Source organism: Lupinus angustifolius, chromosome LG13, assembly GCF_001865875.1.
Source record: "Lupinus angustifolius cultivar Tanjil chromosome LG13, LupAngTanjil_v1.0, whole genome shotgun sequence".
Lineage (NCBI taxonomy): Eukaryota > Viridiplantae > Streptophyta > Magnoliopsida > Fabales > Fabaceae > Lupinus > Lupinus angustifolius.
In genome coordinates, this window is record NC_032021.1 from 13,328,795 (window position 1) to 13,400,883 (window position 72,089).

General features: G+C 33.7%; 3 protein-coding genes and 1 long non-coding RNA gene across 5 annotated transcripts in view; 1 reads left to right on the plus strand and 3 right to left on the minus strand.

The window, feature by feature from the left end:
- LOC109325935 (stress-induced-phosphoprotein 1) lies at positions 24,923–38,560 on the plus strand. 2 transcript variants are annotated; one of them, XM_019558553.1, is made up of 9 exons: positions 24,923–24,930; positions 27,555–27,738; positions 28,760–28,853; positions 28,940–28,990; positions 29,096–29,269; positions 33,927–34,106; positions 34,313–34,432; positions 35,230–35,363; positions 38,165–38,560. In XM_019558553.1, the coding sequence occupies exons 2-9, from the start codon at positions 27,593–27,595 to the stop codon at positions 38,238–38,240; spliced, it is 975 nt and encodes a 324-aa protein (XP_019414098.1). In that variant the 5' UTR covers positions 24,923–24,930; positions 27,555–27,592; the 3' UTR covers positions 38,241–38,560. The 2 variants fall into 2 exon arrangements, with proteins under 2 accessions (XP_019414098.1, XP_019414099.1); XM_019558554.1 differs by lacking the exon at positions 24,923–24,930 and having other exon boundaries at positions 27,494–27,738; positions 38,165–38,263; positions 38,297–38,560.
- Positions 42,224–45,122, minus strand: LOC109363264 (protein IQ-DOMAIN 14-like). Its single transcript, XM_019609468.1, has 4 exons — positions 44,677–45,122; positions 44,018–44,251; positions 42,854–43,531; positions 42,224–42,425 (listed from the first exon to the last, which is right to left on the minus strand). Exons 1-3 carry the CDS (start codon positions 45,013–45,015, stop codon positions 42,857–42,859), a joined length of 1,248 nt encoding a protein of 415 aa, XP_019465013.1. The 5' UTR covers positions 45,016–45,122; the 3' UTR covers positions 42,224–42,425; positions 42,854–42,856.
- The window catches only part of LOC109325575 (CCR4-NOT transcription complex subunit 11-like), a 14,471-nt gene continuing 7,187 nt past the window's right edge, over positions 64,806–72,089 (minus strand). Inside the window, exons 11-12 of the mRNA XM_019558007.1 lie at positions 69,333–69,411; positions 64,806–65,179 (exon numbers count right to left, since the gene is read on the minus strand). Coding sequence (XP_019413552.1) covers positions 65,082–65,179; positions 69,333–69,411 — 177 coding nt within the window. The 3' untranslated portion in view covers positions 64,806–65,081. The remainder of the gene's footprint in view (positions 65,180–69,332; positions 69,412–72,089) is intronic.
- LOC109325576 lies at positions 70,626–71,667 on the minus strand. The gene is made up of 3 exons (XR_002105154.1): positions 71,376–71,667; positions 70,716–70,787; positions 70,626–70,636 (listed from the first exon to the last, which is right to left on the minus strand). It is a non-coding gene; the product is annotated as an uncharacterized LOC109325576 (long non-coding RNA).

Sequence of the window (72,089 nt, forward strand, 5' to 3'; positions counted from 1 at the left end):
GACATATGTAACATCCTGACTCAGCGAAATTAAAATAAGTAGACAAGTGAAGAAATGATATATTGCGGAAGTAGCTCCATTTTGAAAATGTGAAACAAATTTTTCCAAATATCTTTCATATAAAAACAGGTGGAATTTCCTTGACAGATCCTTCACAACAATGTAAAATTTCACAGCTTGTCAAGGATAAAATTTAATACACTGACTCGGGTGTTACATCTTACAACAGAGCGACACACTACCTAGTCGTAAGAATTGTCTTTCCTTTCCTTCAGACGATGGCACAATCATTCTCCATGAAGTCACGTACTCCCTAAAATGTTAGGAGAGTAAGTACATCCACATATGGTATATAAACGACACATAAAATATCAAATTCAGATTATCTTTTATCATATAATCAATATCACCTGGATGTAATCAAATGTGAAATGTCAATATCATGAGTTATGAATATCTAATATGTCTATATTGACACAACTATTAGTCTCTTAATGAGTGCATGGAGAAATGATTTCTAGAGGCCCCTAGACTCAACATTAACAGCCATGGTACCGACATTAGTCGAGCCCGACCAATCCTATGTCGTTCTTAGGAAGCGAAGAGGACGAATATCGCACTGTTCCCACCATTCGTAACACATTGGCAAAATACCATGCTCTCGGTAGCATTGGAAACACTCCGGTCAGCAAAGATAGCCGCCATATGATCCTGAACACCATACCTTCAAGGGGGTGTCAGAGGTCACTAAAGTTACTGCAAGGAGTTCCGTCGGTGCAAGGGAGCAATCCTATTCCTGACAGATCAATGTCCACCTGCAATCTCCCCTCAACCAAGTCACACAGACAAGGTACCCCTCTGGGTTCTCGACACAACATTAACAATGTTGTATCTTCCTGTAGGCTATGCTACTAATTGTAGACATAGTGATATGCATCTTATGATCCATAATGACATGGCAACGATTCCTTTAAGATGAATGAAGGGGAAATTTTCGGGGTAAGGACGAGAACTTTATAAAAATCAGATTTTGACCAAAACAATCACTTTATGTAAGTCAATATAATTTATACTAATTTGACACTTTGAAAGAAAATAACCTTAACTTATTATGGTTTCTCAAATCGCTTTATTTTGACTTTGAAATCTGAACCTTTATTTAAAACATCACGCTAATATGCTTTTCCAAAACAACGTTTCACTAGTTTTCTCGTAAAACTCTATCTACATTTCAAAAGAATTTAAATGGCGAAAGCTCAGTAAAATAGTGTCATTTCCCTTCATTTTATTCTTCTCAAACCATAGTCTTTTAAAAATTGATTTTATCCGGGATACTCGTATGTCATGCCATAAGAATGCACAATGACAATTTTATCATGATGCAACAGTTCATTCAACATTCTCAAAAAAATCAATCCAACCAGGAAATACCCATTCAAGATCAATATAATCTTCTCAATTAGTCATATCAAATAAGATTTCATTATCATGATTGAACAGTCATATCAAGTAGATAACAATTTGACATTACTTGGAATTAATAAAACAACCTCAATCATACCAATCATTTCAACTACTAAGATAAACAAATAATCATGCCAATCCAAACAAGATCACAGATCCAACATAAAATCATATATTAAATAAACTCTATTCAATCTTAAATTAGCAATTAACGAGTTAAAGGGCCTCAATACCTAGTTACTCGCGACCACAAAAATAGTATTCGACTATCTCTGCCTTAGGCCTCCTAGCTTAGAGATGCACAACTATCTTTGGCATCATTTCTAAGATCATACATGAAAGCACTTCTCTCCGTACCTATACCACTACCGATCTTATTAACTCCTTGCCGCAACTTGCCTGAGTGTCGAGTTTCTGATTACGTGAAAAACGACTAACTACGATATTTCGATTTTATTATAAATTATTAAGAAGTTGTCCTAATAGGCTCTATACATGTGAATATATCCAAATGTTTTATTTGGGTACCATTAAAGTCTTGACCATGTACGATAAGAATCTCGTAGACAGTTTTGACTCAAAGGTTCATATTTGGCCTGGGAGCCCTCGATTCGTTCTAGAATAAGTAATAGAATTCTATAACTTTACACATAAATGAATATGACTCTAGTGAGACTATCATTGGGCTCATTTCTGTTCAAGCCAAGGAGACTAAGAATTTCTAATTCTTCCTAAAGTTGTTGGTTTCAGTTTAGTGTTTTCGGCGAGGTAAATGACCTTCCGTTGTCATAAGACATAAAGAAATGGCATAAACCCCTAATAGGGTAGTAGAACCACTCCTACAGAACCTAGGTCGTGGTATATTGGATTTAAGGTCATCCGTAATCCATTTGAGACATAGCCAAAGAGTATTGAGACCTAAAGGTCGAAACCAGTGACATTAACGACGTTCGGGCTTCCCGATCACCATATAACGCATGGGTAAGCTTTCAAACTCTTAGATTTTCATGATTAACATCAAACCACTCCTAGAACAGAATGACACCAATAATTAAGTACATGCATATGGTTGATTTCTCTCCTAAAGGTTCACACACAACCTACAACACCTAAATCATCTTTTTTGACCAACACCTTAATTCTTTAACATGATGAAGAGTGGGTAGGATTTTGGAAACCCTCAACCACGTTTTTCTAGCCATAAACAACCTCTAACCAGCAAGGCCAACAACATGCAATCATCAAATAACAATATCCATGCCATTCCTAATCAATCTAAAGACATAGGACTTTATAACCTAGCTACTTTGCATGGATTCATCAACTCTTTTAGGGCTGGAACTTTAAAACAGAATTTAAGGGATTTGGATGAAGGATTTTCGTTGATTTAATTCCAGAAATGAGTTCCCCATGTCTCAAAATAGTTTAATAGCACCTTGGTAAGAATCTAAAGAGAAGAATAGAGAGTTTCTAACAACTTACACAACTATGGTTCTTACTTAAGACATGAAGAGTTCAAGAGAGAAAATGAGCTAGGAGAAACTTATAGATTGGAAAACATAGACCAATAATATGATTACCGTACCTTAGAGATGTAGAATCTTGGTTTGCATGAAAGTCTGGAGTGAAAAATGGAGGTCATCCTCCTCCTTGTGCAAGATGATGTGAAGGTATGGTGTAAGGAAGAAGATGAAGTTTTTGTGTGTGTGTTTTGGTGGTTTTTATGAGTATTTCAGCCACTTAGTGGCTTTATATAGGAGAGGTGGAGGGTGTGGTGGCTGATTAAGGGTTAATCATCCCCTAATGCTGACACATGCGGCAACATATATCACTCCCCATGCTAATGATGCATGCCTCCCCTTAATCCTTAATTTAGTGTGTGTTTTCTTTTTGTGTTTTGAATGGATGTGTTTCTTGCATTCAAAGACAACTTAAGACAAGTCTAATCCTTTTCTAGATTAGTATATATGATGTTCCATGCCTCATAGATAGATAGCTCGGGCTCTAAGAAACAAGACTAGACAAGATACATGTAGTTAGACTAATCTAGGTACTGCTGATTGGAGATGGATTAATCTCTGGATATAAATCTTAATCAGTTACGATAACTTCACCATTGAATTCATTGGATATGGATTGGAGATGAACATATTTAACTCATGTACTTCATCGAATTGTATGACTTTTTTAATTTTAAATATAATGATGTGTTCATATATTTATTTTTCCATTATATATTCATATTATGATTTTATATTACAATCAATCACTAAAACAGGTAGAAATGGAATTGTGGGTATAGGTAGGACTCTTTTAATATCACAATTATTTATAGTAATGGAATAAAACCGAAGGTATAAGAAAATGAAATTTATCTATAGTGATGGATAAAAATTGAAGGTATAAGTTTTAGCTTATACCTACGGTAATGACTGCCATCACTAAAACCTATAGTAATAGGAAAAATCCGTAGGTATAAATACATGTAGTGATGGACAAATTCCGAAGGTATAGGTTAAAGTTTATACCTACGCTCCCGACAGTTGTCACTAAAACCTAAAGTGATATTGAAAATCCGTAGGTACAACGACTTAAATACGACGAAAATAACGTTTGTAGGTAAAATGTTTTGTGTTATACCTACGGTTTTTTATCTTTTACCCACGATTTTCGGCCGTAGGTATATGACAAATTTCTTATAGTGAGATTTATTCTTCTAGATCACCATTTAAGAAAACGGTCTTAACATCCATTTGATGTACTAATTAGACATGTATAACAGCGAGCGATATTAATATTCTAATGGATGTTATTCTACTGACATGGGAAAATTGTCGAAGAAATCTATGTTCTTCAATTGCCTAAAACCTTTGGGTACACGATGAGCTTGTATTTATCCGGTATGCCTTGGGATTTTTGTTTCTTTTTCGATACACATTTACAACCTATCAGTTTACAATTATGAAGCAAATGGCTAAATGTCAAGTCTTGTTAGACACTAAAGAATTCATCTCATCATTTATGACTTTATACTACAAATTAACATCCAAAGAAGTCAAAACTTATTAGAGATTAGATGGATCTTCTTCTAATGTATAAGCCACATTATCAAGCTCATACTCTTTAGTAGATCTTTCTCTCTTACTTCTTCTATGTTCTACTTCTAATCCTTCATTTTTATCATTGTTCCTAATCACAAGTAGGTGACAAGTTGAGTTTCCCCCACTCTTTCTCAAATTGAAAGGGAAATTATTTTCATTAAAGTCAACATCGTTAGACTCAATGATCACTTTTGTGTTTAGGTTATGAAATATGTACGCCTTACTGTTTACATCATACACTATGAGTACACATTCATAGGCTCTACTTGCGAGTTTAAATCTCTCGAGGTCTGGGATCTGGACATTAGCCAAACAATCTCAAGTTCTCAAATATGATAAATTTGGTTGTCTATTCTTTAATACAAGTGTAGTAAGAGAATACAAGTATGTCCCTACAGTCTTGGTAAAAGCAACCTTATTCAGTAGTCAGAAACAAAAAAATTCCTTATCTCTTTAGTGTGCATATCATCTTTGAGAATCAAAGTTTTTCCAAATATAAACTTTAGCTCCACATCACCAGTACCAGCAACAATACTGGTGTGAGAATCACCCAATATCACTTTCTTGTCATAAACATTCGTGTATATTTTGAACATGTCATGATCATAGCAGACATGTCGGGAGACGCTAGTGTCAAATTATATGTGCATGTCAATGTAGAAGGAAATGACTTGTAGAAGTAAAATTGTTGAAAACGACTTGCAACAATTAATCATGGCACCAAATATTAATTACACCTTCAGTCATTATCAGGTCACCCTCCTTAATATGTTTCACAACACTGCCAAAATTTTTACAAGCATACTATCAACCATGTCATATCGAGGATAAATCAGCCTAGCTCTCTATTTTGTAATCTCACTATAATGTGAAAACCAATCTCAAATCATCCACAATATGGTTACTAGTGTCAATTCTCCAATTATCCACAATATGACTAACACTGAAAATTCTCGATTACCCATAATATGACTACCGGTGTCAATTCTCGAATTTCCCACAATATGGCTAGAGTGCCAATTTTCGAATATGGTTTAAAATCCACTCTATATCGTAACACAAAAAGAAAAATGGAAAAAATAGTCGAAATTGCTTCATTAGAGAGTGAGAGAAGAAAAGTTGATGAAATATGTCTCAACTACTCGTGTGATTTTTTTGAATAGGAAACACCTCTATTTATGGGTGGAGAACCCAACGACCAGTTTGATCCGACGACTAGATAAAAAGACAGCAACCAGAATAATCACGTCTATTCTTATCTCTTCGACGCTAGCAACATGTGTGTAGGGGTTTTGATTATTAACGTCTTCTCACATTACAAAATCCTTATACCTCTTGGAATACACCCAAGAATGCAATAAATGCTTATAAACATTCTTTAAGTATTTCCACCCTCCAATTTAGGATTTAGAGTTTTTGCATATCATACTACAATGAGCATAAATGGTCACATTTGATCCAACAGATTCTTAAGTCATATTATTGCCATTGCAAGGAAAAAAGTGAACCAAATAAATGAATGTAAAAATTAAATCTTTTTGTAAAAAAGAATCGCACAACACAAACGTCCATCTCCATCTAAACGGTGTCTTGCAGCGTATTTTGTCATTTGTAATTTTTCCTTTAACCTCTTTATTGAATTTTCAGCAGTCTCATTGTATAACAATCCATAAGGAAATTAAGGTTTGAAAATTTATATAAAGTACTAATAAAATTGGTTTAATTGTGTAAAGTTCTACTAGATTCCAGGTAGATCAAAATGTTAAATATTCAATTCATAGAAGCAAATGACACTTGTTGAAATGAACAGTCACACACTCCAAAGTAGTTCCTTATTCATAAGGTGAGATGATACCATAGGTTTTATTAAAAAAATTAGATAAAGTTTAGATTAGAAGATAATAGCTTTAAACATTAAAGATAAAGGGAAATATTTAATTACTTTAATTCATAAATATCATATTATTTTTCCAAAAGTGAAATATATAATCAACATTAATGTTATTATACTCAAGCTAGATATTAAACCGGTAAGAGTCTCATATAAGGTTCACCAATTTAATTGTTTAAACTGGTCGAATTGGACAATATTGTATATAATTAAAAATTATAATTATACTCTATTATCAAATGATTTCTTAAAAGATTATACAAGTGAAAGAATGAGATATTGACTTGCACGTTTTCTTATAGATGGTTGCATGTGGTACATTTGGTTTTTTAGAAAAAAAATTCAATCTTTTCTTTTTCATATTGAGAGATTAATATTTTTTACTATATTTTAACTTCATTATTATTTTAATATTTTTTTCTCTCACCAACTTTGTTGCTTTAACTTTCCTCTCCCATCTCACAACTTCTCATACGATGCATGTTCAATTTCTTTCACTACATTAACTCCCCTTCTTATCTCATAACTTTTCACATGGTGTCTGTTCAATTTTTTTCACATTTGTTACAGAACAATAATTGAAGAGTGAAGACACATCAACCATTAGCAAGAAGGTTTTAAGCCATAAACAAGATTCAATAGCTTCATGTCTTCCTTTTGTGCATAAAAAGTCACTATCTCTACCAAACTTTCTCATTCTTTATTTTAAAAGGTTAAAGTTTGAACATTTTTCCAGATTTATGAACTCCTTCTCTTCTCTCTCTTATGTTTTTTAAACCGGTTGATCCAAAACGAGTTTAAAGCGGTTTTCTATGTTTAAAGTGGTTTCAACCAGTTTTGTCCGGTTTAAATCGATCTAACCACAAGAACGGTTATATGCACTTGTCCAAGTTGAAATGGAAGTTGTTTTATGGTATGATCGGACGACTCGGTCCAGCTTTAACAAATCAACATCACTCAACTTATAAAAAATAAGTACTTTTAGTAATCAATTCAAACATTTTTATAAGTTTAATAATACTTCGTCGTACGTCAATAAACCATACCGAAATTAGTATAACACCATATCCACATGTTAGTGCCAATCACATAGCCAAAACATATGCCACCAACTGCGCCAACTATATCAACCATGAGGATATACCAAACATAAATATAATTTCAAAGCGACACAAACAAAAGGGTCCTAATATATGCATAAGATTCATGAAAATACACATCATTCTCTATCCACTATAACATTACCTCTCTTTGAACTACTCCTAGAAACTATGATCATGTCTAAAAGATCTCTTCTCAGGATTCTCCAACATGCTATCGTCAAGAGCCATCTTCTCATCATCAAAGTCTACCATTGGGTGAAATGATTGTCCATACTCATGTACACTAGCCCATAGGAACATTTCATGATTGTATGTTAAGTGCAAAAATTACCTTAGATAATAAGAATATTAAACTCTTTTTACTTTAAAAGTTTACATAAATGTCATTTATACTATGCATTGAGTTAAATAGTAATGAAATCATATGATATCAATTTTTATGTCATTCTAGATACGCGAGATGAAAAGATGGTAAATATGGAAGCAAAAGATAAATATAAACAAAACGTTAGAGATATACATGCTAAAAATAGGATAAATATGATAATAAACAATAAATATAATCAAAATCTTTAAAGATAATCATACAATCACACTATAATTAGGATTAGTAGGAGAACATGAGACAACACACAACTCTCAACCTTAAGAAGAAGAATATCTATAACAATTAAGCATAAAGTGAACTCACTACGCCCATTCCATACAACGATCATTCTTTCATTCTTTGAAGTTTATAAATTATAAATTGAAAAGGTTCTCCAAGAGAATACAAAACAACAAAACCTTGCACATTGAGTCATTCTTTCATTCTTTGAAGTTTATAAATTATAAATTGTAAAATAAATCCTGTGATTAATCCTCTTGGAACACTTTAAGTGTATTTGAGGAAAGTCTCACAATGCCAGAAAGAAAATGATATTGAATATTATGTGTTATGACAACGGGTATAGGTAGTAGCTACCTGCTACACGTTTTGAAATATTTGACCATTACCTATACCTGTATGGGTACCCGCGTGCAGGTTTTTCGTGGGTATTTCTGGGTACCCACGAGTACAACGGTTACTTGTGAGTTTCCTACATTATCAATCAATTTCTATCTTTCTACTTCTATTATCCTTTGCATGAGATGAAACTTAATTATTTTTGTGCCTTTTGATTGAACATTTAACAAAAATGCTAAATCTATTGGAGTTTTCTATTTGTGTCATTTGTTGTTCTCATTTCCTTACTAAAAATATATATTTTTCTTTGCAAAACATGTGTATTTCTACACATGTAATAATATTTGTAGGATGTTTCACAATCAAATTTAATAAAAAGATGTAAACAAGGTTAAAAAAATATAAATGAAGTAAAAGGACAGATGTACATAATTTAATGAAGGTTAGGGAAGTCTACTTTTTATTTTAATTAAAAGTAATATAGTAATCACATAAATAACAAGTACCCGTAAGCATGAGAACTAAAATACCCATACCTGCTCGCATGTACTACGAGTATTTCTAAAAACCCCATTAGTAAAATTCACGGGTACCTGTTTGTGACCCGTACCCGTGCTCGTACAGATTTTATCTACAGATTTAGTTTTTTTTGCCATCCCCAATTCCATATATTAGGAATGTTTAAATACATGTAGAGATGATACAATCATGATCCTAGAATCATGCTAATAATTATAATTGTGATTCTAAATGATGCTAATGTTAATTACAATAATTGTTGCATAATAATATAAAGTAAATATATAGCGTGTGATATATGCTAAATTTAAGGATCACCATATTATAACAATAGAGTCACGATCTTCTAAAATATGATATAATTAATTGTAGGATATTTACTTTCTCTAACTCCCCCTCTCAAATTGGAGGTGACACATCATTCCAAGTTTGTCTCTCAGCATGTTGAATCTTGTGTGGGTGAGAGGTTTAGTCAAGTAATCTGCAATTTGGTTAGCTGTATGAACATAGGCCACAATGACTTCATTTTATAGGACTTAATCACGTATGTAATGCACATCTATCTCAATATATTTGGAACGAACGTGTGTAACTAGATTGGATGCAAGTGACTTAGCACTTAAGTTGTCACACCATAGGATTGGTTTTATGTGGATTGGTAACTTCAGTTCTATTAGTAGTGATCTAAACCAAGCTACTTCTGTTGCAAGATTAGCCAAGGCCCTGTATTCTGATTTTGTACTTGATCATGACACTACTTTTTGTTTTCTTGAGTACCAAGAAACCAGTATTTCGCCAAGAAATACACACTATCATGCCATGGATTTTCTATCATCGGCACTAGTGGCCCAATATACATCAGAAAGTCTTATTATGTCAAGGTCATTTGAGGGTTTTATGTGTAGGCATAAATCTATTGTGCCTTGGAGATATCTCAATATTCTTTTTATCCCTTGCCATTGATCCATGGTAGGAGAACTCATGTATTGGTTGAGTTTGTTGACAGAAAAGGCAATATCATGTCTTGTGTTAGTCAGATATTGGAATGCACCTATAGTTTGTATGTACAAAGTATGATTGGACGTTGGTTCCCCCTAGTAGTGAATTGGCTACCAGATACCATTGGTGTTGAACAAACTGAAACTTTATCCATGTTGAACTTCTTGAGTATATCACTTATGTACTTTGTTTACTTTAGCTACATTCCACTATTATTTCTATGAACCTCAATGCCCAGAAAGTAGTGTATATGTCCAAGGTCTTTCAGTGAGAAAACAACATTAAGTTGATTGATGTCTGTCTCTAAGAACTTATTGTTGCTACCTGATACTATTATGTCATCAACATAAATAAAGAGAAATGTGATATGATTTATACCTCTAAGAGTAAAAAAGGATGAGTCACTTTTGGTTATTTGAAATCCTCGTTTTAGTAGTGTGTTCTTTAGGCTATCAAACCAAGCTCTCGGTGTCTACCTTAGACCATATATGGCTTTGGACCATCTGCATATGTAATTAGGTTTGATGGAGTCTATGTATCCCTCAGGTTGATACATAAACACTATTTCCTTGATACTTCCTTTTAATAATGCATTATTTATGTCTAATTGTTTGACTTCCCAATTGAGATATACAACAATGGCTAAGATGATTCTTACTGAGCTGGATTTATCATAGGGTTGAATGTTTTATCAAAGTTAATGTTTGTTGTTTGTTGAAACCCTCTTGCAACTAATCTTGCTTTCCTCATTTTAATTGAGTCATCTACTTTGTATTTAGTCTTGAAGATCCATTTTGAGTTTATAATGGTTTCTTGGCCTTCAAATGGGACCAATGTCCAAGTTTGATTAGTCATTAGGGCCTTAAATTTTGTATCCATAGCTTCATTCCATTTTGAATTGATTAGTGCATCTTTGACATTTCCTAATTCTTTGTCATTTGCATGTGCCTCTATCAATTCTATGTAGGGTTACTTAGGCTTGTAAATCCCAGCTTTGCTTCTGGTGCGCATCCGGTGAGTGTTGGTGTTCTCTTGATGATCATGTATGGTTTGACTACTGCTCTCCACTAGTTTTGCTGAGGTTGGATCATCTGCTTCATTTTCTCTTGATGTGTTGTATAAATTTTTGTTCAGTTGTCAGTTGGATTCTCATCTTGATGGTTGACCACATTGTTATTTGGTTTAGTTGTTATCCTTATAATGGTACCTACAGGACAAGTAGGAAGCACCATGGATGTATTTTCAATTAGTATCTTTAATGAATTTCTTGTTGGGGTAAAATCAAAGTATACACGCACCTAGAGGGGTGAGTAGGTTTAGCGGTACAATATGGCCGCTTTTACGGTTTATCGCAACAATTACAACACTGGACAAAGTTATCGATTAGTCACACAAGGTAATTGATTACCTCCTACTAGGTAATTGATTTTTCACTGTTTTAATCAATTATCAGGCGAAATATAAATCTTGAAAATCTTGTTTTCTAGGTGAAAAACTTTCACGAAAATGATATGTTTAGATCTAATTGCTCAAGAACAGTAAACAATATTGAATATGCAAATTATACTACAATTCAAGCAATGATAAGAAATCTAAACAATTAATCGTAAAACTGAAAGTAAAGTGTATAGGGATAGAGAAAAGTGTATCAATAGACTTTATCATGCTTCATTTGTGGGTCCACTTTCAAACTACATATATGTTTCCCCTTCTGATCATAGGAGATTTTTCTTCACTATAAAGTTGAGTGTATGTTGTACAAATACACTTCCAATTTTGATTACATGAATTTTCCTCTTAGACTCTAGAAATCCTCTATTGGTTTCACCATTGAATCCTCTATGGATACCTCACCACCTATGGTTATGGTCTCTCACCAATATCAATCCACTTCCAAGAATCTTGCAATAGTAAAAACCTCTACCTGACCGTAGCTAGGGTTTAACCTAATTCTCAAAACCTGAGAATTACTAAATCTCTCAACAAGATTGTAAAAAGAAATCTAAGTAATAATGCACCTCACATGTGCTAATTTGAAATTAAACTCAGACCTAAAACCTAAAACATATATCACAAAAGAATCCTAAAATCCTAATATGATCAATGCATGTTTTTTCACCAAAAATATACTTTTCTAAAGATATGAAAATTTTACTCCTTTCTCTTTTGAAATCACAAAGAATTAACAATTCTAAACTCAAAACATTTCTCTCAAAGGTTTCTAGAAAATATGAAAATTTTGAAACTCTAATTCTGAATCACGGAGAATAAAAACGCTTTTTATATAAAACTATTTTTCTGATGATCTAACCGATTATCAAGATTGGTAATTGATTATCAGGAAGCTAAAAATATCACGTCTAATGGAAATAATCGATTATCATTATTGGTAATCGATTATCTAAGCCATAAGCTAGATTTCTTTAGCTACTATAACTCTGACTAATCAATTATTACTTAACATAATCGATTATCAGAAATCATAGAACATATAATGGATTATCAATATAATATAATCGATTATATTAGATGAAAAATAATTACCTTGATAAAAAACATGAACTTCCTATATGATGAATGTATATGCAATGTGTGATTTAAAAATATACAGTTTTTATGCATGAAATCATGTATATGCAATGCATGAACATATCACATAAGTATGAATGAATAAAATATCTCAAAAATTGATTTTAACAATTTAATTCTTATGAGACCTCCATCCTGGGTTCATCTAACCTAGTCTCAAAAGCTAAACAATCATCTTGGGACTTCTAAAACATGAAAATCTTAAATTTATTTAAAATCTTGAGTCTTTGGCATGATGCTTTGGTTAACTTCATCTCTAAGCTTTCCCTTCCCCTTTTTTTGTTCAAGTTGTTGTATTCATCAAAACTAAGTCCATGATGCACCATTGCATTGTTAATCTCCTATTGCAATGTCAATCTCCCCCATTTTTTATGATGATAAACTTTGATAGATTTTACATTCTTTTACTTGAAAAGCTTGATGATGAATGATGACTTGCAATGGTTGTGATGATTCTAAAAGAGATTCTGCTCCCCTCACTCTAAGTTCTCCTCAATATGAGATAGTACGGGTAGCATATGTCATCTCCCCTATGTCTAGGTTTATGAAGCATATGAAACACAACCTGCAAAACAATCAAAGCAACATTTTCTCCTCCTTTTGGCATGATCAAAAAGTTGTGGAATATTACAATTAACTTTGCCAAAGGTAGGAAAGATAAAACAGTTGATAATAACTCATTTAATCAAACAAAATTATTTCGTAAGATTAAGGAGTTTTTAAGAATTAAACAAGTGCATAAAATTTATTTAGGATAATTGATTATCGCAATATGGTAATCGATTATCATTTCAGATAATTAATATTGGTCATTTTGTTGCACAATATGCAATTTGTATAGCATGTTTAAGCACCATATTTAACCATTTTAAGATACAATTCAACATTGAGTGACTAGGCAATATGATATATGCAATGTAAGCATGAACCAAACACTCAAGAATACAAAAATGGTAAATATAGAAATAAGATTGCATAATAGCAATACCAAAATGTCATAAGCAGCAAGTACATATCAGTGAGATGACAAAACAAACATAATAACAACAAAATCAAATGAAGTCTAGAAATGGAAATAATAGGTTACAACCATACACAAAGCACAACCTAACACCTAACTAGGTTAACTAGGAAAACCTAAGCTAAACTAGCTACTAGGTGGATGAGAAGGGGTAGGATTTTAAGGGTTTGGCCGACAAAGATAATGTGCTCCATCTCCTGAACTAGTCATTCCTCTTGCCTCTGGAATTTAGCCTTCATAGTATCCATCAAAGTCTGGAAACATGTATAAATTTGTGCATTGGGATGTTGTTCCATAACATCAAGATGAGCAATCCCAAAAGGAGGTTCACTATCCATATGTGAAACCTCGGCATGATGTTCTTCTGGATTAGGCTCACTAGGAACACTGGCATTCTCATCATCAGAAAATTGAATGTTAACTACTATATGATCCTCTTGGTACTTCCAATCACCACTATACTTGTAGATCATCATCTTGTGGATCAAATTATCACCCATAAGATTTTTACGATTATCCATAGTCATAATTTCTTCAGTGGAAGCATCAATTCCCAAGTGATGAATGATACGTGAGATGAAAGTTCCATATGCCAAAAGTCTAGAGGATGAGGAAGCAATGCCATACATAACTTTTAGAATTTCTACGGGCCAATTTACCATAATTCTTTCTTGTATAGCAAACATTAGTTCTAGATCATTTATGGTAGGTTGAGCATGGTTTGTATTTCTCTGAACTAATATGTAAGCAATGATATAGTGAAACAATCTATTTTCAATAGAAAAAGCACAAACTTTCGCCGCTTATCCTTGGCAACATACATGTGTTCCTTGGAGGCATGGTTTGTACATATTTTCCCAATCGAATGATTCCTAAGCTTCATCTTGGCAATCTCCCAAAGAAGATATATCACTAGTCAATCCACCAACATTAAAAAATAACAGAGAATCTAAGTTAAATAACTTTCCATTTACCAAAGTCATATAAACACCATCCTTATACTAAAAATTTGCGTAAAATTCCCTAACGAGAGAAGGATAGATGTTACCATTTAATTCAGAAAAGTTAGACACACCCTATGCTTATAACCGATGAGGAAACTCAAAGCCCTACTAGACCATCCATGTATGACCAGTGTATCGAATGTAAGTGGGCTTACGACCCAAGTATTTTGCCAACCTTCTGGACTGAATCTGTGGAGCATAATAGGGGTCACTCCTTGTTGTTCCACGGCTAGCTCTAGCACCCAAAGAACCACCAGTTTCTGAGACTTTGGTGTGTTTAGCCAGGTGTTTCACACGTTGGAGTCGAGGCTCACTCATGGTTGTAGAGGAATATTCAGTACTCGATTATCTAAATTTATTTCAGGGTTTGATATTGGGGATTTTTGGGGAAATATGAGATTTGAGATATTTAAATGATGGTTCTAAGCAATGGGGGAAGGGGATTCAGTAATTTTATGTTTAGACATTTAATTTGAAGAAAAATGGAAAGGGGATTTCAGGGTGTGAGATTTGGGTTTATGCAAAAGAACCCTAGAAAATACACTTGAATCTGTTTTATTGATATAAATAATTGATTATCTATAGTGGGTAATCGATTATCGAGGAGGAAATTTCTAGATGTTTTAAAAATTTTCCCCAGGTAATCCATTATTAGATATATCTAATCGATTATTTTGAAAACAATTTTGCCTAGGTAATCGATTATTGAAAGACATAATCGATTAATATCAGTAAAAGCTTAGATTTAAGTGATTTTCCTAAATTCTAGGAAAATGACAAGATAAGATCTAACCTAAGAGACTATCACACTTTACAAAACAAGCATAAAAAGTCAAAAAATCATTTAAAGACAAGAATCAAACATTTTAAGTCAAATAGCACATAAGCATATATTAGAGGCATGGCAAAGATATATAGGATCCATTAAACAATTTAACTTAGATATGATTCATCAAGAATTCCAAGTTCTCTCCATAGAACATAAAATGTATCCCTTAGCATGGTGGCTCCAATTATAGGTACACAAAAAGTAACCAGCTTTCCCTTTTTATTTGAATGATTGTCCCATCTAATTGTATGTTAAAAATCAATTTGTGCTTGATGTGGGAAAAGCTTTTGCCACGAATATATTTTTGATTTATTTTTGTTATTAGTCCTAACTATATAGTTATTCTCCATTATGGGATGGTGATGGGCTTGGTAAAAACATCGGCTAATTGCTTTGATGTTTCTACAAACTCAATAACACAATCACCTTTTTGCACATGATCTCTAAGAAAGTTATGTCTAATTTCTATATGCTTGGTTCTTGAATGCAAAATGAGATTTTTGGATAGGTTTATGGCACTAGTTCTGTCGCACTTAATATGAATTTTATCAAGCTTAAGACCGAAGTTCGACAATTGTTGTTTCATCCAAAGGATTTGAGCGCAACACACACCAGTGGCCTTGTATTCCACTTTGGCGGTAGATAAAGCAATACACGTTTGCTTTTTACTATAGCATGAAACTAGAGAGCTATCTAATAGGTGGCAAGTCCCACATGTACTCTTAAGATCCAATTTGCATCCGGCAAAATCGGAATGGAGTATCCTATCAAAGAAAGAGAAACATCCCTAGGATATCATAATCTCATATTAGTATATCCTTTTAAGTATTTCCTGATTCGTTTTACTGTAGAAAAATGAGACTCTTTAGGTAAGGATTTATATCTTGCACACATAGATACACTAAACATGATATTGGGTCGAGTAGATGTTAGATATAATAAAGATCCAATTATGCAACGATATTTTGTTACCTCAATCGCTTTTCCATTTTTTATTTTTATCTAGATAACACAATGATGTCATCAGAGTGGAAGTTTCTTTTGATTTTTACATTTCGAAGCGTTTCGAAAGCTCTTTGCAGTATTTTGCTTGATGGATAAAGATTCCATTACTCATCTACTTTATCTGTAGCCCTAGGAAGAATGTTAGCTCTCCCATCATTGACATTTCGAACTTTCCTTTCATTAAAATAGAAAATTTCGAGCAAAAGGCATCGTTAGTAGCTCCAAAAATAATATCAACATTGATTTGTGCTAACAAAATATTATTTTCTGATTTTGATATAAAGAGTGTAGTGTCAACCTTTGCTCTTATAAACTCATTGTCCAAAAGAAACGAGTTTAGTCTTTTGTACCAAGCTCTAGGGGCTTGTTTCAATCCATATAAAGCCTTTTTAAGCTTGTACACATGATTAGGGTATATATGATTTTGAAATCGAAGAGGTTGCTTAACATACACATCTTCTTGAGTGTACCCATTCAAGAAAGCACTTTTCACATCCATTTGTAAAAGTTTGAAGTTCATTATCAAAACATAGACTAATAGCATCCTAATGGCTTCCAACCTCGCAACATGGGCGTAGGTTTCGTCATAATCAATTCTTTCCTCTTGATTATAACCTTGAGCCACTAATCTAACTTTGTTTCGAATTATTAAGCCTCATTCATCTAGTTTGTCGTGAAATACCCATTTAGTGCCAATAATAGTGTGATTACTTGGCTTAGGGACCAAGTCCCAAACACTGTTTCGCTCAAACAGGTTTAGCTCTTCTTGCATAGCTATACCTCAATGTTCATCTTTTAGGGCCTAATCAACATTCTTAGGCTCAATTTGAGACACAAAAGCTACGGAATTACAAATATTGCATAAAGAGCTTTGGATCACCACTCCCTTAGAGATATCACCTATTACTTTGTCTATGGATTGGTCCTTCTTTGTCTACCAAGCAATTAGCATAACTTGATGATCTTCATCTTCTTCATGATCTTCATCTTCTTCATGATCTTCTTGAACAATATTTTATGTTTTAGTATCCTTTGTATATGCATCTTCTAGAGCACCTGGAACATCATCATAAACAACCATTCTCTTCTCTTTTGGAGAAGATTCATCAAAATGGACATGCACAGACTCTTCTACATTCAGTGTATGATTATTATAGACTCAGTAGGCTTTAATATGTAATGAATAACCTAAGAATATTCCTTCATATGCTTTTGAATCAAATTTACCTAAATTTTCTTTTCCATTATTCAATATAAAACATTCACATCCAAAAGCATGAATATGAAATATGTTTGGTTTATGACATTTGAAAAGTTCATAAGGTGTTTTAAGGAGTGTAGGCCTAACTAATATTCGGTTAACCATATAACATGCGGTGTGAACCGCATCAGCCCAAAATTATTTTGGAATTTTACTTCCATTAAGCATAGTCCATGCTAACTCCTCAAAAACTCGATTCTTCCTCTCAACAACTCCATTTTGTTGAGGTCTGTGAGGAGTCGAGAATTGGTGTCAGATACCATTTTTCTTGCAAAAATTATTAAATAGGAAGTTCTCAAACTGACCACCGTGATCGCTACAAATAAACATTATTTTCATATTAAACAAGTTTTGAATTTGTTTGGCAAGGTTTTTGAAAGAGTTATATACGTCGTTTTTTAAAGCAAAAAAAAAGAGTCCAAGTGAATCTAAAAAAATCTTCAACAATAACTAGTGCATAGTAGCTACCTCCAAAACTCATGACTTATGATGGTCCATATGAAGAAGCTCTAATGGCCTTGTTGTGGTGATCACAGATTTTGAAGAAAATGAATTTTTAATTTGCTTACACCTCTGACAAGTGTCATATATATCATTCGTTTTAAAATTCAATTTAGGTAGCCTTACCACAAGTTCCTTTGACGATACTTTTTCCAAATGCCTTAAATGAATGTGAGTGACTCTCCTATGCCAAACCCATATATCATTCTCTTTAGAAATAAAACAGTTTGAAAACAAAGAAAATGTATCATCCACATTAATCATATAGATATTGTTTACTCTATGACCTATAAACTTAACTTTATTATCTATGAGATCACGAATTACACAACAATCCGAATTAAAAGATACCTTGTTACCTATATCACATAGTTGGCTTATACTCAACAAGTTGTGCTCAAGTCCTTCAACGTAGAGGACATTTTCAATGATAGCATGAGAGGTAACTCCAACTTTCCCAATTCCAAGTATCTTCCCACGATTGTTGTCTCTATAGGTGATATAGCCTTTTTATTTCAATGATAGATCGAGGAATTTTGATCTATCTCTCGTCATATGCCTCGAACATCCACGGTCTAAGTACCAATGTTGTCCAAGTGTCCAAAGGCATTCCTACAAAATTGATTTACTTGCCTATTTCAGGTACTCAAATTTTGTTGGGTCCCTTAGGGTAAACAATCATGGGAACTTGTCCCTTTTTAATCCAAACATATTCACCACTCAGTATTCCTTACTTACGAATATGACATGAAATATAAGTATGACCATGAACACCATAATAAAAACATGTAGGCGTTTTATGTTTATGCACATATCTATTTTTAGCAACATATTTTCTAAGTGGCTTCTTCTTTTTATTCAGAGTAAATCCAATTCCAGCACGATTACTAACATTTCTAGTATAAATAAATTATCAAGATTCTGATGGCTATATGTGAACTTTGTGAATTTTTCTTTCAAAATAGAATTTTCAGATCCTAAATTCTCCCAATATTCACAACTAGAAGTTTCATTTACTTTAGAAGAACAATTACATGAGACACATGCATACATGAGATCAAGGATTTCATTTTCAAGTTTAAGTTCATCAATAATAGTTGACATTTCAATTATTTTCTTTTCATGCAAAAGTATTATCATTTTTTTATCTACATTTATCCTAGCAAGTTTAAGTTCCTCATGCAATTCGAAAAAAACAGCATATAGTTCACCATAATCAGGTATGTTTTCAGAACTATCATAACATGAACTAGAGTGAAGAGATTCTACCTCACTAGATTATCCTTGATCCAATATGTGTGGGAAATATGTTGTGTGAGTCATAAGGCAAAATTTTGATGTCTCATCTTCATCTGATGTGCTTGAAGTTGATTCTTCCTCAGGAACATCACATACCATATATGCTTTCTTTGACTTGAAGCCCCTCAAGGTGTTCTTCCCTCCCTCAACCGTTTTCAAGTAAGTTGGACATTGAAACTTCATGCGCCCAACTTTTCCCCACTCATAGTAAGTACAACATTATTTGGGAGTCTTACTTCTACGGGTTGAGTTTTTTTCCTTCTTTTCTTTGAAACCTCTTTGTCCCTCCTTTTCTCGTCAAGAACTTAATAAATTTTCTGATCAAGAGGGTTAAGGTCTCATCATCTAATTCGAAGTCAGAATGTCCATCGTAACTATCCTCTTGAATTTTTGATGTTGAAGCTTTCAAAGAGATTCCATTCTTGCGCTTATCTGATTCCTCGTGCAAAGTTAAACACCCTAGCTCCATTTAGTGTTCTTGGAGCTTTCCAAATAGTGTTTCTAAAGGCATAGAATCAAGATCCTTGGACTCCATGATGGCGGTCACCTTTGGCTGCCAAATCTTGTAAGACATCTCAATAATTTATTACTTAGTTCACCTTTAGCAAATGATTTATCTAATCTAACTAAATGGTTTATGATATGAGTAAAACGTTTTTACATATCATGCGTTAATGCATTTAGTCGTGCATGTTTTACTTCACTTGTGCATTTGTGGGTGAATTGTAAAGTGTCCCACATTTTCTTGGCACTATGACATTGGGAAACCCTAAAAAGCTCATCATAAGACAATGTAGAAGTGATAATATTTTTTGCTTTTAAATTGTGTTGATCCTTTCTTTTCTCATCATCACTCCAAAGAGTCTCTGGTTTCTCTTTTGTCTCACCCTCCACTAAGTGAATGGGGTGTATGGACCATTGACCACAACCTCCCAAATATCTATGTCAATAGCCTCAATGAAAATTTCATGTGAACTTTCTAGTAGGCATACCCCTCGCCACTGAAAATCGGAGGACGATTAATGGATGCACATCACTACCAAAAGGGTTGATAGAATCCATAGTAGTCCATGCCTAGGATCAACGATATAAGCGGTTAAGCTAGCACGGTCGTACTAGCTCTAATGCCACTTGTTAGGGTAAAATTATAGTATGCACGCACCTAGAGGAGGGTGAATATGTGTAGCGGTACAATATGGTTGCTTTTCTGGTTTATTGCAACAATTACAACAATGGACAAAATTATAGATTTTTCACACAAAGTAATCGATTATCTCCTACTAGGTAATTGATTATGCACAGTTTTAATCAATTATCATGAGAAATAGAAATCATGAAAATATTGTTTTCTTGGTGAAAAAGTGTCAAGAAAATGATATGTTTAGATCTAACTACTCAAGAACAATAAACAATATTGAATATGCAAATTATACCACAATTAAAGCAATGATAAGCAATCTAAACAATTAAACGTAAAACTGAAAGTAAAGAGTAAAGGGTTAGAGAAAAGTGCGTCAAGATATTTTATCCTGGTTTGTTTGCGGTCCACTTGCGAACTACATACATGCCTCCCCTTATGATATTGAGAGATTTTTCTTCACTATAAAATTGAATGTATTTCGTAAAACACACTTCCAATTTTGATTAAAAGAATTTTCCTCTTGGACTCTAGCGATCCTCTATTGGTTTCACCACTGAACCCTCTACGGTTACCTCACCACCTATGGTTATGATCTCTCATCAATCTCAATCCACTTCCAAGAATCTTGCAATAGTGAAAACCTCTATCTAACTGGAACTAGGGTTTAACCTAATTCTCAACACTCGAAAATTTCTAAATCTCTCAACAAGATTGAAAAAAGAAATCTAAGTAATAATGCACCTCTCATGTGCTAATTTGAAAGTAAACTCAGACCTAAAACCTAAAATAAAAATCACACAAGAATCCTAAAATCCTAATATGATCAAAGCCTGGTTTTTCACCAAATATACACTTTTCTAAAGATATGAAAATTTTACTCCTTTTTCTTTTCAAATCACAAAGAATTAAAAATTCTAAACTCAAAAAGATTTCTCTCAAAGGTTTCTAGAAAATATGAAAATTTTGAAACTCTAATTATGAACCAAAGAGATTAAAGACGGTTTTTATATAAAACTATTATTCTGATGATCTAATCGATTATCAAGATTGGTAATCGATTATTGGGAAGCTAAAAATATAATGTTTGATGAAAATAATCAATTATCATTACTGGTAATCGATTATCTGAGCCATAAGCCAGGTTTCTTTTGCTATTGTAACTCTGAATATTCAATTATCACTTAACATAATCGATTATAAAAAATCATAGAACATATAATGGACTATCAATATAATCTAATCCATTATATGAGTTGAAAAATGATTTCCTTGATATGAAATATGAACGTCCTATATGATGAATGTATATGCAATGTTATATATGCAATGCATGAACATATCACATAAGTATGTATGAATGAAATGTCTCAAAAATTGATTTTAACAATTTAATTCTTGTGAGACCTTCATCCTAGGTTCATCTAACCTAGACTCAAAAACTAAACAAACATCTTAAGACTTCTAAAACATGAAAATCCTAACTCTATTTAAAACCTTGAGTCTTTGGCATGATGCTTTGGTTAACTTCATGTCTAAGCTTTCTCTTAACCTTTGTCTTGTTCAAGTTGTTGTCTTCATCAAAACTAAGTCCATGATGTATCATTATACTGTTAATCTCCTATAGCAATGTCATTTCTTGTGTCAATGAAGTCATCATGGAAGGGCAAATGATTCTCACTGAAGATAACATGTCTTAAGATAAAATTCTCTCATGAGAGTTGATGAATGTGTATCCTTTGTGTGAATTGCTGTAACATAGGAATACACAACTAGTTGTATGTAATTGAAGCTTGTGTTGATTGTATGGTTTTAGATCAGGGTAGCGGACACAACCAAATGGTTTGAAGTCCTCATAGTTGGGTTCTTTCTCGAAAATTAAGAAGTATAAGCTTTTATTTGGATTTATTGATGATGGCAAACTATTGACTAAGTAGACAACAATTAAGAAAGCTTCCCACCAATATTATAAGGGCATTTTGGTCTATGCTAATAGTATTACTCCTTGTTCAACAATATGCTTATGCTTTCTTTCAGCCCTACCATTTTGTTTTAAAGGAAAACTACGTGTGAATGTACTAAAAACATCAATAAAATGAACATAATATTTAAAACCAAATGGGGATAAAATTGGGGTAGGACCCCAAAAATCAGTATGAAATAAATCTAAAGTTTCTTTAGCATGTGAAGAAGAAGATTTGAAAGGCAATAAGTATAGTTTGCCAAATTGGCAAGCTTCACAAAATGTGATTGTGTCCCTAGATAATATCTTCACAATGTAGTCCTTCAATACCTTTTCCAAAACCTTATTATTGGGATATCCAAGTTTTCTATGCATTTTCCTTGAGAGACATGTAGACACATGAGTCTTTATTGGCACAAAGTTGATATAGGCCATTTTTAAGTTTTCCCTTTAGAAGTGTCTTCCCTATCAGTTTGTCCTTCAAAAAGCAACAATTTTCATCAAATTCAACAAGTATATTATTGTCAGTAATTAGCTTCGATATACTCAATAATTTTTTTTTGATTTCTCGAACATACAAAACATCATGCAGGTTGAAGTTACTTAATTTGGTTGAACCTAAATCCATTACTTTCAATCTCTCACCATTACCAACTAGCAAGGAATTCTTACCATTGTTTTCATGAAGGTCTTGAATTTTGTCAATTTGGCGTGTCACATGATTGCTAGCTCCACTACTAAAGTACCAATCATAATCCTGACTATGATAGGGTGAGGCTATGTAGCACTATGAGTCACTTGTTTCTCACCCTCAACATAATGATTCTTTCTTGTATATGACTTATCAAAACGTAATAACATTGTACTGCAGTATGATCAATTATTTGTTAATCCATAATTGTGATATAGTTTTATGATAATGAAGGCATGTTAGATTTTATATGTTTTATTATCTTACTCTAAATTATGTTTCTTTAGTAAAAAGATTTATACTTAAGTGACAATTTAAAGTTATGTACTTTATCTTTAATTGTGTTTTATAATTGTCATCATCATTTTTCTTCTTCTTTTGAGTGTCTAAAATAACATACATGATTATAGAAAATGTGTCCCAAATGTATAAGTTGTCTGAATGTTCTTAAATATTTTTTGAATTTATGGACACCAGCAGATTGTTGGGTTCCCAAAGACTCGCGGGTAGCAGGCCCAATGAGTACCTACACAGGCCTGGGTCTAAAAATGGTAGAATGGGGCTGGTTTGAGTAGTTCACTACCTGGACCCATCCAGACTTATTGTCTTCCCTAGCCACAAACATAGATCCTATTGGAACCACACCTTGTATGGCTTCACCATTGCCTCACATGGCTTCATCACAGCCTCGGATAGCTTCATAGCCGCTATTCTCCAGTGATGTACCACTTCACACCATGTTGGTGCAACTCAACCTTCCGTTGTCGTCAATAAAAGTGAGAGATAAGAATTTTTTTGGTATCAAAACACTTCATGAATGCAATTCTTGTCTCTAATCAAGCTCCAAGTTTTGTGAAAAGTACTAAATTCCATCTAGTCCCCAATTCCACAATATATTATATTATACCCACTACTAATCCATCAATCTCGTTACCTCATTCTCCTATTTCCTCAACATCTTCTTCTACTTCTAATTTTATACCATCTTCTATTCATCCCATGCAAACAAGCTCAGAGTTAGGCTTATGTAAAAATATTCAACTTATATCTTTTATAGCCTATATTGAACCTAATAATGCTAAGGCAACTTGGATGGCTCTGTTTGGAAATAAGTCATGCAAAATGAGTATGATGTCATACTAGGATTAATTACATTGATTACAATTCTTCTTCCTCTCAACAAACAAGTTATTGGATGTAAGTGAGTCTTTAGGGTCAAACATAATTTTGATGACACAATTTAAAGGTTTAAGGCAAGATTAGTTTCAAAGGGATTTTATCAAAAGCATAAAGTTGATACACTAAGATACTCTCTCCTATGGTCAAGCCTATAACCATTAGAGTTCTACCCACCTTAGTAGCTACATACAACTAGCCACTACAACATTTGGATATAAACAATTTTTTCCTAGATGGATATCGTGATGAGAAGCCTATATGCAACAACCTATTGACTTTCAACATTCAGATAAGTCTCTAGTATGTAAAATTTGTAAGGCAATTTATGGTCTTAAACAAACAATTGGGCAATGGTTTGAAAGATTAAAAGACACTCCTCTCAAACTATGTTTTATTGCCAACAAGTGTGACACTTACTATTCATTCACACACCCCACATTTACAAACTCTATGTTCTAGTATATGTAGATGACACTATTCTCATTGGATCTTATCCTACTCATGTCTCTAAGTTAATTTCAAGTCTTAGTACCACTTTTGCTCTTAAAGAACATGGTAAATTAGACTTTTTTCTGGATAGTGACGTCAAGCACTATGATGATAGGTCTATTTTTTAAACCAATCCAAATATGTCAAAGATCTTATAAAAAGAGCTAATATGGGTTCAATGAAACCTATAACAACTCCCATATCTAACATTACCAACCGACAAAGCAATCTAGAGTTTGACAATCCTACTCTATATAGGTCTATCATTGAAGCATTGTTGTATGCAATTGTTGCTAGACCATATATAGCCTTTGATGCCAATAAAGTATGTCAATTTCTCTCTCAACCTCTTCAAAAGCATTGGATTGTAGTCAAAAGAATTCTTAGGTATCTTCAAAGAACATCATCATGTTGTCTTCTCATTAGTCATGCCTCCAACTCAGTTCCTTTGTCTATCACCGCTTTTAATGATATTGACTGAGCATCAAACTTAGAGAATAGAAAGTCTGTTTCATGGGCATGTTTATTCCTTGGACCTAATTTTATTACTTGGTGGTCTAAAAAACAAAACACCATGTCTAGTACTGAGGCATAGTACAAAAGTGTTGCTTTGGCATCTCAAGAGATATCTTGGATTGAATTGTTACTCATTGGACTAAAATTTTCTGATAGGACTCATACTTTTCACTGTGATAACCTCACTACAATTGCAATGGTTCACAATCCACTGCTTTACAACAGAAAAAAACATATAGAAGAACTTGATATGTTTTTTGTTAGAGATAAGATTCAAGCCAACACACTGCAAATCAAACTCATCTCCATTAATTTTCAAACAACAAATATCTTGGCCAAACTTCTATTTATAATCATATTCCTTCAACTCATGAAACATTTCAAGGTTCAACATACACTCTCAACTTCAGTGGGATATTAGACAAATTGTGCAAGTTGTTAACATATGACAGGTGTACAATTAAACTACTATTAGAGTGGTTATTAGTATAGGGTCTAAACTACTTGTTTGAACCGCTCTTATTTGTAACTTCATTATCGACTTCTAATAATAATAAAAAACACTTATGTACATTTGCATTTTTCTCTATTTCCCTTTCTCTTTCTTTCAGCTTTTATTTTTCTCTACTTAATTTTCTATCTTTTGATGATTAGTTATTGGTGTAGAGAAATTAGGCCTAAAAAAATACTTCTCACAATTTGTGATTTAAACTTTAAATAAGTGGATTTAAGTGAGAATATATAACTTAATATCTCTAATCTTATTTTGGTTCATTTGTTGTCTTTATTCATGATATCTTAAACCCAATCATAAAAAATTAATTTTTTTGAAGTATGTGAGTAATAATTGAAACAAACTTTACTCTCTCAACAATTTTTGCTCTCCATATACATAATGCCATCAACCATTGAATCATCCATCCTTATGATACAACCCAATTATTGACTATCTATTTATTTTAATTCTTAGAAAATATAATCCTCATCCAAAAATTAAAACTAAAATGGTTGATAAGGTTATAGTGAGTAGTATATAAAACTCTTATAAATTTTATGTTATTATGAACTATTTTCTTCTTATTAATTTATCAAATTTTATCTCTTGGTGAGCAATAGGCCAACAAGAAAATCATTGCTACCATATTCACAACAATACATGTAATTGAACGTTGACGGTTAAAGAAAAATGTTATCAGTACAAATTGATTTAGAAGATGATGGTAAAAATTTTAAAGTTAAAAAAAGGTGATATAATAATATTTATATATAAAAAATTTCACTATTAATAATTTAATATTATCTTTATTTAACCATGATTATTAAAGTTTAGGTAGTAACATAATAATTAGGAAAGTAAAAATAGTTCTTTTTTGGGAATAGAGTATCTCCCGGTATAAGGAGATAAATTATCTCCTTCTGCTAGTGAAATTATGACATGTGTCATGTTTCATCATTTTCTATAAAAATATTTTTAAAAATAAACAAAATAGCACATATGTCACATTATTCTCTTCTTTTTTATTAGAATGATATCATAAGTAATCCAATGGAAGATTTCCAATGAATATATTTACAACATAAGATATTTATATATTATTATTATAAATTTGCATCATTCATATTTTATTATCATTACTTTTATATAAATCTTTACAAATTACACACAATTTTTAAAAGGGAATGGAATATTCCATATGTAAGGAGATAAGTTGTCTCCTTCCTGCTAGTGAAATCATATGTGTCATGTTTTATTATTTTCTATAAAAATATTTTTAAAAAATAAACAAAATAAGACACATGTTGTCACATCTGTACTGACTAATAACTAGACGAGGAGATAAGTTATCTCCTGATATAATGATATAGAATAGTTAGAGACTTAGACTTAATTAATCGTTTCATGGTGAATTTGATAATGGACCACCCACCCGTGAAGGGAAAAAAAAGCTACTAAACTCAGAAAAATAAAGATTGAAAGTATTACACAAACATCTCCATAAACCCTACAACACAAACATTTGCAACCATAATCACAAATCATCGTTCAAAACATTTGCACCTTCTGTGAGTAAAGAAAAACATCAATGGCAGAAAAAGAAGAAAGAGGATCTAGTGCCACATCTCTGAAGGATCAAGGTAACGAGTTTTTCAAGTCAGGTAAATATCTCAAAGCTGCTGCACTCTATACTCAAGCCATCAAAAAGGACCCTTCTAATCCCACTCTTTATAGGTATCTATCACTTTTTCAATCAAAGTTTATATCTTTCATTCATGGGGTTTTCAAATATCAAACCTTTTTTTAATTTACTTTTTGGATATTAGTGTATGATTGGATTAGTCAATTTCATGTTTAGAATAAGCTTACAATCCAATGTTTTCTGATAGAACTTTTGAAAAAAGTGATTATTTCTCAGAATCTACACCCTTTTTCTCCAAAGCTTTGTGATAGAGCTTTTGAAAAAAGTGATTATTTCTCAAATTTACACTTTTTGTTCTTCTTTTTAGGTAGCATACACTTGGTTGAAGTGTACATTGTGATATTCTCTATCTGGGTCTTTTTTTCTTCTGGTTTGTTTATTTTGTGTCCTTGTTCCGAAAACTATGGCAAGAGTAGCTTATAATTGTGATATTATAGCTTATAGATGTGAAATTGGCTGAGAAAGCTTATCACTATATAGCTAGCTTATTGAGTTATACCTGTTTGGCAAAACTAGATTTGTAACTAGCTGAAATTTGTTAAATGACTTAAAATGAAACGTTTTATTATATTTGGTTTGGATAAAAAAATATAAATTTATTGAAAAATTCAAGGGCAAAAATGAGATATATATTATTGCAGGCTTTTATAATCTTTGGATAGCTACCTTTCAGAAACTACACCCTCCCTTCATTATTGGTTAATCAAATAGCATTATGAAGTTATAATCTACCAGATAACCTACAATTTTGCCATGCCAATCACACATTGAGGCCTGTTTTGTGGACTTTTTCTTTAAAAAAAACATTTCTGTTGTTAAAAAGATCACTTCTAACATTCATATGCTTGTTTTTTGAGCTTTTACTAAGTGTTTGTCTAAAATAAGAAAATAAAAACTGAAGTTCCTCTGGCAGCTTTTTGCCTCCTCTACACTGATCAGTATTTGATACTTTAATATTCATTTTGTTGAAGTGATTGATCTGGTATGTTACAACGCAATGAATGCATAAACATCTTACCTGACATATTTTCTGTGCCACACATTGTCTTCCAGTAATCGGGCTGCAGCATTTCTGCAATTGGATAAGCTTAGTAAAGCCCTTGATGATGCTGAGACGACAATTAAACTAAAACCCGAATGGGAAAAGGTTAATTTCCAACTAATTTTCTAAATAATAGTAGTGTCGAATCCTTCTAAAAGAAATTCAGTGATTTTGCTTGAATACACTTCCAGGGATATTTCAGGAAGGGAAGCATATTGGAGGCCATGAAACGATATGATGATGTATGTATATGATTGCCTCTCTCTTAATATTTGATTAGAAGCTATGTAAATTGCCAAGTTTCTGAATTTTTATCATAATGCATCTGCTTGTGTGAATATTTGTAGGCCTTAGCTGCATTTCAGATAGCTTTGCAGTATAACCCCAAAAGTCAAGAAGTATCAAAAAAGATAAAGAACATAAACCAACTTGTGAGAGATAGCAAGCGAGCTCAAGAAGTCGAGAACATGAGGTCTAATGTTGACATGGCCAAACATTTAGATTCATTGAAACCTGAATTGGTAAGCATATGTGTATTTCAGTTGCATTCCTATGGTAACGTTTTTATTGCACTAACTATATCCGGTGTAAGAAGGGTAAGGTAGAAACAGAAGAGAAAAGACAATTTAGTGAGAGAGAGAGAGGGAATAGGAGAAATAGGTGAAAACCGAACAAGTACATTGAGACCGAGGAGGGTGAAACAGAAGTTTGTGACGAAAATAAAAGAATAAGAAAACTTGTTTGCGTATTTGTTTTTTGCTAATGGTTTTTTTAAAATGCTTTTCATACATCTATTTAAGAACAAGAAAATGAGAACGCTTTTACCATGTTCTCAAACTTTTGTTTCATAAACTTTTATAAAGATGGTGGCACTCTTGTATATCACACATTTCAGTAATGGAATTTTCATAATAAAATTCATCTCTTCATTTTACATACAGACCAATCAAACACTGTCTTCTTTCTTTTCATAAAACAAGAATATAAATACATAGAAGAGACAAAAGCAAGAGGAAAAGTATTCCACAAGATGCCCTACACCCCTATTCCATTTTCTTCATTTCCTTCTTCCCCAAATTTGAACCATAGAAACATGAGACATGGTTCTCTTCGGTACGGGTACGAATACGTGGTACGCAGTAAGCTTCCCTATCAAATATATGGTACGTTGGGGGTATATTTAGTTGATATATTTTTTTAGATTTTAGTGAATACACTTTAACTTAATTTAAACTTATTTATGTTTTTCATGAATAATTAAATAGGTTATGTTTTTTAAAGTTATGTACATTCGAACCCACACCACACCAAGCATGTCCTCCTCCAACTACCTTCCCCTGCCCAGCTGATTTTCATGGGGAAACTTCCCTCTGTCTATGGTGTGAATAATTTACAAACCCGATTTTTATTGCGTTTGAAAGGATTGAGTGCTCGTGTACTGCCATTCTACCACCCAAAACCATCTCATTACTATGTTGAATAGCTGGCAAATTCTCATCTTACCTACTAAGGAGTACAAATGAAGATATGATTGAAGCAATTATCCACTTGTTAGTTGTTAGATAAGTAGGGATGTTACTATACTCTATTTTCTAGTTACTATAGTAGTATAGTTAGGCTAGCTATTCTTTTATTGTTCAATACTTTGTAGAATTGTTTACTATATTACCTTCTCAGTAAAATCTGAAAACAATGACAAATATCACGCTTTTTTCCTCTCCCTTCCACTTTGATGTTGGCAGCATAACTTCTTCCATATCTTCTGGAAAAAGCTTGTGGTGTTAAAACTTAGGTAGTCAATAGCGCGCAATAGCGGACTGGAGCAGTGTTTTGACCATTACCTGCAACGCCATAGTGGATATCGGTGCAGATGGCTGTAGCGCCTGTAGCAGGTCAAATAGCGGCAAAATTGCAGGGTAAATAGCGGATCATGACCCGCTACATGTTTTATTGCGAGTGGAACCCTAATTTTACAGAAGAAAAGTATTTTTTGCTCTTCTTTTTAATAGGTGGCTGGTTTTTCACTAGGGTTTTAGGTAATTTAACCTCCCATTCTTTCCCTTCTACTTAACACATTGATTTTCCTAGGCCATGTGATTTTTAATTGGTTATACCTTTCTTCTTCCAAATTCCAGTTCACATATTCAATTGCTTACATGTTCTTCATTAGCATAGAACAAAATTGCAAGGCTTCCTAATTCATGAACATTCTCCATCTTTTCTTTAAAAAAAATTCTTGGTCCCTGATTGATTGCCCCATCATCTCTTTATTGATTCTCTTGTTAAATGATTGAACCCAATTGACATCATCTTCGTGTGGTTCAATTTCGTGAGATACAATTCTGTTAGGGCATCCAACTTTGATCAGCTCTAGAACCTTTAATACTCTTACCTTGATTATTAATTAGGAATGTGTCTTTAATATGATCAATTTTAGTATTTATATATGTAAGCTATAAACTACTTATATTTTTTTTTCCTTAGTTGTAGCTGTTGTCCCGCTATCCCGCTATAGTGTTTTTGGGGTCGGCCACTACGCTCCGCTATCCGGGATTGACTACCTAGATTAAAACTAAAAGATTGCTGCAATGGGTATGAGGTGAAGTGTGAAGGCAAAACATAAAGCCTTTTCTGTCACGCACGGTAGAAAATACTGATTCCAAATGAGTTTCTAATTTTTGTTTCTAAGAACTGTACTAGTATGTGGGTGATCTCCTGGAAAGTCCTCTTGTTGCCCACTTAGTAGGAAATGGCTTGGTCGGTGCTATTATTGTTTTTGTCGTTCTTTCTGAGAAGTGTTTCCATTTCCCCACATTTTCTGGTATATTGTTTTTGAAATTTGCTGTTAAACTAATTTTAAAACTAGAAAAAAAACATCGACATGCCCTTCTATTCTTTAAATCAAGTCTGAAAATTTCAGTATATGGATATCCTTTTATAGGTTGACCGAACTGGATAACTAATAGCAACCAAGTTGTCTCGTTATAAAAAATAGGAGATAATCCCAATTACAGAGATTGAATCAGGAAAAAAAAGGATATGAAAAGATAGAGCAGACTTCAAGGGTTCGCATGCCTTCCAGCTTAGAGGATACCTTGCTCAATTCTTGTCTAATCCTCTCTTCCTTTCTCTCTCTCTCTTGTATGTTCTCATTTCTTTGACTGAATGTGCCAAGACCTCTCTCTTCCACTCACTGCCACATTAGCATTTTGTTATGTCGGTCTCTAACAGTAACCAAGCAATCAAAAGTTACTAAAACTTACTAACACAAATTTATTAATAAAACCTTGACACCACCCTAGTTATAAGTTCTAACCAATAGATACCAATATAACGATGAGGTCCCTATTAATACAAATGTATCCATCCAATTCCATTCCTAATCATCAGTTCTTCACCCTACACCTATTCTTGTTCCTCCATCATTTTTGCTTGGTTGATAAAATATTGTCCTCGTGTTTTGAGGTGCGACTGTAGCAGAAAACTCCAATTGAAAACTTGAAGCTGACCAACTGGTTGTGATGGAAGAAAATTAACAGTAACAGATTCGGAATTTAAGCATCTTCATGTATTACATCATCAAGGTGAAGGCATGAAAAACTTAGTAGAACCTCCATAGGCTCCACATTAACATCATCATCATCAAAGACCAAATCTTGATCTTAGTATTTATCAAATTCCAATTCTACCTCTTCCTCCATTCAATCTGGAAGGACTGTAGCTGCTTGGCTTCATCAATTTCAGAAAGACAACCACTAGAGTCATTGATTACATTGCCATAGTCTTGAAATCTTGAATACTTATGAACAATCCAATGGTTTGACAACCACAAAGTGGTCTTCAGATTCAACCAAGTGCTCACTAATATGACTTGCTTTTGGCACACATATTACCTAAATTCTTCCTCAGAAATAATATTTTCAGTGCCAGTCTTAATCATTCTTCATACATTGGACTATGCACTGAAGTTGCTCAAGTGTTTCATCAAAGTTTTCTGAAAATCTGACGTTTGGATCTTCCTGAATTTTGCCTATCCCAAACTGTCTTCAAAAAAGGGGGTGTAGCGGTAAGGTTGCTGCTTAGTGACCAAGAGTTCATGGGTTCAAATCCTGGAAATAGTCTTTCCGTTTGTGGGGGTAGGGTTGCGTCCTTCTAGCCTTCTTAGACCCCACTAGGTGGAAGCCTCATGTACTGGGCCGCCTTTTTTTGATATTGACGGTTGCATGCATGTCATAGAGTTTGATAATAATGGCTGTCTCATTATTAAAAATTGGAACCATATTACCTTTCATTACAGGAGGCGGACTGGTACTGTAAGCTCAGACTCCTGTTCCCATAGAAATGGTATCTTCTTAATGAAGGATCCTCGTAATGGCCATACTGACTCTCAATGTGATACCATGCTCTTCCTTGGCGAGTTTCTAGGTCTTATCTTCATTGCTATGGAGAGATATTAAATTCTTACCTCTGTGCTATTTATATGGCAACAAGCCATATGCTATTAAGCTATTTAAAAATCAACAGTGCGTATATTAATCCAAATTCAACAACAAAATGCAAAGCTTCCAATTCATCAAAAAGTGGCATAAGAAGACTCGGAACCGGAAAATTAACTGAAAAATTAACTCAAAACATCATAAAACCTTGGCAAGGGTACCTAGAATGTGAAAAAGAGTATGACAATGGACTGTCTCAAAAGATGGCTCGCCTGGCTTGGAAAGACTTAGTCAAAGTAGATTATCTCCGACAGATCAGGTTTTAGGTAGTTTAAATGTCTTATAGTCTGGTTGAACTTGAAAGCAAGAGGGTTTTCTCACATGTGATGCTCATGTGAGTCTTGTATAGAAGGAACAAGGTGTGTCATGCATGTGTAGGCTTCAAGATTCCAGTGACAGGGGAGTTTGTACCGTCTAGTTTTTATGGTGGGATATTGCTCATAAATCCCCTACCAACGATTGAACTCCGGTTAATAGAATTAGAAATGTATGACATTCCTTTTTTCTGTATTTTGGTTTGAGATATTTTGTGTTGTCTACTTCCTTAACTTTTAGAGTTTGGGCCCCTTTTTATTTATTAGGTGGTTCATGGAATTATTGTTTTCATATTTATGTAATCATGTATAATTCTTATAATTTCCCAAGTGTGGATTGAAATGGAATAATGGATTCCCTTCTGCAGTCTCGAAAGTATGGATCTGAAGAAAGCTGGAAAAATATGTTCCTTTTCCTAGTTGAAACTATGGAGACGGCTGTCAAAACCTGGCACGAGACTTCGTCTGTGGATGCTAGAGTTTACTTTCTTCTTGATAAGGACAAGACAGACACTGATAAGTATGCCCCAATTGTGAATATTGATAAGGTATATATTTTCGTATTAAAAACCTCCACATAATTATTTTTGTCGTTCACTTGGTTTTTATTTTGGTTCCTTTCCTTGCATGCTTGGATTACTGATCTATAGACTACAGGCTTACTATGCATTTGTATTTGGCTGTTCTCTATCGTTGGCTAGTATGAGTTTACGATTATCAATCCTTTTTACTGTTGTTTCGTCTTGTTTCCTAGGCCTTTGAATCGCCAGATACACACAGCAACTGTTTTTCATACCTCAGACAGTATGCTGAGGAGTCTTTGTCTGGAGCAGCCTGCTTAGTTGTTCGCAAAAGCAGCATTGGTTATCCACAGGTGAAGTTTGATTTCTTGAATCATGATGCACTCGAGTGTGGTTCTTGGTGAAAAGTTCCAGTTAATTAGAAAATTTTGTTGTGGGCCCTACTTTTGAGGCAGGTCACATTTTCAACTACAAATGTTATATGCACAAATTGGATATGCACAAATTCTTATGCCAGTCCAGTTACATACGACTGGGGACCAGGAAATGTTTCTCTCCTTTTTTGAAATCGGGTCCTTTGCCTACAAAGGCATTTATGCCTCTAGGCTCATGGTTGAAGTGGAGTGCTTTCCTTCACATTTGCACTTTGAAGAAATACATGGTTAGAAACTTCTCAAGCCGATCTGGTCTTTGTAGGTGACCGACCGGCCTCTTGCGTGGATAAAAAATTAATATAGCAGCTCATCAAGAATGTATGGGTTGAAAAAATTGAATAAATTAAAGAAATTAAAACCATGGTCTCTCTCTTCTTTTTCTCCCTAGAATATGTTGTCCTCTTCTTTATACATTATTACTTCCTTGTCACTAATATTTCTTTTTTGTATGAGAAATGAGCTTATGAATGAGTTCAAGTATTTACTTTAAATCAGTCATGCTCCTATTCCTTTAGTTCTTTCAATCTGATTGCTTGCCTTTTTTTATTTCCACTATTCTTCCGAAAGTGGGAAGAGTGGGCTTTCTTGATCAATGTTCTTGTCACCAGATTAGCTGTACAAGCTGAGCACTCCGTATTTTTTCGGTTAATTATGTTCAGATAGACATGCATGGTCTGAATCAGTATAGAATCTCTTAACTGACACTGAATCTGCAGATTTGGAAAGGCCAAGGATTGAGAAAGTGGAAAAATGCGCAAAATGATGGTTTCTTTGTTCAATTTGAGTCACCTTCCCTGCGAAAGCTGTGGTTTATTCCTAGTTCCAACGAAAAGGGACGAACATTCTGCAGGTTTCTTTCCCACCCTCTCTTGCATGTATTTATTTATTGAATTGAAACTTTATATTTTATGGCTTGTAATATTGCAAGGGTAACTGCTTGTAGTAATGGTTTCTATAATCAGATTTATCTTTCTACCTTCTATGATCTTTTAATTTCTATTTTTGTTGCAAATGCTAAAGTTGGGAAATTATGCTAAACATATTAATAGGAACTTCACCATAATTAAGATAGAAGAAATGATTTTATTGAAAGTAATACACCTCTCTCACCGATTCTGGATCAGTTTGATACAGAATCAGGAGAGGGAATACAGGAATTACAAAGAATAACAGCAATTGATACACTGCTTTGAATACATTTTGAGGGCATTCAAGAGTCTTGTGCCTCACCTATTCTCTCCTAACTCGAAAAACTGACTTACCCCCCGAAATTGACTCGCCTTTCTACATATATTCAACTACTTTCCTTAGTTACAGGTTGCATCCTGTTAACTGTCAGTTAGACAGTTAATAATAAGAGTTCAATTCTAATTTCCTATGCCTCCTCTTCTTATATATACCTTCTTTACTGGAGATCTGCTACGATACTCTCTTAAAAGTTAAAAGTTTTCACTTTGTCAAATAACCACCATGTCTAAAGTGAAGATCTAGATAAGATCCTGTAACCGCTGAAAAACCCGCCTCCAGGATCCAATTGCCCAATTCATTACGACAAAGTTGTGCCTGAAGCATAAATTTTTACTCAGGTCTCGTTGGCCTTCTCTAACTCTCCTGGCTGCTGCAACACTCCCAAGTCCAACACTTCTACCAAACATCACAATTGTGTATGCTTCTCCAAGAACAAGAAGACCATCCCATGCAATCATGGTAATGGAGGCATGCCTGCTGCAGTCATAGCAAGAGTTTCATAATGGCACTTGTGTGCTCTTATCCAAATACCTTCCCCGGTCCTCCTGCATCGTCTCCATCTATCAGCTTGGGCAGTGACTACACCAAACCAGTCAAAATATAAATCCAGTCTAGCTACATTTGCATTGGTGGACAAATTCATAATGGCCTTAGTTGGCTCAAATTATGATCTGTCCTTCCAAGATTTTGCCAAGCGAAGAAGGAAGTATATGTCACTATCTTACATAACTGCATTGGCCCTTCCTAAGTTTAAGTCCACATGTTCATCAACTGACATCTCTATCTCCGTTTTTAGTTGTGAGGATCCCTATATGATTTCAGATTTGGAATTGTTCTCCCTTCCTTAATGACCATGGGAAGATACTGTCTTTAATTTGGTGGCAGCTTGAGGCTCACTTAATACATCTTCAAAATCCTGCAAGATCTCCTCAACTGCAACTGGTGTCAATGTACGGGTCATATCATTCAAGTAATAAAAGATATTGATCTCACAAAGATTGTAAATACGTCTTTAACTCTCTAGTTTATCTAAACACTTGGGGGAAATAAATCTGAATCTAAAAGATAAACTAAACATATATAGAGAAAAGAAAACATAAGATAAGAATGATTAGATTGGATAACATAAGATATGATAAGGTGTTTCTAGGATTACATGAATCTTGATTAATTGCACTCTTCCATCAAATCAGAGATCGCATTTGGAGAAGTATCTGAAAGCTGTGTCTAAAACTAAATTGCAAAGGTCGGTGTACAACTTGTGTTCAAGCCCATAAATTCGTATTAATAAAATATATGAGGAGGTGTCGTTCCGCGGCCGTGTCAGGATACATGGCCAGATCATGGATTGCAATCTGGCAAATTTTATCTTTATCTAATCTCCAAACATGGTCATGGTAGATAACACACTTTGGCTGTGGTTCTTCATCTGATGGTCACTGTGTGCCTTCATGGTTTCCACAGGCTATTTGCTCCTTTTTGCTCAGCTCTTGGCTTCAATTGATCTCCTCTTCTCTTTTAGCTTGAATTCATCCTTTTTTGGGCTATTTATTAGCAAACATACACAAAGATGTGGATGCAAAACAAGTAAATGTGCTACAATTACACACATCAGTCAACCCAATTTCAAGAGATGATCCGGCCATTGAGTTGTATGCTATGGGAGACCCTTTGCTGTCATCTTGTAGAGCCTTCATCATGGACCTCAACTATGTGAATGATCTGGTCAATGCAGGTTTTATCTTTATAGTTAAATCCTGAAAGTTAGCTTCATCCTCGCTAAACTTGGTATCCTACAAGAGTAAGAAACAAAATGTGGATGCAAGATCAAATGACAGAAGCAAAATGTCGAGCCATGACCTCATCTGCTTGCAGACTCATTTGGTTGAAACAGCTACTTAAAGAGTTTCAATATGGTTAGGTTATGCAAATGATGCTCATTGTAATAACCAATCTGCATTGCATATAGCCTTTAATCTAATGTTTCGTAAGAGAATCAAACACATCGAGACAGATTGTCATCACTGCTAGCATTGTCAAATTGAATTATTGATTGGACATATCCAATAAGTCTAGGAGAGTTCCTTAGATAAGCTATGGTCTATGACAAGCTTGGTGCATATGACCGATACGCTCTACCTTGAGAGGGAGTGTTGAAAAGCTATGTATATCGTTCCATGTTGATTTGATTGCCTAACCAAAACATGTAATTATTGCATTTGGCCAATTGTAATATTTGTATTTATTATAGGACTATATTTCAGCATCTGTTGTCTCTCTCTGTTCTCTCTTTACTCTTCACATATACTTTAATTGTTTGCCATCAGTCACTTAACGTGTTCATCTTCCGTTATATAAACCATGTTACGAGATTTGAAGCTAATTTACATTTGATATTTTCAGGGACCCAGAGGTCTTAGACATCGGTGTTCATGAAGTTCTTCCCCGCTTATTCAAAGAAAAGCTGCCCAATTCTTAGTTCCCTAGTAGGCTTATATTTCTGAAGTTAAAAATGACAGGCTCAGAAAAGGTTTGCATGTTCAAAGAATACAGACAATTTGGTACCATGTTTTGTTCTGGTATGTGATAAGTCATAACTGCTGGAAGATGTGCTTATTTTTGCTAGATCCATTTTGATCTTTGTATTTTGTTTCTTTGAAAAATATTCAGGCTCTAAGGGAATTACATTTTTGGTAATGCTTTTATTGCATGGTTGCTCTTCATCTATTGTGGTGATTTGGAGACATTGTATTGTAGTTTGTTTATTGCCAGATATGCTAAGGCTAAGACTTTTGGAAATAGATGCTTAGATCCTTTAAGTCAGCAGAACCCAGCCCTACCCAGTTGCAGAATATAATTTGGTTTCATTTAGAGGTGGCAAAATTATCCACGATTCATCCAAATCTATTCGCTAGGGCTAATGGATTTAAACGAATATAATCCAATAGATGGTGTTGATAATGGATGGATTCCAATTCATCCATTATATCCAATGGATATTCATGGATATATCTATTTGGATGGATACCCAATCCATCCAAAAATGAAAATAAAAAATGATTTTCTTTGCATTTTCAATTTCATTTAATATTTAAAAAAATTAAATTCAAACAAATTCATCCATGACTTTTACTCTCACTTTTGATATTTTATTAAATTGATATCAATTATAGAAAATGTGTATATAGTTAATATTAAAATTTTATTCTTAAAGTACATAACATATAGATGTATAATAAAATGTATGCATTGACCAACGTATGAGTTTTATACATTGTCACTGTATTATTTGCCGTTTACATTTAATTATCATTGATTATTCAAAAAAAATGTAATACAAACAAATGGTGAATGATATACTGATTATGTATAAATCTTTATACTAACATTGTCACTGTAAATAATTTACACGTAGAACCTTAAACGGCACATGCTCATGAAATTTGAAAAAAATAAATTTCTATAAAAGTTCAAAAAATCACTTTTTAAAAATTGATTTCTAAATGATTTTAGAAGTATTTTTTAAAATGTGATTTTAAAAAATATTTAGTTGAAATAATAGATTTTAAAATAATGATTTTCTTCAATAGATTTTTTAAATGGATTGAATATACATCCATCCAAATCCATGAAAAGGGAGTCATGGATAAATTGAATAGATTGAAATTCATTGGATATGAATGAATTGAATAACTTAAAATGTAGTTTAAATGCATTTATATGGATTAATGGATAGCTTTCCATTCATCTATTAGCATACAAATTCATCTACTTGCCACCCCTAGTTTCATTAGATCTAGGGTTGGGTTTGGGTTAAAAAATTATGTCCGATCAATATTTAGGTTGAGTAGGGGACAAACATGATCTGATCCAATCCATCTCATGGTCACTCATTCATCATATTTGTATGTGTCTATTCAATTGTATCTAAAGTAACGACATTTCTTTAGTCTAAAATATCATTTATTTTCTTACTTTTTTATTATATACACATATATGTACACGATTAACAAAATATTTACATGTATATTATTTCATATGATAAATTACACATCTATAATAATAAGTAATATTGAGAATACTTTATTTAAAATAAGTATAGATTATATTTAATCTCGGATAAGAGAATAGTCTTACTTGATTCATGCTCACCCCAACTTTTATTTGTGGGTTTTGTTAACCTCAGCCCTAAATGGGTCTCGTGAAACTAAGTCCACTAAATTGAAATATTTCAAACATGACATTTCCCAATACACCATTCACCCCTTTAAGCCTTTTCTTCACCTAAAGGTTGAGTTTAACAACTTCCTTTATTTATATACCTGAAGGTGCTAGCTTTTAATTCCTTCAAATTAAGTCACTTAACTTAATTTGGATGATTAATTCATGTCCAGAATATAATATAGATCAGCTAAATTATTTCTACTAACAGCAGAAGAGATTCCAGAAGCTCAAATTCTGTTCAAACTAGTAGTAAATGCTACTGTACATTAATGATGGTGGATCAAATCTTAAACTCTAAACATGAAAAAGAACATTTAATAGATACCAGTGCTCTAAGCTGATAGAGCATAGGTCTGTTTTTTATATGAGAAAAAATATATACACTAAAAGTGTAAAAAATTATACACTATCAATCTATCATCTCTATTCATTTTTCAATTATTATTGTCTTTTCAAAAAAAGTTACACCAATTAATGGTAGATGATATACTAATTGTGTTAATGCATAGATATTACACTCTATTTATATAACAATATTTTATTAAAAAACATTTAATAGAAGTGTAGGTCTCTAAGCTGATACCATACTTAAACTCTGAACATCTTTTAATAATAATGTTCTTTAAACGGTGACTATTATTTCTCTGAACATCTTTTAATAATAATGTTTTTTTCAACTTCCTTTGTCACTCAATTTTTAAAAAAAAAAACTGAAGAGAAATAATAGTCACCATTATCTTCCTTTCATCCTTAGCTTATCCTGTATTTAGGCTAGAATCATATTTTCTTTGTTTGCATTTAAAATTTTAGATTATTTCATCATCACTTTAACCTCTAATAAAATCATTCCTCAAGTTTCCTTAGTAAAAAAGCAGCACCATGAGTAAGTACATTACTGTTAGGACATTCAATTGAACCAACAAGGCATAGTATAATTCGTAAACTAGGTTCCTTAGGTATGATATTAAAGATTAAATCATTTAATGTTTATCATGTATATAAGAAATATTTTTTTGGTGTAGATGAAACTAACTATGGTAATATCTATACCTTGAAATTGATTGGTTTGTGACTATTGATTGGAAGAAACTTTGATATTAAAATATCAAAAGAAATATACAGTTTATAAACTACTGAAATGCTTGTAATCCAAATATATAAACTAAACTTTGAGGGTTTGTATGCGAATTGAGTTCTAAAGAGGAAGGAATAGAAATAAAAGAATTTAAAGTTATCTTACAAGTATATCTTATCTTTTTTTTTTTTTTTTCCCTCTACAACTCAACTCATAAACCAGTCATAATAAAAAATCTTGCAAGGACTTACGGATATGTAAAAGAAGTTTGCTACTCAATCCCTTACCATTGATCTTTCCATTAACTAGTGTTGTTAAAACCGTACCGGTTATTAAACCGATCAGGGTACTGGTATAGTGGTACAGTGGTTCAACCAGTGGTTCAGTAATTAAACCGCATGCCGGTTAAACCGGACATACCTACTTATATTTATATATATATATAAACCTATAACAAAAAAATTCCAAATAGGTAGATACTCAAATTTATAATCTATATTTATAATCTACTCAAAATTCACACAAATTAACAACTTTAAGTCTTTAACAAATTCAAAGTGTAAATTAAAAAACTAAAAAACATATATCAATCCAAAAGTATCACTTAACAACCACAAAATATAAATAAATGACATAAGTTCACAACTCACTCTACAAAACAAATAAATTTGGAGTTTTCATATTTAACACCAAATAGTCAAAGTTGTCTCATATGAATATTATACTTTTCTACCAAATCCTATCTTATGTTCACACAGTACTCCAAGATTACACAAATGTCAGTGAGATTACACACGAATGTTATGAAACCAAAAGATTAATCTAAGTATGTCTTGGAAGTATGTGCCTTGAAAAGGGTTGAAGAAGAGTTGGAAAGATGAGTCACCTTGTAATTGATTTTTAAGTTTTTAAGTTTTTTTTTAAAAAAATGTGTGTATAAACCGACCGGTTTAGTAAAATACCGGCCGGTTCACCGGTTTTTGACCGGTTTTGATACTTGGCCGGTTCAACACCTGTACCGTACCGATTAGGGGCCCGATTCACCGGTTTTCCGGTTGAACCGGCCGGTACGAAATGGTTTTTATACCTATGCCATTAACCATAATTAATATTACTCCACTAACTCTCTTATTATAAATTAGTTATTAATGCTAATAGCAAAATTGAAAAACCAAATATTATACTTTCTTGAACTCCTAAATAACAAGTAAATAGAAACATTTATTTTTCTCCAAATAGACAGAAAATATGGAAGGGAAGGAGTATTTGTTCAAGAAGCACTGAACTCTAGATTTTTGAAGTTCCTCCAAAATATGTATCTTCATTGTAGTGAAAGGTGCAATGTCAATACCTTTGTCCATGAGGCTGCAACCAAAACAAGTATAATAAAACTTATCAGAACTTTTAACATAACATTTCTATACTTAAGCATTGATTTAAATTGCGGCCGCATCACCTGATACGGCCACAATATTACAGTTGCGGTGATTGTCGCAACTGTATCACACCACAATTGCGGTGTGACATTGAATAATAATGATGTGGCCGCATCGAATTAAATATATTTATTTAATCACAAAATAATTCACACCATAATGGTCGCAATCTGCATCACAATAGTCGCATTCGTAGTAAACCCAATTGTAACGGCAATCGCGACCACAACTGCATTTTAAAAGACTGAAATGACTGAATTACTAAGTGATTTATTCTTTCATTAAACATATTCTCTGCATTGTTATTGTTTTTTCTTTCATTGACATGCATGAGAATGGTAAGAACTAAGAACTCACATCCTATGCAAAAAGTGATCTGCAGTAATTAGAGTTTGTGAGCATTGTACTAGTTGAACCACATTCACTATCTTTGAGTGAAACTGTAGACTTATCAAGCTTTATTGACCATGGATATTGGTAATTTTGAGCAGTAACACCAACATGTGAAGATGACCTCTGCATCCTCACTGGCCTTGGGACATTTCTTCCTTCCACCGAAATTCTTCGGCGGCTCGGTTGCCTCTCATATGACTCTGGCCTTTGCTTCGGTGCACTATGTGATCTAAGTTTAGCCCTTGATGATTCAGTGTTAGCCATGTAGTTTGGGTATAATGGATAGTCATAAGCCATGGATTCTGCATAGGGTGGCCTAGGGAAAGCAGAATAAGGATTGTAGTCCTCAGCTCTTGACACATCAGAGTAGTAATAGGGACTGTTCTGTGTTGTACTGAAGGAACATTCGTCGAAATTCGCATTGCAGCCTCTCGGACTCAAATCTGTCAATGCTGATGGCGCAGGCGACGATTTGTAGTTTTCTTCATTTGAGTATGAAACATTTTGTGAATAATGCGTAGCAATTCTATGCTCAGATAATTCATGATTTGCATTGCTGTTTCTGCTTCTAGAGTTAGCTTTTGTTTCACAAACATCCATCTCCACAATCTTGATGTTCTCTTCCAAGCCTATGTCCATTTCCTAGATGAACAAAACACCAATTCTATATCAATCACTGAAAAGCTTGTTTGGTGTAATTTACAAATAGAACATGACATTGATATTTAAAATTGGAACATTTTAGTTTCACTAAAAGGGGTGGATGGAACGGGAGAATACACATCTTGTTCCATCCTTTTCTGTCCACGTGCTAAACGCTACCTGCATGTTCCTTTTGGTCATGTTTTTATTGTTCTTTTTATTTAGCCAGACTTAATTTTTTTGTTTTCAGACTCAGCATTATCTCTCTCTTGGTTTTGCAGTATATTCGCACAAAAGAAAGAATTTTCTTGCAGGAATTACAAAATAGTACCCTTACCAAGCCTATATTCATTTATAATATGTCATAATGAAAAAACTAAGGCAATGAAACAATGCTATAGGGACAACAAATCAGAAGATTTAATTTGAAATTTGAACCATCATTCTGCAACTTAAAAGGTAACTGGCAGTAATTATTGAACTCACATTATAGATATGTTTGAATAAATCATTCTCAGTGGATTTTCTGTAGGTTGATTGATTTTGGTTAGGCTTTGATTCTGATACCATTCGAGCCCTCTGAGCGCGCGCTCTGGTTTGCGCTATGACCAAAGCCTGCATGCATCTTAGTGTCTCCATGGCTTGTTTTCTCACCAAGTGACCCCTTACTAGTGCCTGCAACTTCACTAGTCCTCTAAGAGCACACAATGCTTTTCTAGCCTGTTATAGAAACATTGAAATTGAAATATGTCACATTCTATTATTATTGGAAACAAAACTACCAAAAAATGCGGTCTGGTGCACAAGGCTTCCACATAGTAGGGTCTGGAGAAGATCGATGTACACAATCTTATCCCTGCAAGGGGAGTGGTTGTTTCCAGGATTTGAACCTGTAATAACAATAATTACTGTTGCACAATGATTTAAATTGTGGATCACCTGATGCAACCACCGCAATTGTATCGTACTGCAACACAATCGTATTAGGTTGCATCGGACTGCATCAGACCATATCGAACTTAAAAATATTTTTTTAATCACAAAATAATTCTCACCGCAATAGCTACAATGACCGCAATTGTAATAATCGCAATCACGGCTGCAACCGCAATTTAAGAAAACTAGCTTCTCATATAATCACATACCAAGTAGGATCTAAAGACAGATTGGATTTTAATGGCAGCAGCCTCTTCTAAACTTGTAAATATTTCATTAGAATCATCATTCATGCAAATCACAACATTTGCAGGCTGTGCATGCTTTTTCTGCTCATTTTCTTCTGCAAAACTCAATTCCTTTGAAGCTGTAGCTGTGGCTGATGATCTCCTGAAACTCCATCTTCTTTTCTCTTTAGTGGTTGTTGATATTGGAGTAGTTGGTTTTTCTGTTATAATTGAAACACTCAAGTTAGTTAAACTTTTTTCCTTGTCTTTCTTCTTCCCTCCTGTGAAGAAGTTTCTAAGCCATTTTCCTCTCTTCCCCATCTCTTTCAAATCAAAACACTTAGTAAGGTAACAAGGTGGATGGTGTCAACAACTCACAACAAATTAACATAATGAAATGTAGATTATTACTTCATGTTTGCATTTGACATGCTTTCAATAAATACTATGGTCCCCATATTTAAAATTGGCTAATCTTTTTTACAGCCTAAACTAAGTGTCACTTTATATATTAGAGTAAATATTTATTTTGGCCTCAAAATTTCATGGCTACCTGTTTGGTTATTCAAAATTTGAAAAACTTAAAATGGTCTCTAAAAATATCAAATGCAAGTCAAATTAGTTATTTTTAACATGTTTTATAATACCTGATATGGACTATTTTAATTTACATTCGCGATTATTGAGTACTAATTTTGAATTTTTATTTTTTGAGATCAAATTGATATACATGAAAAATTTCAAAGACTAAAGTGAGTATTCACGTACTAACTTCCATTTTGAAGAGTATATTTGGGTCCCTGTGCCATGTATTAAGGTTGTGTAAGAAGAAGCGTAGAAGCAGCTTCTCAAATAATCCAATTGCCACATACTGCAACACTAAAGTACAGATATAAATCATTGCCTCTAAATATTCTTTTTCAGTTCCTATGCTACCCCCAAGGTAAATGGCACAATTCCTTGGTTGTTAAGGGTGTTTATGTGATTTTAGTTTTCAGTAAATATGAAATGGGTTGAATCAGAAACCGTGTGGAAAATAGGTCCATGCAGAATCCTTCCAAATCACTCATATTTGTGTAGGGGATCTGTCTAGTTGAGGGTCTATTTTAGGGGCCATGATTGTTGATGATCCATAGAAATTTAGAAGACCTTGTATGAGTAGGATCCACTAATAGGAAACCATTGTTTTAAATTGGAGTTGAATTCTGATTACTGTGTTGTGATTGTGGTCATAATTTTTTAGATTAAAAAAAATTGAATTTAATGTGGTGGTCCAATGCTTGTATCGTTAACATTTAGTATCAAACTGCTGCAATTACGATATGATGTGATTCTGACAGTCATCATAACCATAATATTATAATCGCATCGTGTGATGAGGTTTACAAATTCAAAGAGTTGTAATGACCGTTTTGGGATAGGGGTCATTCGGGTGTATATTTACCAATCTTATCAGTGAAGTTTATTAGGTGTTTGTTATATGTTCACTTTATTACAGTTATTTATGATATGGCAAGAGGTTAAGACATAACTACATCTACTGTCTCATAAAAATGTATCACTCTATATACCATTTGATGTGATTGGTTAAAAAAACATTTCTAACTTAAATATATATTTTTCAACCGATTACATTAAGTAATACGTTTTATGGAATGCAGACCTTCTGAGAAACAATTCAACTTCCTTACAAGTTCAATTTCCAAAATGGTAATAGAGCAATCTTTAAGCAACTCATACTAAGAAAGTCAATATCAGAAAATGATATATTTATTGAAGCACTAGAAATTATTTTTAGTTATAAGGAAATTATTTGGATAATTTTACCAGCAAAAGAACTGTCATATGTTACAAAATTTAAGATTAGGCTAATATTAGACTTGAATTATCTTTGGACATATCTTGCTTGATCAACTTACCCAATTGTAAATTATATTTAATGATTTATTTATATCATTAGAAATATGTAATATCTCCTTATCTCATTATATAGGAACCTTATATATTGGGTTGTGTAAGACCATAAACACCAAGAATAATATATACGGATAGTCGATAAAAGTATGGAAAATTTCTCTTCCAAAATTACTAAGATGAAGCAATCCAATCTCAATTGCTATTCAGCCTTCTATGTTAAATATTAAGTGATAGATATTCAACTGATTTTTACTCAAAAACTAGTGGCTGACATAGGATATGCATAGAAAATAATAGATGTGTTGGGAATGCTTGAAATATATTATTGTATTAGTCTCACATTGTCTAGTATTGGAATAGAGTAGAGTAACTAATGTTATATATTGGACTCAGGTCCCTTGTTATAATGTGCACCAGATATAAGCACCAAATAGAAACACCACATGGGCAGGTGGGCCCATGGGTGTGCTAGGGTTTGTAATCCTTATTCTCTAATAATATTTTGGTCGCCACTCAGCGCTCTCGGGGACGTAGGCACAATTGGCTGAACCTCGTTAACAAATTCTCTTGTTTCTTCTCTTGTATTTATTTTATGCCTTTATTTGATTGTTTGTGGCCAACAATGTGCAACGATCGCTTCCGCTGCACCAACAATTGGTATTAGAGCCAATTGGTAGTTGACTCTTAACTCAGACGTCAGATAATGGCTAAAGAGGGTGAATGCGTGATGGCTAGACAAGGTGCGTCAAAGGTAATGACAAAGATAGAGTAGATGAGTTGAAGGAGAAGGAAACATGGTGGAATTGTAGTGTGAGCGATGTATGTGTTGATCCAGAACCCCATAAGTTTATGTATTGAGTTAGGATCAAGGTGGAGATATAGACAAATGTGTTGAGTTAGATGTTGACAATATCTCTCTAGATGTTGAGAGAATGTTCTCATTGGAGATGAGAAAGAGAATATTGTAATGGCGTGTGTGAGACGTCGTAGTGAAGATATTAATTGTTAGCATATCCACAAAAGCACAAGGGTGATGGCTGACTTTGATGTAGGGTGTGACATGGGCATTGGCTTTGACGCAAGTTGTAACACGAGCATTGGTAGAGATGCAAAGGTGTGACATGGGCATTGGCTTGGATGCAAGGATGTGACAATAGACATTAGTTAGCATTGAAGCAGAGTGTGTGCTGTGGGTATACTCCTTATGGTGGAGTATGATAGTTCTTTTGAACTGGATTGTCGTAGTAGACAATGGTGGTAGCGGTTGAGTCTTTCCAAAGAAGCTCCAAGATTCAGTTTGACTGAGTATTGATTTGGAAGATTGTTGGTGAACTTTTGTGTAGAGGTTCCATTATATCGAAAGACTTCTTAGCAATAGGTGGCTAGGCGGCGTGTTTCATTTGATGACAGTACGGGAAGCTGCACTACAAGTTTAGAGAGCTAGGCTCTTTGTAACATCGTCAAGGATACTCGAAAGGTCTATGCTGAAGGGGGACAGTTAAAGAGAATTAGACATTGAACAAGGTGGAATCATATATTCGCTAAGGTGAAGATTCTTGTGTATATTTCCTAAGGAGCGATATATTCTTCTATTTCAATCAAGGTGAAGATTGTTGGGAATGCTTGAAATATGTTATTGTATTAGTCTCACATTGTCTAGTATTGGAATAGAGTAGAGTAACTAATGTTATATATTGGACTCATGTCCCTTGTTATAATGTGCACCAGATATAAGCACAAAATAGAAACACTCCATGGGCAGGTGGGCCCATGGATGTGCTAGAGTTTGTAATCCTTATTCTCTAATAATATCTTGTTAGCCGCTCAGCGCTCCTAGGGACGTAGGCACAATTGGTTGAACCCCGTTAACAAATTCTTTTGTTTCTTCTCTTATATTTATTCTATGCCTTTATTTGATTGTTTGTGGCCGACGCTGCGTAACGATCGCTTCCGCTGCACCAACAAGATCCATAATCTTATTCGTTTAAAGATAGTCTATGCGAAGGTGATAATGTATGATTTTCTAGAATGATATGGTGTATAGAACACAACAAGGAATTAAAATTATGTATGCACTGGTAATATTTGACTTTTATATATTGTTATTGTATTATTTATCATTTATGTTGTATCATTATTGACTCTTCAAAAAATAATACAAATGAATGATAAATAATCCATTGGATGTATATAAATAAATATTATACCTAAAATTATAATCAATGCTGAATAAAATGCATGCAAATAATGTACTCCAGCATAAGTTTGTTGAAACAGTGGTTGCTTGTATATGAATATCAATTTAATAGTAGGGCCCATCATACCTAACATAATATTTGTGTTGTTATATAAAAACAATTAGTTGGCATTCACATGGCATGTTTATAAGTATCTCCATTTGACCGGGTTTATGTTTATAACCTCACAATAGAGACATTAGTATAAATTTCAAATGCATCAAAATCACACTACATGAATCAAAACCAACGTAAAAATTGAATTAAATACTAATTTTACTCCACAATTCCTATTTTCGAAACAAATTGTTTCCGATTTATTTGTAAACCAACATTTAGTAATCTTTAGTGTATGAAGAGTATTACAGGGTTGAAGGTTAATTTCAACAAAAGTTCGTTAATTAGTATAAGGGTTGCAAATAGTTTCCTAACACTAGTAGTCTCGTTCATGTCTTGCAAGATTGGTTTCATTCCTCTCATTTACCTTGATATTCTTGTGGGGGGAAATTCGGTCAACTACTCGACGTGGCATAACATAATTGAGAAGGTCTCAAGTAGATTGACAAGTTGAAAGAGCAAACATATTTTCTTGGCGGAAGAGTTGTCCTTATAACTCTGTTCTCTCAAACATGTCGACTTACATGCTTTCTCTTTATAAGGCTCCTAATAAGATTATCTCAAAATTAACTTCTATTTAAAGAAATTTTTTGTGGGGTAACAAAATATGTAGTAAAGCTATTCCTTTAGATGCTTGAACTGAGGTGTGTAAATCTAAAAGGTTGGGTGGATTGAGGGTTAAAGATTTGTCTCGCTATAGTGATGCGTTGTTGGGGGAGTGGAAGTGGAGAAGACTAGTAAAACCGGAGGCTATTTGGGTTAAGGTGATTAACTCCAAGTATAGTAATGAGTGAGGTATTTACTCTAGTGCTTCAGCTTCAAAATGGTGGAGGGAGTTGGTGAAGATTGGTTCTTCTTTGGGTGATGGATCTAATTGGTTGGAGGCAAATCTTTGGGAGGAAGTTGATGATGGTCTTCACACTCTATTCTGAGATTTGTGGTTCGGACAATGTACTTTTAAAGATATATTCCCGAGATTGTTTTTGATTTGTGGTTCGGACAAGAAGGTTGTGGTCGTTGATTGTGGGGGTGGTCTAACTGGAAGTGGATTTGGAATGTTTAGTGGATGAGAGCTTTATTTGACTGGGAGGAAGATTATGCTAGAAGACTTTATGTTATGATCCAACACCATTCTTGCATCAATGGAAGTAGTGACAGACGGAAGTGGAATCTTCATAATTTTGATTGTTATGTGGTTAAAACTGCTTATGATGCCCAAACTAATGATGTTCCTACGAGCTCAATAATATTCTTAATTTAAGTTGGATCAAGAATATTCCTTCAAAAGTTTGTTGATTTATTTGATTTATTTGGAAAGTTATGAGAGGAAGAATTGTTACAAAGTCAAAATTGTTTAATAGGAATATTTTGAGGGAAGCTGGTATCAAGTTTGTGCTTACTTGATAACGAGAGTATAAAGCATTTGTTTCTGACATGCCCCTTAGTGGCTAATGTTTGGCAAGGTTTCTACTTGTGGTTTCAAATCTAGGTATATATCCCGGATAATATTGTGGATTTGTTTGTGGTGCACAACTTTTTGTCTGTATTTCATAAAGGATATGGAGGATGCTATGATTTACTATGATTTGATGTGTTTGGACTATAAGGAATGATGTAATATTTAGGGTGAAATTTTACTTATATCGAGATTATGAATATGATTTATATTAGATCTTGGTTTGATTTAAAAATATTGTTCATTGAAATTTATTATCTTTTGTACAATGCTGCATTGATCCTATTACTTATATTGATTTGTGTTGCAACTTATAATCGGGTTGACACCTTTATGCCTTCTATAATATATTTGCTTATCAAAAAAACAAATGTCTGAAATAGTTTTTTTGCTATTTCGCGAGACAATCCACATCGGTATAATGAAAGTAATGGACCTACCATGATGCTAATGATAAAACGTCTTAAGTAATCAACCAGTTTGCTAAGTAGAGTCTCACCAAATTATCACTATGTGCCCTCAACTAAATCTTAAAACAAATTGTGAACGATAATACGTTATTGAGACTGAAATTAAAATAATTGAGTTTACATAGACTTTAACTAAAAAATATTGTGTAGGGATTAAAATTAAAAAATCATACTTTAACCTAATAACATATTTAATTCTAAATACAATCAAAAGATAAAAATGAAGTAAAGTGACTTCCAACCCAAACATATGACTAGGAAATAAAGGTTTATTGTGTGCATTGCGTTAATTGTAAGTTTGTAATATTGGAATTAGACTTTTTAATTTAAGTAACAAAGTAATTAGAAATTTAATTTAACTGAATAATATACTTTTTCAACGAATTATTGATTATTGCATCTCTTGTAAGTTTTGTCTTAATCAGTTAAGGGGCATACACAAATTGCTGGAATTGGAAGAAAGCGTGTAACGATATTAGCTAGTAACGGACCCAAAAGATATAGATTGTGGGGAAATATATACAAAATAAAAAATTTAGCATATTTTTTTATAAATACATTAATTATTAAGGTAAGTTAAAGACGTTTTAACCTTTACATAAAAAATATAACTTATATAAAAAATTCTATAATAATAATATTGTATCATAACAATGAATGAGGTACAAATTTATGAGTTAGACTCCTCTTCATTAATGGAGAGACAAGTTAGGGAAAAATACACTAAAAACTCAATAGACAATGACATTTATGACATTTACTTTTTATTAAAATTATAACTTTGACCTTAAAAATACACTCAAAAGTGAGTCTTACTCCAAATTTATGTACTTGCCCTTGGAAATGGTTTAATGTTTAACCTTTGAATACTTTTTACCAGTAACTTATCCATATTAATGATACTACACGTGTATGATATAATTGTATATTTAGAATTTGTGGGGGAACATGCCCCCAATGTGGACTTGCTTGATCCACCCCTCAACCATACAAGCTTCATAATGTATAGTTAATGTGATGCGGTTGTATTGCGGTCCAAATGCGGTTGCATTGTGGTCCGATACGGTAGTATCAGTGTGATTCAGAATCACACCGCAATTGTAATGTGATGTGGTTGTGACAGTCACCGCAACCACGATATTACGACCACAATTTCAAACGTTGTGACCGCGATCGCTTCATCTCGATCTCGGCCATTCCGTATGTGGTCATTTGGGTTCTCAGTTCTATAAATATAGCTTTCAGCCATTTGTAAAAAAAATAGCAAGCTAAAAGTGATTTTGTATATCAACTTTCTCTTATGCTCACTCTTTCTTCTGAAAGTGATTTATACCATCAGCCAACTTCTCCGCTTTCTTTTCTTATGGTCTTTTTTATTTTTGAGTGTTAAGAGTCATATTATTAAGTAATAGTTATTATCATATCTGTGGATATAATTGTAAAATAGTTCTAGGTTATAAAGTCCATGGTTAATATCTCTTTTATATAATTTTGGCAATATCACAAAAATGTCTCAAACAAAACAACACTACTAATTTATTTAGGGCATCAAGCAGAGTCTCATCCATGATTTAGGTTTTTTATTCTCTTTGACTGTTCCACTTCAACATGTGGATTACAGTTCACATTCCTTCACAGACATTCTATTATTTATTAATTACATGGAGATGTAATATAATTTATTCACTGTTTTTCATTCAATAGCTTAAGAAAGTTGTTGCTTGACATGAATCAAAACCTTTATAGCAGAATGATGAGGAATTCCCTCAATGTGGCCTTCTTTCTTCCAAATAAAAGTTACTTTAATATTAGTGTAAAGATTTATATATAAACAGTGTATTATATATAATTTATTTGTGTTACTTTTATTTAAGAATTAATGATGATTAAAATAGTTGATGTTACAATAACAATATAAAAAACTCTTACTCAGTTGATATAATCTTTTTTCTCATAAAAGTTACATTTCAATGCATAAATAAAACAAAAGTGTAATGTATACATTGTTGTGTAAAGATTTATATACAATCAATAGATAATCCATAATTCATTTATAGCTTTTTTAAGTCAATAATGATAAAACATGAATAATAAATGGTATGATAATAGTATATAAAAACTCGTACACTTTCCGAACATAAACAATTTTCTCTTAAAATAAATATGCATTGTCGAGAGTTTAATCTTAAGATCTCTCACATGAATTTAGAGATATTACAAAGCATTCATGAACCTTCACCTAATATATTAGGTAATGCTTGGTAATAAAAATGTATTATCAAACTAGAGGCTTGTGTATTTCAGGAGTTAAACAAATAATCAAACAAAAAGGAAAAGTGCATGTACTGAAAACCATACTTGCTACGTAAGAGAATCTTAAATGGTTCAATGTTCAATTCACATGGGTTTCAAAGAGTACCAATGCATGTGATAGATTTCTTAATTGAAGATACGTGTCCTTTTTTGTTTGTATTTATGTCCACAGCCTCATAGCACATGCTTTTTAGTTAGGTTTTGGTTGCTTCCCACAGGAGAAAGTACCATGCAACGCACTCTATAATATAATTACATGATTCACTTATTTAACTTACATATTATGTACTAAATTTTAATTGAAATCTTATGGTTGTAAAAAATGACGAACCGTACGCTGAAACCAATATCGTGTAAATGTGATGGGGATTTGGTATATAAATTTGAAAGCACACATATAACTAAGATAGCAAAATTAAAATCTACAAAGCTGAACTTTTCATAGCCTCTTCTGGGCAGCCAAAGGGAATTAAATACTGGGTTTAGGGTTTAGGGCCCAATTCATTCATTACAACTTAAAATAAAAAGAGATACTAATTAGAAATATAGTCAGTTAGCCATTTGGGTATTTGCTTGATTATGTTGGGCCTTGGTAGGTTCCTATCATTGTCATTTCGTGCAAGACCAACCTTGTCCTCAAGGTTGTAGTGATTGGTAGTTAATGGGTCGGTTGGAGTTTGGTGGTCTTAATCACCTGGTGACAATGCTGGATGGATTGAATTTGGAGCCAAAAGTTGAGGGTGTTCCAACGGTGCCAGTTCATTCCGTGTGGATATTAAATGAGGTGCAGGAAGTGGGGGCCAGCTATTCTCCAACATGGTTTGAATTGATGGTTGGATGAGATTTGGAGCCAAAAGTCCAGTTATATTCGATGGTCTAGAGGAATTATGTGTGGCCTTGTGCACTAGAGAATTCTTGAAAGAGTAATCCATTAAAGGCCACGGTTCTCCATGATAGCCGTTTGAATTGAGTGGAAGAGAGGTTACCATAGATTTTGATACAGGCTTTTCAGTCTCCCTTGAATGTCGTGTAGCATAGGACAAAGAACCATTAATTATGGCAGAGTGGGTAGGATCCCACGGTTGAGAAGCATCAGTGAAATCCAACCATGGAGATGCAACTGAAGGACTTTTGAGTTGGAAGTGAAGAGTGAAAACCCTCATTTGTACTCTCTATCTGGCTTCCTTCTTCTCTCCTTGAGTCTGTAAATTTTCTGTGTGAAATTTGCATGGACTCTCATCTCCCTTTTCGTGTCATGCCTTCATGTTGTAGACCATGGGGTAGTCTGGTTGGGCTCTCCATTTGCAATTTCATAAATTACATCCAAAGGGGGATGTTCACAATTTTAAGAAGGTTCACGAAAAAAATTTCTTAAGAGGGAAACGTGAAACAGTGGGTGTATGAGGCTGCTTGCAGGCAAGTCGATCTGGTAAAACATTAGACCGACTCGGACCACCACCTTGTAAGGACCATAGAACCAATGGCTCAGTTTGTGGTGGACACGCTGAGACACTGAGTGTTGTCTGTACGGATGGAGCCGGAAAAGGACCCAATCACCTATTTCGAAGGTAATATTCGTTCTGCCACTATTGGCGTGATTTTTCATCCTTTGTTGAGCATGTTTAAGATTTTGTTTAAGTGTGATTAGCAATTGTGCTCTGTTGTGCATGTTTAAGATTTTGTTTAAGTGTGATTAGTAATTGTGCTCTGTTGTGCATGATATCATCTACATGCGGATCTGTTGCTGTGGAACACACATAATCACATATGGATGGTGGTGTACATCCATACAAGGCCTCAAATGGAGACATATCAATGGATGAGTGATGAGATGTGTTATACCAGATTCGGCCAAGGAGAGATAGGCGAACCAATTTTTTGGTTGAGAGCCCGTGAAGCAGCGGAGATATGTATGTAAGGTGCGATTTACCACCTCTATCTATCCATTGGACTGAGGGTGATATGTTGTGCTGTAACAGAGAGAGGTCCCCAAAAGCTTGAAGAGTTCTTTCCAAAAGGCACTGAGAAAAAGGGTGTCTCGGTCAGACACTATGGACTTAGGCACCCCATGCAGTTTGCAACTGTCATTAAGGAACCGATTTGCTAGAGTCTTTGCTGTATATTTAGTTGGTAAGGCCACATAGTGAGCATATTTTGTCAACCGATCTACGATTACCCTGATAACCGTATGGCTGTGAGAGTTGGGTAAGTGAGTAATAAAGTCCATAGAAATATATTCCTAAACTTTATCTGAATTTCCAATGGTTGGAGTAACCCTTGGTATTTCTTTGGCAAGTACTTGTTGTAATGACAAATGGCACACTCACGGATATGCAACTTAACATCCTTTGCAATTCCAGGCCAATAAAATGATGCAATGAGGCGACAGAGTGTTAGTCTCTAGCCCGAAGGACCTGCTGATGGAGTGGAGTGGTATTCTTTGATCAATCTTTCCCTCTAGTTGTCTACAACAGGTATAAAAATTCAACTATTATAAAATAATAGTCCTTGCGTGAATTTGAACCTTGTATTCCACTTTGAATCAGATGCATGATTGGTAATGAATGGTTGTCCCTATATTGTTGTGTAGTAATATTGGAGTTGAGCAATGATTTGTGGACAGAGGGAAGAAATAGTCATGCAACTTTGCACCTCGGTTGCGTTGCACCGAGACAGAGCATTCGCCACTCGATTTGAGGTACTGGTTCTATACTTAATGTCAAATTGAAATCTAATAAGTTTAGATGCCCACTTCTGTTGTTCTGGAGTGTGAAACCATTGGTTCATTAAGTACATTAAACTTTGTTGATCTTTGAGAATATTAAACTTGCATCCAATGAGGTATTGCTTCCATTTTTTATAGCTCCGGTGACTGCAAACAACTCTCTTATATAAGTTGAGGTGTGCTGCATTTGTGGAAAAAAATTTCTTGCTGAAGTAAGCAATGGGGTGGCCACCTTGGGACAATACCGCGCATATGGTGATTGTAGAGGCATCAGTTTCAACATCAAAGACAGGGGTGAAATCAGGCAACCGCAAAACATCAGTTGTAGTCATAAATATTTTTAAATTTGTAAACGTTGCTTCGGCAGTAACAAACCATTTAAATCCATGTTTTTTGAGTAGATCGGTGAGAGGAGTGGCGAGTGTGGCATAGTTTTTAACGAGCTTTCGATAAAACCCGATAAGACCAAGAAATCCTTTGAGTGTCGTGAGAGAACAAGGATATGGCCAATTTACCATAGCCTGGATTTTTATCTGGATCCGGTTGAACACCCAATTCAGAAATAATGTGACCTAAGTAATTCACTAAAGATACACCAAAAATGCATTTTGACAACTTGGCATAAAACTGATTAGAAATCAATAGTTCTAAAACAAGTTATAGGTTTAATAGGTGATCAACCAAACATGAACTGTATATTAAAATGTCATACAAAAATTAGAACGAACTGGCATAGATAAGGTTGAAGCAGGTCGTTCATGGTAGCTTGAAACGTTGGCAGGGCATTAGTTAGCTCAAACGGTATAACCAGAAATTCATAATGTCCATCAAATGTGTGAAAAGCTATTTTATGAGTGTCTTCCGATTGAACCCGGATCTGGTGATAACCGGACCGAAGATCAATTTTAGAATAAATTGTCGCACCCCCAGTTCGTCCAATAACTCATCAATCGTGGGTATAGGTAAGCGATTACGTATAGTGATTACATTCAATGCGCGATAATTCACACAAAATCGCCAACTTCCATCTTTCTTTTTGACCAATAAAACCGGAGACGAGAAGGGACTGGTGCTTGGGGTGACAATCCCTTCATCCAACATTTCGCTCAACATTTTAGTCATGATTTTTTTTTTGGGAATGGGGATAACAGTATGATTTCACGAAAAATGGGGGGAATTTGGTAGTAATTGGATATGGTGATCATGTAGTCTCTTTGGGGGTAGGTCATGGGGAAGTTGGAAAATTGGGTTGTATTTGGTGAGGAGGTCTTGGATTTTAGGTTTAGTGGTGGGAAGGGTTGGGGTGTTGTGTGTACTGGGGTTTTATGGGCTGAATTTGAATTGTGTGAAATGATGCCACAACATCCATATGGACGAGTCGGGTTAGTTGGTGAAAGTGGCTTGTTGGCAGTTGGTTGCCCTCTGGAAAATTGGGTTGCCCCCTGGAAAATTGGGTTGCCCCCTTTAAATGTGATAGTATTGTCACCAACAGTGAATGTCATTGATGAAATTTCAAAATTAGAAATCATCGGTCCTAGAGTGTGAAGCCACTCGATCCCCAAAACCACATCCGCACCTTTAATGGGTCACAAGTAAAATGGGATATGAAACAGATGATTCTAGAGTGTGATTGGAGTGTCAGAACATAGGCCAGTACAATATATGTGAGTGTCATTACCGACTATCACAGGAAATTGCGGGTTGGAGAGATGTGAAGTTGTAGATAGTGAGCCAATCGCGGCTGAAGCACGTTGTGTGAGTTATCAGTATCGACCAGAACGGTAACTGCATATCCCACAATAGAACCAGTAAACCGAAGGTTCTTAGGAGAGGGTTGTCCTTCCAAGGCTTATTTCGACAATTGAAAATGAATTAATTCTTCATTTGGAGCTTCCTGGTCCCAAGGAACAGGTTCTAAGGAAATCAATACATCTTCCGTAATTGTGGAACCATCGTCTACCAACAACATTAAAAATTGTTTACCTTGACATTTATGACATGCAAAGAATTTCTCATCACAATTAAAACATAGGTCATGGGTTCGCCTTTCCTGCATCTGCGTTGTAGTTAGACGTTTAATGGGCATGGTCGATGGAGGCCCATTAGTAGGCACAACGGACTGTTGGGCAGGATTGCCACGTTGAATCCAAGTATGGTTTGGTGCTGCCACACGAGTTAAGTGTTGGTATGTTGGGGGTTTAGAGTCTTTTATCTTTGCTTCCAACAGTTTGGCCAGCCCCAAGACCTCTACTATGTTCGTAGGCCACAATATAGCTAATTCACGTTTGATCTCGGGAAGTAAGCCTGATATAAAACAGTTCAGAACAATTTCTGGTGATAAGCCCCAAACTTTGTTGTAGATTTTCTCAAACTAGTGTTGATAATCTGCTATGGTTCCCATATGGCAGAGTTTGAATAACTCTGCTTGGTGATTTTGATAAGAAAATGGGCCGAAACCAATTTCTAGGGGCCGAGTAAAGCTTTCCCAATCCAATATACTTGCATTGAAAAATACCCATTTAAACCAACTTAAGGCTTCCTTTTTCATATAAAATGAAATTATGTGCAAACATTGATCTAGGGGAACTTGGTAAAGTTGGAAAAATTGTTCTACTTGAAATAGTCAGTCCAAGGGTTCAGATCCATCAAAAGGTATTAACTATAATTTTGGAGGTCTAGGTTGTGAGGGAATAGTGGGCTGGGGAACCATAGTGGGACAGTTGTATAGGTGATGTGGGTTAAAAATGGTGGAATTGGGGTCTGGATAAATGGTGGGTATAGAGGTGGTATACGTGATGGTGTGTTTGAGGGTGAGATGATTGGAGGGTGGGTGTTCTGGCTAGGTGGGTTAGGAGTGGATATAATATTAGGGTTTGTAATGTTGGAAGAAGAAGCTAAGTTAGGAGGTTCTTGTGGAGGAGGGGGTAATGTATTCATACCTGCTAGGTTCTCAATGATGGATCGTAGAGCTTCTGCAATGGTTTCATATCTTGCATCTTATTGGTCTTTGTTTTCTTGCAGTTTTTCTACAAAAATTTGCAAAATGTTTTCATCCAACTCTTTTGTTGCGGCTTTGGAAAGCGTAGTGCAAGAATAAAAGCACCAAATGATAGGGATTTGGTATATAAATTTGAAAGCACATGTATAACTAGCAAAAACTAAGATAGCAAAACTAACATCTGCAAAGCAGAACTTTTCATAGACTCTTCTGGGCAACCAAAGGGAATTAAATACTGGAAAATTAGGGATATGGACTACATGGTCCTAAGCTTAACAATCTTGGCCCAATTCATTCATTACAATTTAAAATAAAAAGAAATACTAATTAGAAATATAATCAGTTAGCCATTTGGGTCTTTGCTTGATTTTGTTGGGCCTTGGTAGGTTCCTATCAACATGTAACTATGGTCTAAACAAATTGAAAAGGGAAGAAATACACTAAATACCCATTTGTAATATATACACCATTTACCCAAACTATATCCACATGTCAAAGTTTTAGATTTAAAAATAGAGAAGTACATGCAAAGAAATCATGATTGTCTTCTTTGGTAGAAGAAAAACAAAACAACAAAAAACACTATATTTACTAAGAATGGTGAAATGCCAATATCTAGAGTTTGTTATTTATTTCATGATTTCATGGTCTCGGGAAGTGTAGATTATAATGTATGAATCTTGATGTATATTCATATATGAACCTTCATGAATGCATGGATGTTTCTATATCAACTTAGATGCAGTATATAAGATTTTTGTGTATGATAGTGTTCTAATTTTGGAAGCTCCTGTAGAGACACATGGGATAGGAAATAGCGTTTCTTGTAAATAAGTCCCTATGAAGTATATGAAATTCCATATTTTGATAGCATTTGTATAGAAGAAGACACCTTATTGGATTTTCAGATAGATCAAAATATCAAATGTTTAATTCCTGAAAGCGAAATTTGTTATAGTAGTCACACACCCTAAAAATGATTAATTCTTTATCATTATAGTGAATGATACCCTTGGTTATATGGAAAAACCGTAATAATCTCTCATTGATTAGTCACTCACAATCCACAGTGTGCAATTCCCCAACATTTTTATTGATTATTGTAACTTTAATTTTAGACAATTTTCTGTAACTTTGATGGAGTAGTCTTTTATCATGTCATTAAGTTAGATTCATCGTTATGCTTGTCCTGTAATCTGGAGTTATGTCTTGTACTCTTCACACCACAAATATTACATTTGTATTTGCATATCTACCTTTCTAGCTTGCTTGTTCATTTCTCATTTATTATGCAATGGATAACATTTAGATTACAAAGAAAACAAGTTTCTATAATAAATTGTATAGTAAGAGTTTCTCATGTAGATAGTCGAATGATCAATATATCAGTTACATGTTAAATCAAATGAACCCCTAGGAAAAGGGGCCAATATTGGTCAGCCACCTCGTTTTGAGGTAGAGGAAAGAAAGAGATGATGTACAAGTTGAGAAAAATATTATATGGTTTAAACATACTCTTTAGACCTAGAAGAATATGATTGATATGTTGAATAACAAGGACTCTAACACACTTAGAGGGGTGAATAGATGGTTTGAATTACAATTAAAACTTTTTTATTATGAAAGATATTTGTTTATTTTCACTATTTTTAATCAATTGAAAGATCACTTAATCAATTAATACAATTCTTCAGTTAATCGATTAACTACAGGCTTAATCAATTATCTCGACTAGTTTTCTTGAAAATCTTTTGTTATTGGCACAACGAAATGTAGTAATCAATATGTTCTTACAAGCACTTTAACAATTCAATTAATATGATTAATTATGCAATGATAATTATGCAACAATCCTAATATAAATTCAATTCAAGATAACATATATTGATAAATTACATAAATGTAAAAGAGTATGGATAAGAGAAATTTACACGGTCGATTTTATCCTGGTTCGATTGACAACCACTTCAATCTACATTCAGCCATCCCCTTCTGATCTGAGAGATTTGTTTTCACTATGAAGAAATTGAATATTTTTACAAACAATCTTCCACCAAGAACCTCTTAACCTAACTTCTAATGGATATCTCACCACTTTTAACTTAGGATTTCTCTGAATTCTTCTATGGTGATAGCTCACATCTCAAGAGATGAATTATAACTCAATCATTCTTTTATATACATAAATTTTGCACCTTTCATTGTGCTAACATAAACTGAATTCAGAATATAAAACCTCCTTGGTAAATTTCACAATCTTAGAATATGAAGATAAATGATTATGAGATACAAAGGTTTTGAAAAACTTTGATATGATGAATACTTGAAAATCTCTCTTCAAAGATTCATGAAATTTCTCTTATCTTGTGTCAAAGTATCTAACTTTATTTTTTTCAGAAACTCTTTGTTTGATCTTGAAAATTCGTTGAGATTTCATGTGTTTACTGATGAAAATGGTTAGTTAAAATAACATTCAGTAATCAAAACATTCTTTAAAAAATCCAATATTTCAAAACTGAACTTGGCTTAATCAATTAACCATATACTTAATCAATTAACAGGTTTCTCATTTGCAAAGACTTAATCGGTTAAATATAACCTTGATCGATTAACTATTTTCTGAAAAACACTTAGTTAATATATTATGAACCTCTAACATATGATGCATCAAAAACACTTAGTTAACTATTTACTAATATATGATGCATGATTTTGAAATGATATAAGTTCAACCTTGTTTAATGCATCAAAATCATGAAGTCATGCATGAATATTAATGCACCTAAATCATATATGAATGTAAATCTCATATGCATCATCATCATTCTAATATGTGAGATTTATCATTCAGTTCAACTTACTTAGATTTTACCCATTCAAAACATCTTAGGACCTAAAGAAATGAAAATTTACTCTTTACTAATTTAATATTGTTAGCTGCAATTCGTTTATATCTCCAAATGAGACAAATGTGAAGTTAAAACAAGATGATAAATGAGAGGTGGTGGATGAATCTCTACTCAAGCAAATTATTTGATGGCTAAGTTCCTATGTAATAATAGGCCTTATGGAGTAGGATTTTGGTAGAAATGGAGTAGGATCGATTAGAGACTTATGTGAAATCCTAAAAAGTACACACGGGAGTTGCTAAGAGCATATTAAGGTATATGTCAAGTATCTTAGACTGTGGAACTTTGTTTCCAAACTTTATGTGAAAGCAAGAAGTGGATATGATTGGTTATTCAAATTCAGATTGTGGTAGAAAATTGGATGAGAGAAAAAGTACTTCAAGATATGCATTTCATCTTTGGTACTCCAATCTCATGGTGTTTTAAGTAGCTTGTTATAGCCTTTCCATCATGTGATGTAGAATATATACTTGGTTCTTATGGTCGTAAGAATTATTAAAGGAAGTACATATTGAACTCAAGAGGCCATTAGAGTTAATGCTTGATAGTATTTTAGTTATTAATTTTGTTAAATAGTATGTTTCACATGCTAGATTTCTAGGATGACCAAAACGTCAAGTGCTCGATTCCTCGGAGTAATACTTATTGGGATGGATAGTCATGAACCCCGGAAGGGATTAGTTCTTAACCCATAAGTTGAGAGGATACCCTTAATAGTACAAAAAAATATATTTCACATGCTAGAAGCAAGCACGTTGAGGTGAGATTTAACTTCCTAAGATAGCAAATCAACAAAAAGAAGATTTATATGATCTATTATCCAACATAAAAGCAATTGGTTGATATATTCACTAAAACATTCAGGGAAATAAGATTGAAGTGTTAAGAAGGCATATAGGAGAGTGTAGAAAATAAATCAAATACATATTTAGAAAACTGAATTTGAGTTAGTTGATAGTTATTTGTTAATTGGTGACTATTATATTTTGTTAGTTGGCAATACCTTTATGTCATTGTATTATTTAACCTAATTGATATCAAAAATTGAATATTAAAATAAATATTTTCAATAAATAATGTTTATGGGTGTTTTATTTAACCTTTATAATTATTTTCAATAATAATAATTTTTCTGCCCTTTCTTTTAAAGAAATAAGCACTAAAATAGCATCAAAAGACTTCTGGTTTAACAAATAGCTAATGAGATATTGAAAATTAATGTTATTTCATAAATCATAACTAAGTGACTGAGTAGAACTCTGAGATCACCCAATTAGGATAAAATTTAAACATTTATTTTATCAAAGACAAGTTGTTAGTTGTAATTAAAAGGATTTGAAAATCTTAATATAATACAAAAAATATACAATTAGAAAATAATGAAATAATATATCTTTGAAAACTTAATAGTGTCGTTTAAATAAATATACCAAAACGTCATTGATTTTCTTTAAAATTCAATTTTTTCGGGAAAAAATATTTCAAAATTCATTTAACAAAAAACTTATTTTTAGCATTTAGATTATATACTCTAGACATGGATAATCATTCCTTGACACTAGATTTGGATTGAGTCTTTCACACAATACTATTAATATTAATTACTTTATAAGAAATCGTAAAATATTCCTAAGTTAGATATTTTCATGATTGGTGTTTGCTTATAGTCGATCTCACACTAGGAACTTTTGTGCACTTTGTTCGCTCAAATCTGAAACTAATGTAACTTGATTAAGTACAATAACATTGCTGTAATTGCTTCAATGATTTCCTTTTAGCATCATAAAATTATGTCAAATTAAATTTCAAGGTTAGAGTTTCTTCATTTAATTTATCTTTCTCCTATGAAACTGATATTATATTAAATATATAAAGAGTATGACAGGTGCACTTAACTTAACTCTGCATTGCCCCAACCGCGTAATTGATGTTGGTGGAGTGTTTTGGAGGAGTGGCTATCAATGAGTTTGGTAGCCTTTCAATTTAGATAACAAAATCTATAAAGAAATGTCAGTAATACACCCACAAGGCCACAACACTACAATTGAGTATAACCAAACAGAACATAGATGTAATGGTATAAGACAGTGTTATTAATATGTATCAAACAGGTCAGCGTAAGGTAGTGGTGTAGTCGTATAGCGGTTCAATCGGTGGTTTACTAATTAAACCACATACCAGTAAAATTAGATACATATATAATATATCAATATTAATGTTGAAAAATCAATAAAAACTAATTTTTTTTAATTTTCATTAAAAATTAATTTTAAATAAAAACTAGTCAGTATAACTAATATAGTTCAATTGCAAATCAGCCAGTATGACCAGTTTCGACTAGTTTTGACCGGTATAATTGCATAACCGATATAATTGTTGTACCGATCAATATATGACCAATTTACCGATTAAATCAACCAGCACAAACTGGTTTTTACAACACTAGTATAAATTTCACTGTTGTCCCCAAATGGTGAGCAACACTTCTTAGATTAGTTCATTATTAATATCACAAAGAGAAAATTATTGATTATACCAAAAAATAATTAAATAAAATAAGTGTGCCACAACTTCTTAAACAAGTCCATGTGATTGTGTGCCAAATTAAATTCACCCAAAATAGTATATGTAAGAGTATTGAAGAGGAGAAAGCATGTTTGAATATCTCTGTAAAGACAACTAATAAAATATAAATAACACATTAAAATTTTAATTTTAATTAAAATTTAAATCTAAATGATAGTACCAAAAAATATAAATACACTTATCTCCAAATATAATGTGTTTAATATATCTCTACATATATTTTTTTCATTGAAGAGAGTAGTAGCATTGGTCTATAAAAAATACTAAATCACTTCTCATCCCAATGGGGTAGTGCAATCTCACACCAACCCTCAAGAATGAGAATTATGCTTTTATCACAAGGATAATGAGTTTAGGCCATAAAAATGGAATACCTTTTCATATGCAAACCAAGCACATCCTTAATTATTCACACTAACTAGAACAAGCTTTCCTCAAACTTCCATAACATAGCCGTTTTCAGTTAAATATTCAAATAAAATTAAGGTTAGAGAGAACAATGTAGCATATGCATGCTAGCAAACTATAATCTATATTGTCCTTAAACAAAATTAGTACACAAAGCTACCTAGCTCTATGTAGATACATATCTACAACAGAAAACGTCTTCAATGGGTGGGAGAGGAAAGGAGAGAAAAATAAAGAAGCTAAAACAACAATCATTCCAATGACTTGAGAAGCCTAAATAATGCAGCTGCCTCTCTAATCCGCGAAAACTCGATGCAAAATGCTTGAACTTCAATGAAGAGATCTTTGACTGCAAGGTGGATCATCATTTACCAAAATCAGTGAGATGGTGCCAAATTCACTTTCCGCTTTTGTGTTGCTTAATAGTAACATTAAAAGTTATACCGAAAGCATGCCAAAATACAAAATAAGTCCATAGTAGCCAAGACCAGATGAGTACTAGTGGATAGACAGCAAATAGTAAGGAAACCAGGCTAAATCAGCATTCAATACTGTTTTATACTGCTCTATATAGTGACATTAGCCCAACAGACACAAGGAACACACATGTAATGTTGCAAATACTTACTAGTTCAGGTTTATCTCCCTAATCCATATGCTGACACCAATTAAATACCAGCTTCTGAGTTCAAAAGCTTATAATAGGTAGGGGTGTTCATGGGACTTAACTGAGCCGATCCCAACTCTGTCCTGGCCCAGTAGGCAATGACCTCTTCTGGACGGGTATGCTCCAAATGGAGCTGAATCTGAATCGGGTGTGATTTGGATTCAGTTTGTGTTGGGTACTTCAGGGTTCATACCACATGACCCAAAATGAAAAAATGGGTTCAAGTTCGTCTTCAGGTACGAATCGCCTAGAAACAGCACCGTTTTGCACAGAACACTTCCATACCTGATGTTGAACCCTCTGCAAGTGTAATCACGCAGACAAACGCTAACCCTAATTCTTGACCACGAGGACGTCAACATCGGTGAGGATGAAGGAGTGAGGATTTCGACGGCGAGGACAACATTTTCGTACCTTTTGTGCTTCACAAATATTTGTGGTATTGAGCTTCTATCTTGTAGAACCTCAATATTCATGGAGATTTGACAATATTTTTTGTCTTCTAGTGTTATAAACCTAAATATTAACGCCTTTAGTGGTTTCTAGTATATTCATGAACATAGCAGTAATATTTTGTCTTCTTGTGTTATAAACCTAATTTTTGTTTCTTTTAACTTGTCTTCTTGAGTTCTTCTGTTATAATTTTTGTGGTGTTATAGTTTCTTGTGTTGTTATGTATTTTGGGATGCTGTGATGTATAGTGAGATGTGTTTTTATTTTAGGTGCAATTCTGTTATGTTTTATTATATACTATATGCAAATATATACACACATATACTCTACTTTTTAGGAAAATGCGGTACCCTATACCCAGTATGCACCATGTACCCGGTACATACCCGTGTTGCACCAACACAAGAAATGGTCAAGTTGAGACCATTCCAGCATGATTTTTAAATCAAATGTACATTATATGTAGCTAAGTAAAGAAACTTAGAAGTAAGAAAGTAAAAACTAATGGATGTTTTATAATATATATTCCAAAACAAATTCGATTTACATTGATATATCATGATGTCAAGAAATGCTAGCAACAAACTCTTTAGCACACTCTCACCAACATTAAAAGAGTGTTGCTATCATTGTCCTATGATGTTTTGCAAAAGATATTAGTTTGCTCAAGAAGTTTAATTAGTTATCACTAACTATAAAAACTAATTATCTTAAAAATGTTGCACAGGCACTAGGCCAGGTCAGACAAACCATTGTGACCCAAAAAACATTGATCTAATTTTAGAACTCGATCTCATCCCAATGCTCCCTATTTAGAAGAATAAAGACAACATATAAAATTGTGCAAACTATACGGAGATGAGTCATACTATGAAGCTATATGAAAGGATAATTGAGCAGAAGTTGAGACAAGAAACGAATATCACTGAAAATCAATTTGGTTTTATGTCGGGGAGGTCGATCATGGAGGCTATATAATTGCTATGGCGATTGATGGAAAGATATCGAAGGAACGAAAAAGGACTTACACATGGTCTTTGTTGATTAGGAGAAGGTTATGCTAAGGTGCCTATAGAGGTTTTGTGAAAAGCTCTAAAGAATAAAGGTGTTCGAATTGCTTATATTCAAGCAATCAATATTGTGTCATGGGGTCAAGACTAGCATGAGAATACGAGACGAGAACTCAGAAGATTTTTATATTGCCAAAGGACTATACAATGGTCAACATTGAGCCTCTACTTGTTTACATTGGTCTTGGATGTGCTTACTGAACGTATCCAAGAACCCGTGCCAAAATGCATGTTTTTTATGGATGATATTGTCTTAATGGGAGACACGAGAGAGGAATTAAATGGGAAGCTATAAATGCAAAGACAAGCTTTAGAAGCACATGGATTTCATATAAGTCGAAGTAAGATAGAACATATGGAGTGTAAGTTTAGCAAGAGGTAGACAAACCTTACTACAGAGATAAAAATTAGAGATCATATCATGCCACAAGTCATTAGATTTAGATATTTTAGGTCAATCATACAAGACGATGGGAAAATTGACGGGGAAACGAACCATAAGATTTAAGCGGAATGGATGAAATGGCAGTGCTTCAAGTGTTATATATGATAAAAGGTATCACTCAAGCTTAAGGGAAAAATTTACCGTGCAACTATAAGACCTACAATGTTATATGACACTGAATATTAGGCGATAAAATGTCAACAGAAAAATTGACTTCAAGTAACAAATATAAGAATGTTGTGTTGAAATGAAAACATTATGGAGAAAGATTGAGTAGCTTCTATTGTAGAAAATATGGTAGAATTGTGCATTAGGTAGTTTGGACATGTGTAGAGGAGACCAGTAGAAGTGCTTTGTCAATGGGCGTGCTTTATGATAGAGCATTATAGTGTCGTTCGGTCCATGTAGTCGACTCCACCTAGTAGGATAAAGGCTTGTTGTTGTTGATCTCATCCTAATGCTTAAGGTATTTTCAAGTGAGAAAATATTTCTAAATATGAAATGTTAACATTCAAGCAAAAAAACATAACCATAAGCAGTTCAATTGTGTGCGTTCAACAAATAACTTGTCACGTAAAATCCTCTCTACAAGGCTGTTAACAAATTTTAAACATGTTTCTGGTATGCTATTTACACCTTCATACTTGTCACCATTTATATAATTTGACTAGAGCAAAACTAGCTATTAATTTGGGCTACCCTCTCATCTAGTCTCTTTATTGGGGCATCATTAGGTCTTCTCCACACATGCCTATACCAGTTAAGACAAAATTCTACCATATTTTTTATAAGGTGTCGCCTCAACTTTCCCTCTAATGCATTCATCCTTAATCAACTAATCCTATTTTGTCTAGTATATTCAGTCGTCCGATGCAACATTCTCATTTATGATGCACTATGTTTATTCTTTTATTCGCTTTTTACCCCCCAACATTTAGTCATGTACAACATTGCAATTCTTGTAGTTGCGCGACCTTTCTATCACTTATGACACTCGAATTAATCCTTAATTGAATCTATGTCACTTGAATCTTATGGTTTAAATCTCCATCTAATCCCCATAGTTTTATACGATGGACCCAATATACATAAACTTTGTGACTTGTTCTTGTATGCTAGAACTCCAAAATTTACTAATAAACTAGGATACTGTTTGGCTTGCTAAACTTACATTCCAAATATTCAATCTTACTTCTTAAATGAAAACCATGTGCTTCTTAAGCATGTCTTTACATCTCTTGCTTCCTACTTATTTATTCTCTTTGACTCTCCCATTAGGACAATATCCTAACTAAAAAGCATGCATCAACGCACATGCCCTTGGATATGCTCAGTAAGCACATCCAAGGTAGGAGCAAGACACTTGGGTAACAAGAAACCAAATCATGTTATACAGTTATAGATGTTCAACTATGTTCTACTTGGTCTGTAATATGTCAAATACCACATGAAATACTGCATTAATATGCAAAGACAATCATAACCATAAGTGGCCTCAATGGATAAAAAGAATTAGAGTAAATACAGAATATATGAAAACATCTTAGAATATCTTAAATTATATTATAGAAAATATTTAGCTGATATATAGATAATTAGATATAGAGAGAATATCTCATATCATGATGATTATATATTAGATTTGTTTATAGTATCTTAAAAGATCTCTTAGGATTGAAATTACTTTATTTTATCTTTTATGATTTATTTCCTTGTTTAATTAGGAGTCTAGTATTAGTATAAATAGATGTTAATATTTTCAAAAATACTAATACAACCAACTCAATACTCCAGGTTCAGCAATATATAGTATATACTATACGCAAATACAAATGGCTTTTATGAGCAACAGTCTAAGTAAACTCACCATTAATAATGTTATTTCGAATAAGGCTTTGCAGAAAAACACAAACAAGTCTCACAAGCCTGTTCTGCATGTATTTATCCTGGGAGAAAAGGTAGAAAGCTTAGAAGTTAAATGTGAAAATAGAAATAGAAATATAGAATAAAAATCACGCAAACTGCAGAGAGACAAACGGCTATGAGACAACTTTAAATTTGCATTTACATTCCACAATGAAGGAGCCATAATTGATTTCGAAATGCAACTGATGCAACTTTCTCATCTGTTTCAAATCAACATTCCACAATGAAGGAACCATGTTCAAACAGAAAGCGTAAAATGGTGGCACAACTTTGAGTACCACACATGTCCAAATCTTTAAGTGCCACAAGAAAACAAGGCAGAACCCTCAGCAATTTGACCACAAGCTCTAGCATAAAAATTAGGATTAACTATTAAGAGATTTCAAAGTCGAATGAATTCTTAAAAAAGTCTTGTGATTCAACATATAACATCTTTGGGGGACGATCATAGAAATTACTTAATATGCAATATAGCAACATAAATGTAAAATCCAAATACCAAATTTTATCACTCTAGCATTCATATGTGGGTGATTAGGTAAGGCACAGTCATATTTACATGCACAAAAAGTGTGTGCTTTGCATCATACACTCTTGAGGACAAGTGACGTTTTAATCCAGTTCAAAGGTTGAGTTGAAGAAGACAATTATGTTTCAGACCTAAAACCCTCCCTTATGATCAATTGTTTTACTCTTCTGTCTTTCCAAATTCTCCCATAATCTTGCTCACCTTACCGGGCCAACTCCCATCAGGGAATGCAATACCATACAGAAAATCAACCCAATGTCCATACACAATCACCGTATATGAATTGAACAAGATGCCAGCAAGACTATTGATACAGAAGCATAATCTTTTTCGGAAAAATGATTTTTTTTTGTTTTGCAAAAAATAAAAAGCTAATAGCACATAAGCTAAGTAAAATACCTTGATGTTCACACAGGATGATATACAATTAGTTATATACATGTGAATAAATTCTGAAGGAAGTTCAACTGTTGTTGTAAGCCTGTTCACAACTTCCATTGAGTGTAGACTCATGTCCATATTGACAAGTACTGTAAAGTATCTGTATCCATAAATAAGCAAATAGAAATAAAGAAAATAATAGCAATTGGGTAATTATAACCTAAAGGAAGGAAGGAGATTATATGGAGGTAAAACGCATACTCTGCTATCTCAGGAGAATTTATCAACTTAGTGAGAACGTCAACTGCAATAAGGGGATTGTTCTCCACCAGTTCCTGATAGAAAAATGAAATGAGAACAAAATATCAAAGACCTAACTGACTCAAAGAATGATAAAAATATCACAACACATACTGGCAACTTTCTTGGTGTCAGTCCACAGTGATAAACAAGCTTCGGATCATTAGCCAGCTCCACCAGGACTTGCTGTATGGAAAAAATTATAAACATCTTATTGTTCATCAAACATATGACAAAATAAGATCTAGGTCTCACTTTGCATACTGCAATGTGATGTCATTTGTAACAAGGAATATGCACAACAAACCATCTATACTCTTACAGAAAGAAGCTCTAAGATATTTTTTAACTTTATTGAAGCCTCTATTTAAGTGCTTCTCGCTTCTCCTTTTTCATGTTCCAACTCTTCCTCGGGTAGTTCCCAATTTACCTAAAGCCCCATTTTTCGTCTTTACTACAACTAAAAGGGGGGTGCTTATTACAAATTAATCAGAAAGGCCCACCATATAATCTTCTTTGTACATGGGCTCTTTCTACTGATATGTGTGTTGAGTCTGATGCTTACTCAGAATCAGATTCTCATCTGTTGTTCAATTGTTCTGCTGCTGACTCTTTATGGTATAAACTGTCCATCCTTGATGATGAGATTAGCTCAACAGACCAAATTTTGTTGACTAGCTTTACTGGTTTTGGCAGAAGTGAAGAGGCTAATTTTTATGGCAATGCACAATCTATGCTAGTATTTGCTACATTTGGTTATCGTACAACACTCACTTTAAGGGCAATTAGTTGGCTCAGCAAAGGACTTGAGAAAAGATCAGGGGTTCAGCTTCTGCTTGTTGTAAAGCTTATTTTCAATGCTGATGATCCTTAAAACTTAAAAGGTATGCCAGGGATTGGGCAACACCACTCCATCAACCTTGCCCCTTCTTTGCTGTCATTTTATTTTCCCACAAAGGATTTCTTAACCTCCATACTCCATAGTCCTTGTAATTTTCTTCTCTACGTTTTAATGAACTTCTACAAGCAATTCAACAACAACACTATTAAGAATAACAATAAGAACAGTCACCTCTTGTTGAGCAGGCGCAAGGGCTCCCTTCAGAGCTTTTGCAATTAAGTCCCTCACTGCAGCCCCTCTGCTAGTATCAATGCACATACCATAGTCCCACATCAGTTCATGATTGTCATCAGGGTTGAGCCAAACAAGCTGAAAAAGACATCCAAGCATAAATAGTTTGAATAATTAACCTAAAGAATAAACATTGCAAATTCAAATACGCACTACCTCCCCATCAAGTATTGGGAGCCTTGGTGGAACAGGCCTGATCCATTGAGGACTTAATCCTTCTAGTGAGAGATTTGACAACAAGCCAACTACTGCCTCATCTTTATCCCCAGATCCAATTTTAGGCTTTATTCCAGGGAGCAAACCAAACCTGTAACTAGGCTGTTAGTATAGTTGAGAATATATGAATTTTGAGTTGA

Bases quoted from the DNA above. Each gene is read 5' to 3' on its own strand.
- LOC109325935 (XM_019558553.1), top strand. From the start codon at position 27,593: ATGGCAGAAAAAGAAGAAAGAGGATCTAGTGCCACATCTCTGAAGGAT. The intron at 27,739-28,759 runs GTATCTATCACT...ATTGTCTTCCAG, and splicing joins TCTAATCCCACTCTTTATAG to TAATCGGGCTGCAGCATTTC. The intron at 34,433-35,229 runs GTGAAGTTTGAT...CTGAATCTGCAG, and splicing joins GCAGCATTGGTTATCCACAG to ATTTGGAAAGGCCAAGGATT.
- LOC109363264 (XM_019609468.1), bottom strand. From the start codon at position 45,015: ATGGGGAAGAGAGGAAAATGGCTTAGAAACTTCTTCACAGGAGGGAAG. The intron at 44,252-44,676 runs GTATGTGATTAT...TTTCTATAACAG, and splicing joins CTGTCTTTAGATCCTACTTG to GCTAGAAAAGCATTGTGTGC. The intron at 43,532-44,017 runs GTGAGTTCAATA...TTGTTCATCTAG, and splicing joins TATTCAAACATATCTATAAT to GAAATGGACATAGGCTTGGA.